Source organism: Triticum aestivum, chromosome 1D (genome assembly GCF_018294505.1).
Source record: "Triticum aestivum cultivar Chinese Spring chromosome 1D, IWGSC CS RefSeq v2.1, whole genome shotgun sequence".
Lineage (NCBI taxonomy): Eukaryota > Viridiplantae > Streptophyta > Magnoliopsida > Poales > Poaceae > Triticum > Triticum aestivum.
Window position 1 is genome coordinate 496,841,649 of NC_057796.1, and position 71,272 is coordinate 496,912,920.

Below are 71,272 nucleotides of genomic sequence, written 5' to 3' on the forward strand. Positions count from 1 at the left end.
CCAAATGGCATGCGAACATAGCTGTGGGGTGGACCCTCGCACCGCCCAACGCGCGAAGGCCAGAAGCATTCCTGAGATGCGGCCCTCTTGAGCTCTGGAATGTCGACGCGCAGCCCGCCGTCCTCTCTAGGATGGGGGGCTACGCCGGGTGGTGGGCGGCGGTCGCCGCGTATGGTCCTTGCCTCTTGAAGCTCCTGGGTCGCCTTGGTGATGAACTCCTGAGCACTAGGCGCTTCACGCGTTGTGCCCTCTTGAGGGAACCGTGCGGCGAAGTATGCCTCCACATGGTGCCCGAGGACCTCCCTCGTGATGTTGGCTAGGTCTGGGGCCCTCCAGAAGAGAGCCCCCGAGCCCAGCCCGAGGAGGGCGCCGGGCGCGCCTTCCTATGCGAGGGAGGGAGGCGCCCCATCTGCGGGCGCAGATCCTGAGGTGGTGCCGCTGGAAACACCGCTCTCGTGAGGCCCTGGGTGGAGTAGCTGCTTCTTCTTCTTGGGGATGGCCTCAGGAGGGTACATGGTGCCTTCGTTGTTGGGGTCTTTGACCGCTGCAGCTTGGTAAGCGCGCTCGAGGGTGCACACCGCATCTCTTTCTTCACAGGGGACCGTGATGATGCCGCCGCTCCCTGGCATCTTGAGGGCGTTGTAGCCGTGGCGGGTTACTGCCATAAACTTGGCCAAGGCGGGATACCCGAGGATGGTGTTGTACGGCAGACGGATGTGGGCGACGTGGAAGTCGATGAGCTCGGTGCAGTAGTTATTTTGCTGGCCAAAGGTGACAGGGAGGCGGACCTGCCCTATCGGGGTGGTGGAGCCGTCGGTCACTCCTGAGAAGGGCTTGGTAGGCTGTAGCTGATCATATGGCACTTGGAGGTTATCGAATGTCTCGACGGACAGGACATTGAGCCCTGTGCCACCGTCGATGAGGGTCATGGTGAGTTGAACATTGCTGATGACGGGTGAGCAGAGCATCGGGAGGGCGCTGGCAGGTTCTGCGCACTTGAGCTGGTCTGACGAGCTGAAGGTGATGGCACACTTGGACCACCAGAGCGGGCACGTGGCCTCGAGCCTAGGAAGGGCCGCGTTCACCTCACGAGCAAACTGCTTGAAGATACGCTGAGAGGCTACGGCTTGAGCGTCACCCAAGATGCAGGCGATGGCACGAGGCTCTTGGAAGCCCCTAGTCCCCTCGTCCTGATGATGGTCGTCGTACCTCCTCGGCGGCGGTGGCGCCGGAGGGAGGCCGGCGTTGCCCTGAGGACGGTCCTCACGAGGCTGGTCGCGCCACTCCTGGCGAGGGCCGCGGTCGTCCCAGCGTCCTCCACTACGTCCTCCTCCTCGGCTGTAGCCCCGGTCGTTGGGCTCAGGGCATCGATCGAAGCATCCATCACGAATGGCCCTGAGCTCTTGGCAGTCGTTGGTGTTGTGGCTGTGTACATTGTGGAAGGCGCAGAATGGCCGGCTGCTCTTGGATGACTCGGGGTGGTCCCCGTCGCGCTTCATATCCGGCTCAGCCGCGAGCATGACTACCCCCTTGCGCTTCACGTCCTTGGCCTTGGCTTTCTTCTCTTCTGGGTCGGCAGCAGGGAGCTCGAGGAGGGAGAGGCACCCCTCCTCAGCTCCTGCGCACTTGGTCGCCATGTTGAACATCTCCAGGGCCGTACATAGTTCCTCCTGGATGGCGAGCTCCTCCTTCATCTTGACGTCACGGACGCCATTAGAGAATGTTGAGATGATGGCCTCGTCTGTCACCTTAGGGATCTTGAGGCGAACGCTGTTGAAGCACTGGATGTACTTCTGCAGAGTTTCCCTTGGCTACTGCTTGATGCGCCGTAGGTCACCCGCGGCCGGCGGGCGGTCGTGAGTGCCCTGGAAGTTGGCGACAAAGCGCTCGCGCATCTCACCCCAGGAGGAGATTGATCCCGCTGGCAAGTTCAGGAGCCACGAGCGCGCACCATCTTTGAGGGCCATGGGAAACCAGTTCGCCATGACCTTCTAGTCGCCGCTGGCCGCCTCAATGCTCAGCTCGTAGAGCTGCAAGAACTCTGCAGGGTCGAGAGTGTCGTCGTAGCACGGAGGCAGGTCTGGCTTGAACTTGCCGGGCCAGACGACGCTACGCAGCTCAGGAGTGAAGGCACGACAGCCCGCCGTGGTCACCGAAGCCCGTCGAGGAGGCAGAGCCTGATCCTGGTATCCACGCGCCACTGCTGCGGGCGGCGCTCGGTCTTGGCGCTGCGATGCTGGGAGCGCAGGAGTGTTTTCTTGCGGTCGGGGGACTTGTTGGCAACTTCCTTCTTTGTGCGTGGGCGCACGGCGCGGCGGATCATGCCACGGGGCCGCGCGTCTTGGTGCTAGGGCGCCATCTTGATGCGGAGGTGGTGGAGGCGCTCCGTGAGCTACGTCGCCCGTGGCTGGAGGTGGGCGAGGAAGCAAGAGGGACGGTGGGGGGGAGCCCCCAGCAGTGCTGACAAGCTCGGCAATGCGGTCCAGCCAGTCCTCGTAGAGGTCGTCGACCGGGCAGTAACGTAGGAGCTCGCGTGCCATGAGCAGCGCGACCTGCGTATCCGTGGGCACGCGACGAGCGTGAGACAATGAGCCGGCCGGAGTCAGCGACGGGGTGGGGGTGCGGCCGTCCCGCCGCATAGAGGGGTGCAACGATGAAGCTTGCTGCTCGTTTGCCACCGGGCCGGTGGCAGCGTTGGCAGCGGCTGATGGAGAGCAACGGGGAGGCCCGCCGACAGGAGCCGTCTGAGCGACACGGGCGGCAAGGGCGGCCCTGCGCTCAGGGCGGGCTCGGCAAGCGTCAGCCATGGATGCGGTGAAGCAGTGGAACATGGATCGACGGAAGAAAGGCTTCAGCGCACCCCTACCTGGCGCGCCAAATGTCGGATTCTAGGTTCCGGCAAACTCTTGAGGTTTAAAACACTGGGGTGCGCAAGAAGATCTCTCTTCCTATCTCACTCTCGCAACGATCTCAAAGCTTAGCTCGCCGAACCCAAGGAACAAGAGACACGAGGGTTTATACTGGTTCGGGCCACCGTTGTGGTGTAATACCCTACTCCAGTGTGGTGTGGTGGATTGCTTTGCAGGCTGAGGATGAACAAGTACAAGGTATGAACAGACTCCTGAGGAGAGGTGTTCTTGAGCTCGGTGAGCTTGTGTGTGTGAGGGTGATCTGAATGATCCGTCCCCTTGCTAGGGTGGTGGCTAGTCCTATTTATAGAGGCCCTGGTCCTCTTTCCAAATTTAGGCGGGAAGGGATCTCAGAACGGCCAATTTTGAAGGGAGGCAACTAGTACAAGTTATCCTGACTAAAGGTGGTCTTCACTTGCCAAAGGTTCTGGTGGTGATGTAGCTGTGGGCTCCGCGGTGACCTCCGTCCTGCTGGTCTTGGTCTTGTTGCACCGATATGGAAACTTTTGCCTGATGCCTCGGGACTCCTCGCCTGCGCCTGCCTCTTTAGCACCAAAGAGGAAACTGGTACTCTGCGCCCGCTGGCGCCCGCCTGGCTTCGATCGTCATGGCTCATGTCATGCAAACCTCGCGAGGTGCCCCCGCCTTGATATCTCCGCTCCTCGCGAGCCAGCCTAGCGAGGCTGCCCCTAAGGAGGTCTTGTGTCGTCCGCCTCGCGAGGCTTGGCCCCTCGCGAGGGTCTTGAGTGGTTGCTGATGAAGATGGGCCGTACCAGGCCGCTGGTGGAGCCACGCCCTGGGCCGCAGGCAGGCAAGTCTGGGTACCCCCGTTCCCAGGACGCCGACAGCCTCCATCGTGTATGATGTCAACCATCTCCCTGTCTGCGTCATACGCCGGCTCCCCCGCTCTGGGCACTGCAGCGAACAGTGTGTTGACATGCACCTGCTCCCCGCCCGTGCCCGGACGAGTGGCAGCAAAGAATACTCGGAGAAGAGTGGTGCCACATTAATGTCGACGATGTAAGGCACCGTACGTCAGGGGTTCCAAGCTACTTGGCGGTGTAGTAGTACGGAGGCTTGTAAGCTCCGACCACTGCGCTGTCTGTACTGTCGGTGCACCCATCTACCGGCGTCAGCCACGGCTGTGCCAACCGCTACGTCCGCCAAGACCTCCACACCCATCGCCACCACTAGGCCCACTGGTGGCCAACCGCTTCTTGAGTTTCTCCTTCACTTTGATGCGACGGTTTGGCTACGTGTCCGAGCTAATCTTCCGGGCGAGCGTGATGCTCGGATCCTCCGACACCTCCGCCAGCTCCATCTCCGACAGTTCCATGCGTCGCCGGCAGAAGAAAGGAGAGGGTGGGAGAAATGAGCGGGAATTAGGCGGAGAGCGGCGGGGAATGGAAGAAGAGAGTGGGCGATTTTGGCGCAGAAACAGTGCGGGATGCTACAAAATCGTGGGCTCCGCCTTCATTTTGGTTGGGCTAGGGGCGGAGAGCGATGTTTCGCATGTCCAGACTCACGCAAATCTCCCCTACGCTTGTCTCCGGTTTGCGGGAGAAAACGCACCGCGGGCCGATTGTAACACCCGCATGTAACTTTCCATATTTGTAACTCCAACTCTTGCCATTTCCGGCTATGTGCTATGATATTCCCTTCGTGGTCGGGTTTTGTCTTTCGTTTTGCATTTTGTTCTTGTCATGCATTTCATATCATGTCATCATGTGCATTGCATTTGCATACGTGTTCGTCTCATGCATCCGAACATTTTCCCCGTTGTCCGTTTTGCAATCCGGCACTCCCATCTCCTCCGGTGCACCCCTCTTTTTTTCTTTCGTGAGCGGTTGTCAAACGTTCTCGGAATGGACCGAGGCTTGTCAAGTGGCCTTGGTATACCACCGTTAGACCACCGGTCAAGTTTCGGTCCATTTGGAGGTCGTTTGGTACTCCAACGGTTAACCGGGTAACCGCAGATGCCTTCTGTGTGTTGCAGCAAAACCCCCTCTCTAAACAGCCCAAAACCCACCAAACTCTCTTCCATGCTGTAGGTCGTTCGATCACGATCGTGTGGGCGAAAACCGCACCTCATTTGGACTATCCTAGCTCCCTCTACCTATATATTTGCATCCCCTCCCGAAAACGTTCGCAGTCAAACCCTAACCCGCTCCCCTCGCGCCGCGCCGGACGTGTCTGTCCGCGCTGGATGCTTCGCGCCGCCGCCCCGGACCAGTGGCCGCCCGCCACATGGCGCTCCGCCGCCCGCCGCCGCCGCGGCCCGCGGAGCCCAGGGAGGGCCCGTGCGAGCCCGCGCCCCCGCCGCCGTTTGCCTCCAGCGCCGCCTCGCCGGCCGGCGACCTCGCCGCCGCCTCACCGCGGTGCCCCGCCGCCGCCGCCTCGCCGCCTCACGTCGCCGCCGCCGCCGCCGCCTCGCCGCCCCACGTCGCCGGTGCCACGCCGCCGCCGTCCACCGCCGGGCCCCGCTCCCTCCGGCGCCACGGCCTCCCTCTCCTCTTCCGTCGCCGGCGAGCTCGTCCCCGAGCCTGAGCGTCGCCAGATCTCGATCCGGTTTGACCGTGCGTTGACTTTCCCGAGACCCCGAAATTTTGCCAAGTACTGTGATTTTTACAATAAGTGCACCTGTTCATATCATCATAACTCTCTGCATATAGCTCCGTTTCGCGCGTGTAATATATCAATTTGTTCGTCTCGTGATGCTCTACATTTTGTTCAATTGCACCATGTTCATTAGAGTCCATCTTGATGCCCAAATCTCTGGCGCAAGAGTGCTAGTTACTGTTATCTGCTGGTTCTTAGCAGAACTTGGAGATTTGTTATTTTTGTATCATTTAATCTGTGCATCTTATGGGCATGAGCTCTACATGTGTTTTGTTGTATGACATGCCATCTTTCCAGTGGTGTATGCCATGTATTTTTGTGATCTCTGTGGTGACTAGCACAAGCATGCAAACTAGGCCCCGTAATGTTTCTGATTTCAGGGACTTGGTGTTTTCTCCAAGTCTGTCTGCTGTTATTTTGTTGCCATGTAAACTTGATGCTACAGAGAGATCCGTGCATATTTTGGAGATGTTCATTAAGAATGTTTTGTAAATATTGTTGTAATTGATCCATTCCTGCCCTTGCCTGCAATTATGGAGTGCCATAGCATGACTCAATCTTGCTCTACTTTTGCTATAAAATATATTTCTGGCAGATTCTTAACATGATATTCAATTTTGCCAAGCTTGTTGTAGTTGATCCATACATGCTATTCTTTTGTTCTTGCCATGGATAGCTTCATAAACATGCCATCTTGCTGTAGGTATGATTGTTTTGTCATGTATTGCTTTGTGGTGAGCGCATCAAGCTCACCAAGATGCCTTCATATTATTGTTTCTGCCATGCTATGTTTTTCTGCTAAGTCTGAAACCTGTTAACGAAACTTGCTACGTTTACTTGGTTGCCATCATATCTTCTGGTCCTTTTTGGCTTATGGTCAGTAAGGGACTTTTGTCATATGCATTTAGTAGAACACTGCCATGCCTTGTTTTCGTGCTCTGAACATTGCTACCTGATGCTGTTTCAGGCATGTCCAGTAATTTCACCAAGTCTGTGATCCTGTTATCTTTTGCACTTTTGCCATGCTTGTTTGAGCTTGTTATGTTGTGATCTAGCCGTACCTCAGTGTTCATCTTTTGTCAAGCATCTCCTGTAGATTACTGTCATATGCTTTGTTGCTATGTTGGAGTGCTGTAGCATTGTTACTTGTTGCATTCTAAGTGCTATCATGCTGTTAATCGCAGATTCGTGTCATTCTTGTTTTGATTGCCATTTGCAAACCGCGCATCCGTTTCCGGTGATCTTTATATCGATTTCGATCGAAATCATCTCATCTTTTCAGTGGCATGCTTGGTTTGCCAAGTTACTGCCTTGTTCATCATTTTCCTCCCGGAGCACGCATACGCATCGCATATCATATCTTGCATATCATTCATGTTTTGCATCATGTTGCTTGTGCATTTCTCGTGATTGATTGTGGTTCCGTTGCTTGTGTTCTTGTCTTGGGTAGAGCCGGGAGACGATTTCGTGAACGAGGAACCTGTTGAGTACGCTTACGAGGATCAAGCTTTCGACAACTCTGAGAACCTTGCAGGCAAGATGACCACCCCTCGAAATCACTTCTATCTTTGCTTTGCTAGTTGTTCGCTCTATTGGCATGCTGTGCTACCTACCACTTGCTATATCATGTCTCCCATATTGTCATGTCAGCCTCTAACCATCCTTTCCTAGCAAACCGTTGTTTGGCTAAGTTACCGCTTTTGCTCAGCCCTTCTTATAGCGTTGCTAGTTGCAGGTGAAGTTGAAGTTGGTTCCATGTTGGAACATGGATATTTTGGGATATCACAATATCTCTTATTTAATTAATGCATCTATATATTTGGTAAAGGGTGGAAGGCTCGGCCTTATGCCTGGTGTTTTGTTCCACTCTTGCCGCCCTAGTTTCTGTCATACCGGTATTATGTTCCTTGAGTTTGCGTTCCTTACGCGGTTGGGTGATTTATGGGACCCCCTTGACAGTTCGCCTTGAATAGAACTCCTCCAGCAAGGCCCAATCTTGGTTTTACCATTTGCCACCTAAGCCTTTCCCCCGGGGTTTTCGCGAGCCCGAGGGTCATCTTATTTTAACCCCCCCGGGCCAGTGCTCCTTCGAGTGTTGGTCCGAACTGAGTAGACTGCGGGGCCCCCTCTTGGAAACTCGAGGTCTGGTTTTACTCGTAGGATGTCTCATCCGGTGTTGCCCTGAGAACGAGATATGTGCAGCTCCTATCGGGATTTGTCGGCACATCGGGCGGCTTTGCTGGTCTTGTTTTACCATTGTCGAAATGTCTTGTAAACCGGGATTCCGAGACTGATCGGGTTTTTCCGGGAGAAGGTTTATCCTTCGTTGACCGTGAGAGCTTATGATGGGCTAAGTTGGGACACCCCTGCAGGGTATTATCTTTCGAAAGCCGTGCCCGCGGTTATGAGGCAGATGGGAATTTGTTAATGTCCGGTTGTAGAGAACTTGTCACTTGACCCAAATTAAAATACATCAACCGTGTGTGTAGCCGTGATGGTCTCTTCTCGACGGAGTCCGGGAAGCGAACACGGCTTGAGTTATGAATGACGTAAGTAGGAGTTCAGGATCACCTCTTGATCATTTCTAGATGACGACCGTTCCGTTGCTTCTCTTCTCGCTCTCTTTTGCGTATGTTAGCCACCATATATGCTTATTGCTTGCTGCAGCTCCACCTCTTTACACCATCCCTTCCTATAAGCTTAAATAGTCTTGATCTCGCGGGTGTGAGATTGCTGAGTCCCCGTGACTCACAGATTCTACCAAAACAGTTGCAGGTGCCGACGATGCCAGTGCAGATGATGGGATCGATCTCAAGTGGGAGTTCGACGAGGAACGTGGTCGTTACTATGTGTCTTTTCCTGATGATCAGTAGTGGAGCCCAGTTGGGACGATCGGGGATCTAGCATTTGGGGTTATCTTATTTTCATCTGGATTTTGACCGTAGTCGGTCTATATGTGTGTATTTTGGATGATGTATGAATTATATTTATGTATTGTGTGAAGTGGCGATTGTAAGCCAACTCTTTATCCCATTCTTGTTCATTACATGGGATTGTGTGAAGATGATCCTTCTTGCGACAAAACCACAATGCGGTTATGCCTCTAAGTCGTGCCTCGACACGTGGGAGATATAGACGCATCGTGGGCGTGACACCGATAGAGGCCTGTGTTGGATGGCTTCCGCGGTCCGGACAGCGGGTCTGGATGGTTGCGGGGGGTTTGAGGGTCGGCATTGGAGATACCCTAAGGCTGCGACATGCAAGCTTCTTCAAATTCCCCTTGAGTACAACATGCTCCTTTGCAGAGAGAGCGGAGATTTAGGTGACTCTACATGGTACAAGATCAACCTGATCGGCGGATAAACCCTCGCTACGGGTTGCAGCCCTCGGCGAAGATCATGTAGATTTACCCCCTAGGGTGGGGCCACGCGAAAGTTGTGGTGGAGCTAGGTCTAGAAAATTGCGGTTGATACTGTGTAAGAGGATTAGAGAGGGGAGAACTGTTGTAATTCCGTGTGTTCTACTGAGCCTCCCAGGCGTATTATATAGAGTGCAAAGCTTGGAGGGAAAGGAGCCGTGTCCTTGGGATGAGGTAGGAATCGTATCGAAGAGATTACTACCAAATCCTAACCTATCATTACCAATACTCTAACATGTTTGCCCCTAGTTTGATTTGGTTCAACGTTTATATAGTATACCCTAAAAGATTGTTATTGATATTACATACAGGATGTGTCTAGGGCACATCTAGATGTGCTCTAGTTATTGCACATCTAAGTGAGTGAATCAAGCATAAAGAGGAAAAGAAAAAAGAAAAAGAAGATACCCACACGAATCTCAATGTAAGATCAATGACATAGGACTTAGATGTGCAATACTTATGGCACATCTAGATGTGCTTTAGCAAAACTGTTACATAAATAATGACCCGATTAATTAGAATGGTGGAGCGAGTAAGAAGGTTCTTGTTACGTTCTAAAATTAAGTTTTCCAGTATGTATGTACTAATAACAAAGCAAGCATGAACCGTGGTTCTCTCAAAACAGGCACTATGCCCTGCATCATACTCCCTCCGTTTTTAAATATAGGGTGTATAGTTTTTGGCACGGAAATTAAAGAACGTACGTGGAGGAAAAATTTCAGAAGTATTGAGCGAAATTACAGCTGACTAATTGATATGAGAAAATAGATGAGCATCCATGATATAAGGAAATGTAAGCAAATCCCTAAAAAAATTATCCAAACGAATGATGCAACGCAATAAACCTCATATTTTGGATTTTTTTCTCAAAAATCTATACACCTTATATCAAGGAACAGAGGGAGTATTAATAAAGCTACACGGCTACACCATACAAGGTGTTGAGGAGAACATCAAAAGCTGATCAAAATAAGAAAACATGCTGAGAGTGCTAAACACACACACACACACACACAAGGGAGCATTACTGAAAGTCTTCAGCTAACGCTCGAAGAAGCACATGAGGCATGCCATCGCAACAGAGATACACCCAGACTCATTAAAGACATACCAAGAGGGTCACGATGCAAATCCCCCGCCGCCATCGTGTGCCCAACCGGACAGAGATTTTTTGTCTTGAATGCCCGAGGGTAGGAAGAGGCCACAGGCCCACAGCGGCGCCACAAGAGAAAAGCGACGCCCGCAGCCGCAGGCATCATCACTTCGGGGAGGAGGGGCCGAGGGGGAAACAGGAGGCGGGGAAGAGACACGACTGGAGGCACGAGGGTTTTGACCCGTACGTCTCCACTCCTGGATGCTCCTTAATTGTCCCATGGCCGACTAAAAAGAAGTGGGCTGAAAAGGTTTGTTCAGAATTAATTAATTAATGTACCCATTCCATTTGCTCGGCTATGACTCCATAACTTCTTATGTGCTACCTTCATCCTGATTTACTGGCGCCCTTTGTATTTTGTGCTAAATTTTAGCCTTAGATTTAACTAACAAAATGCTAATGCATGTAATAAAAAGTAATATTATTAAAAACTATGTTCAAATACGAATCCAATCATACAGTTTTTGGTGACATGCATTTTTATTTTTTTAGTTAAATCTATGGTCAAAGTTTGGTATAAAATACTAAGGGGACTAATAAACCAGGACAGAGGTAGTAGTACGTACCGTAGGTAGGTTCATACGTACATCCATAATAAATAATCCATTCTACTCCTACTACCACTAGCTAGTGGATATATTTACTGACACCTCATAATTTATAAATCTATGATGCATGCACTCTAGAAATCAATGGACTGCGCGCATTGCATTTTTTTTTGAAGGTCACCGGGGGAGGGGCAAAGCCCTCCGCCTGAATCTTTTTCTAGAGGGGCAAAGCACTCTAGAAATCAATGGACTGCATCGCATTGCATTTTTAGAGCTCTGTGCGGGTAGCATGCCATGATACTTAAAGAAGATTCTAGCTACCATTGTGTGTGTGTGTGTGTGTGAGAGAGAGAGAGAGAGAGAGAGGTGTGTTGGTCTTGGTGGATCAGTAGCTCGCTCGTGAGTCGTGACAGACAAAACAAAAAAGAAATTGATAGAGATCCACGATAGCACTGCGCATGCATGCATGCATGATAGCATCCATCCATCTTTACTTTCTTACTTAGAGCATGGTTAGGGCATCTTCAACAGTTTGTATGTCAGTTTGTTGGTAAAATATGCCATGTCATCAACCAACACCTTAACATACAACAACTCTAATAGGTTGTATCTAGTTTGCTCAATAGGATGTGAGATAATAAATAAGGTGCTCTCTCATTCTACATTGGAGCTTGTGCAAGGGGTGTTGGTTCATGTACATACTACCTTCCTCTCTTTTCTCATTTATTGTAAGACACATCATCAAAAATCCTATGTGACAAAGTCTACCAACAACTATCTTACAACCATTGGAGATGCCCTTAATAAGAGAGCCCGCTGCTGGCTATATAGCAAGGCCATGTCACATATAGCCTTCATTAAAGCCCACTAATACAATAGCTTGGCTGTAGACTAGCTATTGGAATAACTATAGCATTTATTACTAATGCAAAGGGAGGCAAGGAAGGCCACGTGATTGGGGGAGAGGATGAAAAGTCTGCGCTTTAGCTTTCACATGGCTGCATGGGAGCTACTTTTTCTTGTTTCTAGCGCTTCAGCCGGCTGCAAGTGAAGCGCCCGCCTCCTTCTCTTTCCTCCTTTCTCTTTCTTTCAAATAGGATTTTGATGACATGGAATGGGTTATAGCCTGCTGACTAGGACTTATTGTACTTGCTCTTATTACTACTCCCTGTGTACGAGTACAAGCAAGCAAGCAAGGATGAATGAGGTACGTAGTACGAACTACAAGCAAGCAAGCAGCAAGCTAGTTAGCTACTCCGATCCTAGCTAACCTAAGTAGGCCATAGACAAACCACCAAGGCAAAGACTCACTGGTTGGACCAGCATGACTGACTGACTGACTGACTGACGATCCATCGACCAGCAATTAATACAATTTGCTGGCTACAGATTTGGCCTACACCTGACTTGGTCACAAGAACCAGATTCATCTTGCCTTTCATAAAGTGAAACGGTGAGTTTTTCCCTAACTTCTCTAACAGATGAGTTAAAATTCAGATGTTAGCCACACCATACAAACCTTCACTAAACCTCAGAGAAATGTGAGAAAAACAGAACATACCCCAGAAGCAAAAGTAAGCAACATTGCGACTGAAACTTAGCAAAAGCAGTCACCAATGTGTGGCAACAAATCAAGGCTAATACAACTTTGGCTTTCATTTACCAATCTGTCTATATATACCTACATTAATTAGAGACTCCCTATAAATTCCCAAGTTAACCAGAAATTAGAAACCGGTAATCTGGTGGGGCCGAGTTATATATTACGGTGTAGATCAGTCCTAGAAATTACCATGTTAATGATAAACTAGGAGACACTAATCCAGCGAGACCGAATTATAACAGCTCAGATTAAAGACAAAGCCCATGTCACCTACGAGTCTTATAATAAAGAGCCATTGATCAGCAGGACCAGATTATAATTCTGATCTGAAAAAGTTCATGAAGTCAAACCCACGGGTTCGTCTAGGTCTTCCGCCGTTCCTCACGGCCGCCACAAAAGTTCTTCACCGGGAATTCCTCTGCTTGCAGGATGGTGTTGCCGCTGCTGCTTGCTGCTGCTGTATCAGCGTGGGTTGTGTCTGATCTTGCCACAAATAAGAAAAAGAGAGAAATCTAAAGTGGAGATAAGGATATGGCCCGGAGCAGCTCATGGGCAGCAGACAACACAAATTGCTTTGGGGGAATTTAATCGGAAGAGTGAAGGGAATACATCAATTGGAAGATGGCAAGCAACATCTAACCGGGATGGAAGGAGAATTCATGGGCTCTGTCCACATTTCGTGAGCTTGCCATGCAAGAGTGATTCCACGCTGCATTGGTAAACCCTAATTATTCATTAATTAGAAAGGAGATGGGTGGATTGGAGAGATTCATGATAAGCACTTTTCTGGAGATTTGGTTGTATGTGCATGTAAATGATTAAACAGTGCGTAATTTCAAAGTAAGCCGATGGTAAAAGTCGGGGCTTGTATACTAAGATTTCCAACAAAACCACTGTTGTTCACTTCCTATTTACGGTTTCCAGGCTACGACCAAATATCTGATTCTGGCGCTGCAGTTTTTTTTAGTAAGAAAACATTGCTGTTTAGAGTATTTTCCATCATTTTGGAGGTAGAATAACATTAGGATTAAATCATGAAAGTTGCTGATATATTTATCTAGATATCATGGGTATATCATTTTCTATGTTGGGATAAAAATATTAGAACATAAAAAATAAATAATTTGATACCGCTCTTAAGGCCGTATTGAAGCAAACAGCTTAGTGAAATAACATAATCTTAAAACTGTTTTGCATCACGATAATTTTTAAGACACGCACAAGATCTGAATACTTGATAGCATCTCAAATCACAACCAAAAAAACAACTAAAATCTGATATAATATCTAGATGAGAACTGAGAGAGATTAGTATATAGTGTGATGTGTTAACCTTGGCTCATTCGAGGCTGGAGCAGTGAAGTAGGCTGCATCGCCGACTGTGCGCATGAATCAGATGATGAGCAGCAGAGCAGGGAAAGTAGAGGCACATGGACGGCGACGGCGCCTAATCCCAGGTTTTTTTTAGGGATACCTAATCCCAGATACACGCTAATCACAGGAGACTAGAGCGGAAGGCTAACTAGCCAACGATCCGGACGGTAGTGGGCTTTTACATGGGCTTTATTTTTTCTTGGGGGGGGGGGGGGGCAAGTAGGTGTGCGCGTGCGATTATATCGCTAGTTACGTGTACCTGTTTCATGTTCGCTCGGCTTCGCCACTGTTGGTGTGTAAGCCAAATGAGTTTTAATTAAGGGGTTTGCCATGCCAAGGAACGAAGTATTAGGTTCTAGTATTCGTTTGTGTGACAATCTTTGAATATTCTCTTAAATGAGTTTGCCTCACAGGTCTGGGCCGTTGGGTTGTAAGGTTGTTCTTTCCGATGCTTAGACCTCACAAAAAAAATACCCCAATGTCATGGCCGTTGAGGCCAGCTGGTATACATCATTCATGTTCAAAGCCATGTTCAAGGTGATGCTGATGGGCGCACCGTTCCACAAGCCGTGTTGTGAGTCGTGAAGTTGGCGAGTGCACGTACTCGTTCAGTCTACTTCAAAAAGACAAATTAGGTTGCTCGATTATCCCAACACCCATGCTTTGGTATATAACCCCCTTAAACATATTGATAGCTGAGATTAAACCATACATCTTCATAACAAAGGGCATGATGGTCATATTTAAAAAACCTATTCGCCCACTCATCCGTGACGGTATGCGCCTGTCTACGTATAGTACTATAAAATAAAACTGAACCAGCAAACTATAAAATAAATACGCAGTGAGTCTACTTAGCGAACTAACCCATGCCCTCACTCAAGGGCTTGCAAGTCGTAACCACTACACCAGTCCAAGTTATGTGATACAATACCAAAAAAATTTCCTTTTGTAGTCGTATACACTGGTAGAAAACATGCCTTATTTGGCCCAAAGAATTAGTCCCGGTCGGGTTTAATGTGATCATTAGTCCCGGTTCAAGGGCTTGTAGCGGTCAGAGGCACGGACACCATTAGTCCCGGTTCAATAAGGACCTCTAGTCCCGATTGGTTATACCAACCGGGACTAAAGGGGTGGCGGCAGGCTGGCATCAGACTGGGCCCCTACGAGCCCCTTTAGTCCTGGTGGGTATCACCAACCGGGACTAGAGGTGGACCTTTAGTCCCGGTTTGTATCACCAACCGGGACTAGAGACATCCCTATATAAACCCCTGCTTCTTCTAGCCCGAGCCCGAGCAAGACTTACTCCTTTCTCCTCTTTATTTTCCTTCCCCTACCTCGAGCTCATCCTCCATTTTTGCCAAGATTTGAGACACTCCATCTATCCAAGGGTTCTAAAAGATTAGCAACTTCGTCTTTTCATCTCTCATTGCTAGTTTAGCTCGTTTCATACTCTATAAGTATAGTTATTTGATTTATATGGCTTTTGAGCTCAAAGTAACTTCTTAGTTTGCATATGTGTAGGTGAGGTTTACTTGGTGCCTTCCCGTCCCCGTCCTCACCGCCCACGCCGTCTCGTCGCCGTGACCACCTTGCTGAGGCTCTTGTTCTTATCATTTTTGTAAAAAAAAAATCTTGTTTGTATGATTTAGATAGTTGCTTGTATAATTTTCTTACTTGTATGATTGTTTATTATATATAGTGCCATGGTTTTGATATCCGTCCCCGTCGGCCCTCGCCCGGTTTATGATTCGGATGTGGTATATTATCTTTCATAACTATTTGTTTCATTTCGTGTTTATGATAATTATGCCCATCAAGTTAACATAGATATTTTTATCTAGGAGGTATGTGAACCGGAAATTGCGACTGGCCATCTTGTCGAGAAGTTAAATTTAGTTGAAAAAGAAAAGGATTATTTGAAAGAAAAATCGAAAATAATTAAAGAAGAGAAGATGAAATTGGAGTTGTTTGTTGCCGATGTCGCCGATGATCAAAAGATCAAGATGGATGCAATGCGCTTGAAGATTAGAAAAAATAGAAAATATGCCGTTAATAAAGAGGCTTGGTATCATTATGTTGTTAGATCAATTATTACCTTAGTTGGGATTTTGATCGCATTTGTTGTTGCATTTAAATGTTTTATCTAGATAGTTGTGTGTTATTTTATGAGAAGTATGTATGAACTTGCATTAATTTGGTCTTTTTGATGTTGTGGAATAAAGATGAGCCGGCAATGGATGTACGATGACCGATGATTTCCCTAGTTCATTAATGGTGTGCATAGTTTTCTGCGTGTGGCTGAGGCAAACAAACGCAATGGTTTATGTGTTGTCCATGTGGTGTCTGTAAGAATGATATGAATTACTCAGCCTCGAAAATCATTCACACCCACCTGCTTAAGTACGGTTTCATGTCCGGCTATAACTGTTGGACAAAGCACAGAGAACAAGGGGTTATGATGGAAGACAATGAAGAAGAAGAGGATGATGACAACTATCCTATGTTCCCTGAATACAGTGATACTGCAACGGGAGAAGCTAAAGATCAAGAGGCATCAAATGAGCATGATGATGATCTTCGTCGGGCCATTGCTGATGCAAAGAGAAACCGCGCTAGTGAAACTGAGAGGTTGAAGTTGCAGCACATGTTAGAGGATCACAAAAAAATTGTTGTACCCAAATTGAGAAGATGACAAGAAAAAGATGGGTGCCACACTGGAATTGCTGCAATGAAAGACAGAGAATGGTGTATCTGACAAGGGATTTGAAAAGTTGCTGAAAATGTTAAAGAAGAAGCTTCCAAAGCACAACGAATTGCCCGCTAGGATTAGAGGTGTAGAAGATACATGCATGCCCTAATGACTGCATCCTCTACCGCGGTAAGGAGTACGATAATTTGAATGCAAGCCGGGGATGCGGTGCATTGCGCTATAAGATCAGCCGCGATGACCCTGGTGATGTTGAGGGCGAGCACCCTAGGAAGAGGGTTCCTGCCAAGGTGATGTGGAATGCTCCTATAATACCATGGTTGAAACGTTTGTTCCAAAATAAAGAGCATGCCAAGTTGTTGAGATGGAACAAAGAAGTGGTAAGAAAGACCGGATGTTGAGAGTACCTGCTGATGGGTCGCAGTGGAGAAAAATCGTGAGAAAGTGCCGGAGTTTGCAGATGACGCAAGGAACTTATGATTTGGTATAAGTGCAGATGGCATTAATCCTTTTGGGGAGTAGAGCAGCAATCATAGCACCTGGCTTGTGACTCTATGTATCTATAATCTTCCTCCTTGGTTGTGCATGAAGCGGAAGTACATTATGATGCCAGTGCTCATCCAAGACCCTAAGCAACCCGACAATGACATTGATGTGTACCTAAGGCCATTAGTTGAAGAACTTTTACAATTGTGGGATATAAAAGGTGTATGTGTGTGGGATGAGCACAAACAACAGTAATTTGACCTACAAGCGTTGTTGTTTGTAACTATCAATGTTTGGCCTGCTCTTAGTAACCTTTTAGGACAGACAAACAAGGGATACAATGCATGCACGCACTGTTTAGATGAGACTGAAAGTATATATTTGGATAAATGTAAGAAGAATGTGTACCTGGAACATCGTTGATTTCTTCCGATCAGGCATACCGTAAGAAAGAAAGGAAAGCATTTCAAAGGTGAGGCAGATCACCGGAAGAAGCCTGACCACCGTACTAGTCATCATATACTTCATATGGTTAAGGATTTAAAAGTAATCTTTGGAAAGGGTTCTGACGGACAATCTGTTCTGAATGACGATGACGGACACGCATCCATGTGGAAGTAGAAATCTATATTTTGGGATCTACCCTGTCGGAAAGTCCTAGAGGTCCGCTCTCTAATCGACGTGATGCACATGACAAAGAATCTTTGTGTGAACCTGCTAGGCTTCTTGGGCGTGTATGGGAAGACAAAAGATACACCGGAGGCACGAGAGGACCAGTAACGTATGAACGAAAAAGACGGCATGCACCCAAAGCAGTATGAAGGTCCTGCCAGCTACGCTCTTACCAAAAAAGAGAAGAAAATCTTTTTTGAATGTCTGCTCAGTATGAAGGTCCCGTCTGATTTCTCGTCGAATATAAAGGGAATAATAAAGATGGCAGAGAACAAAATTCCAAAACCTAAAGTTACATGACTGCCACGTGATTATGGCGCAATTACTTCCGGTTGCATTGAGGGGGTTCTACAGGAAAATGTTTGATTAGCCATTGTGAAGCTATGTGCATTTCTCAATGCAATTTCTCATAAGGTAATCGATCTCAATCTCGATCTCAATCTCACTCATTTCTCAATGCAATTTCTCATAAGGTAATCGATCTCAATCTCGATCTCAATGCAATTTCTTAGAAGGTAATCGATCTCGATCTCAATCTCACTCAGCATGTTTTCTCTCCCCACAATCTTCCCAATCCCACCCAGCCAGGGCCGGCCGCCCACCCCAGCGACGAGCCCAGCCGACGACGACCTCCCTTCCCGCTCAGCCTCCCTACCTGCCCAGCCGGCGGGCGTCTTCCCACTCTGAGGGAGCGCTGTGCGGTAGTCTTTAACAACTCTGCTAGTCGGCGGCTCACATGAGCAGTACCATGTCATTAGCACATTGCCATGTTGAACTTGGTAACCAGCATATCATTGTCAAATTTCCAGTACATATATATATCATGTGCCATCGTCAGCTAGAGCCTGCTGTACGTACCACTACCACGCACACGCAGGCCAGCAGGTGCAGCGTGCCGGCCAGCGTACAGTACATACCGTCGCGCACGTGGTCGTCGTCGTTCTGCTGGCAATCGCTGTGTTGGAGTACGCGCATGGTTGTCGTTGTCCTGCTGGTTGCCGCTCGCACACCGCCTTCCGCAAGCACGTACGTCACTGGCCTTGAGCACGCCGCCGTACGTCCGTCCGCGAGTATCCTGTTGACATCGTCTGGGACGGGACTGGGAGTGCCTAGTGGCCGTTGTTGTTAGCCATGTTGTGGCCGCCGCAATCCGGGAGGACGCCACACTCCGCCAGCACGCCGTTGTCCGTATGGATGCTGGTCGTCGTCGCCCGCCACGTTGTCGCCACCGTCGTTTGGGTGGACGCCGCCCTCTGCGAGCTATCCGTCCTAGTGTGGACGCCGGCATCCGGGAGCTCGTCGTGGATCGATTGGAAGCCGTCCTCAATGAGCAAGCCCTCGATCGTTTGCGTGGCCGCTGCGTCCTACCTGGTGGTTGTCTCTGTGGTCGAGCGCATGGACCACGCTGTCCTGACTCCTGAGCAAGTTGTCGTCTCGGACCTGGCTGTCTTCTACTCCCTGTCTGTAGATGTTGGCCCACTAGCTACCCACCACTGACGGATGGATCTCGTCCATGGCGACGAGCAGGACGCAGAGTACAAGGGGGAGTGGGACATGGAGGAAAAGGGAAGGCGGAACGGAGACCAGCCGGAAGAGGATCGATGAGAAGCAGGGAGGGGAAGGAGCAGATTGGATCGATAGATATACGTGAGAGGAGACAAAGAGATATGATTTGTGCTCAGCTCCCTGCCCTTGCCCAGAATGTTCCACACCACCTTCTCCGTGCAGGGCGGCGTGGTGAGCGACCCCATGTACCGGAAGTAGCTCCCCGTCCGCTTCTGCAGTGACTTGAGCTCCACCACGCCGGCCGCCACGGTGGGCGTCGTCTTGAGCTCGCGCAGCTTCTCCGTCAGCTGGTCGTAGAAAGGGTCGGGGTTGCCGATCTCGTAGAGGATGCCGATGACGGCCTTGTGGTCTTGGTCGTCGACGTGGACCATGTGGAGCTCCTCCTCCTCGTCCCGGAGCGCCATGATGGCACAGGAGTACGCCGACCGGGAGCAGCGCCATCTCCGTGTCGACGTCGGAGATGACCAAGTGCCATCTCCGCCATCTCGACAGAGAGATGGCCAGGTACGGTGAGGAATGGTCCCTCGCTGAGATCGATGCTGCCAACGACACCTCCTCCAACGACCGCCGCCCTCTCCCCCATCCCACGTCCTCGGTGGCCGCGGCCGCACCGAGCACGATGCATGAAGTAACGGAGAGGATCGTCCGCGAGCGTCAAGCGGCTGCCGGGAATCCCTGCCGCGAAGCCGCCACCTTCTGCTGCCCGAAGCCCGACTCCGACGACGGATCGGGCCATGATGACGGAGGAGGAGCCGCCGGCCAGCCCGGCATGACCTATGAGGTCACCGTCAAGTATAGGATAGTTTAGGGTTTTATTTTTAGGTGTTTAGTTCACCTGACGAAATGTGGTCCGGTTTTATGTACAAATTATTCTAGTTTCAATGAAAACCGCCGTGTTTATATCAAAATTCACTCGGTTTGATCGAATTTTGTTCAGTTGGTTCGAGTTGTTGTAAAAATATATGGGGTTACGGTTGGATAGCTGCCTCCTGCATTCGTATTCGCGGACGGATGCGTGAGAAATTTTGCAGGTTGCCATCGGAGATATCGTTGTGCGGTGACAAGTAATCTCCTTGCGAGGTTATTTTTGGACCCCGATCGAGATTCCATCTATCCATCTCCATGCAGGTTCTATGAGTGGCAATCCAGATGTTGCTACGCTGAATCAACAGATAGATACATGCAGCTCAGGATGTTTTTTTAATACAGTACAGACATGGACGAAACTGAAACAAAAAATATGTATATATGTATGTCTTATTTTTGACAGCATGCATATATGTATATCAATTGTTGAGGATATAGACCTTAGAGTCACCCGCCAGAAGGGGCCGGGTTACTGTAATGGTCATCGCCAGAAGCCCAACGACAAGCTTGAAAACGGTGGGCCGAAGATGGGCTCAAGACCCGGACAGGGCTTAAGGCCCGTAGTTATAATCATTATTATGGTAGAAATTTGTGGTGTAAGGCAAGAATAGATGAGAGTCCGAGCCGGACACTCTTATGAGCCGGCCGGGACTCTGTGGGCTGCTGGGGGTCGGCCTCCCTATATAAGGGGACGACCCGGCAGCGGTTTAGGGACAAGAACAATCTCATCGAAAGCCAGGCATAGCAATTTAGCTCCCTGGTGGTCGTAACCCTAATCAATACCACCTCAAACTGGACGTAGGCTTTTACCTTCACCGTAAGGGGCCGAACCAGTATAAACCCTCGTGTTCCTTGTCCCACCTAACCCCTTCTAGCTTCGTAGTTGCGATGGCTCCACGATAAGTCCTAGCTCGAGGACATCTGCCGTGACAATTCCAAGACAGTTGGCGCCCACCGTGGGGCCAGCGCACGGTGGATGTGAGTTCTTGAAGGGCAGCTTCGAAGGGCTCAAGGGATATGCTGTGGGCCGGATGACCAAAAGTCGTCGCGGCAAGCTCTACATCGACGATGCAAACTGGGGCCCCGACGCCGGCTCAATTGAGTATGGGTACCGGGTCCCCTTCGGCGGAATTCATGTTTTCATTGGCAAGATTGGTGAGCCGGGCCCTGAGCCGGGTCTCTGCGCCGATCTCGTCGAGACGGCTCAGCGTGCACGACCCGCCCGGGCCCGGCCTGCCTTAAGGCATGCTTTTGTGGGGTGTATCCATGGAGGACTCTCTGATCGATCTGGATCTGGTGATGAGACGGCCGCCGGCTCTGACGGCGAGTCGGCCACCGATGAGTCAAACTCGTTGTATCAACTTCAAGATGGCAGGCTCATGGGTTATTCCGATGGTGACAGTATTCCGGACCCGTTTGAGCCGCCAAGTCAGGTTGGGGTCTTTATGGCCGGTGCACAGCCTGTTCAGAACCCTGCTGCTGGAGCGGGAAACCCGGTGCCCTCGCCGGCTCAGGTGCTAATGGATCTCACGGACAAGATGACGGCCCTGTTAACCGCCACGGTTGACCCGGCGGATCAAGCTCAGCATGATGCGGAGGTGGCACAGTTAAAATTGGATCTAGTGAAGGCTAAGGAGGATCTGGCAGCGGAAGGGATCAGGATGACTGCGGAGCGGGCGGCTCTCGATGCCCAAACCCAGTTGATTCAAGCGCAGTCCTTCCGGCTCACGATGGATCAAAACGCGGCCAATGAGGTCCTGAGAAGGAGGCATCAAAAGGCCCAATCTCGACTCCCTCCGGTTTACGATCCACGCAACCTCTTCAACACGCCAGGTGCAGGGTCTAGTAACCCGCCAGGGGTCATAGTGCCCGGGTCGGGGACCCCTATTCAGCCACAAGTAATGGGGCCTCCCCAGATGCCCCCTGCCCCGCCTCAGTACGTGCCAATACCACCGGGTCATTATAATAACCCGCTGGAGAACATGGTCGCTGCGGCAGCACGGCTGGCGGCTCTCCCAGTCGACGGCGACTCTCCGACGGCTATTGAAACCCGCCGGGTCAGGGAACTCCTTCAGACAGCACTGGCACAGCAAGAGGCGTACTCCTACAGCCGGGACAGGATCCACTCGACCCCTCGTCCAGGCCGGAGCCCGAGTTACAGCAGGCACATGGTCTCAGCGACCGGCTCAAGTAACGTCCGACGCCATGACCCGCCCCCTGGCCATGGCCCGGCTCATAATGGAGCCTTTCACGCAGCAGACCAAGACAGAGCGCGGCAAGAGGCGGAGCAGGTGCCTCAGTTGACGGCTTACCAGACTCCCTCGGCTTATCCGACGACGTCCGTCGATGTGGGTATCCCTACCAGGACTGGGGGTGTCCCTTGCTTGGTGCCAGCTATCCGCAATGAACGTCTACCCAAGGACTTCAAAGGCCCTAGGAAGGTGCCCAATTACACGGCTGACTTACAACCCGCAGCCTGGATCGAGAGTTACGAGATGGCCATGGAACTACTGGAGGTCAGTGAGGCGGCAATGGCCAAGTACTTCACCATGATGTTGGATGGGACTGCCCGCACTTGGTTGAAAGGGCTACCACCGAATTCCATCGGGTCTTGGGCTGAGCGGAAAGCCCGGTTCATCCAAAACTTCAAAGATACCTGTAGGCAGTCTATGTTAATTGTGGATTTGACTAACTGTAAGCAGCAGGAGGGTGAATCCACGACTCATTGGGTTCGCCGGGTCAAGGAGATCATACATTCATCAGATAAGATGGATGCCGGCTCTGCAGTCTTAATGTTGGAGCAGAATTGTCGTTTTGTGCCCCTGAAGATGAAACTCGGGCGGCTTAAGCGCGACTGCAGTGATATGGGTACACTAATGGCGGCTCTTGTCAAGTACGCCGATTCTGATGGTACCAAGGATCCCCCTTCAGATGATGAAAGGACAGGGAAGGGAAAGAAGAATGGCAATGGCAAGGGTCCTCAGCATAACCCGGGGAACCAAGGAGGAGGCAAGCGCAAGGCCGACGGCAGCCTAGAGTTTGTGGCCAACGCCAGCTCACAAGGGAATAACCAGCGACGTAAGGGGAGGCCCCCTCCCCGAGGCGGCGGGTCAGGTCCGACGCTGGAGCAACTGTTGAATGAGCCTTGTCCAAGGCATGGCTCTAGAGAGAAGCCAGCGACTCATCTATGGAAGGATTGTGCAATCATGAAGGCCTTTAAGAATTACAATGGCCCGGGCGGCGGCTCAGGCGCCGGCGGCTTTCATGGCCCGGGCGGCGGCTCAAATTCTAGTCCTCAGAACGGTCAAGGGGGCTTTAATCAACAGTCTGGCCAGGGTCATCAACAGCAGCAGGGGGGTTATCAGACCAATCCAAAGCAGCTTAGCGGTGGACAGTATCATGTGTTTACCACTAGTCTGTGCAAGCGAGATCAGAAGCTTCATAAGAGGGCTGTGAATGCTGTTGAGCCGGCGGTTCCACGCTACTTGCGGTGGTCTGAGCAGCCTATAGTGTGGAGTAGGGAGGATCACCCTCCCCGGGTGGATAACCCGGGCCACTTGGCCTTAGTGGTGGCTCCTCAAGTGGGAGGATATAAGTTCACAAAGGTGCTCATGGATGGAGGCAGCAGCATCAACATCCTCTATTATGAGACTTTCCGTCGTATGGGGTTGATTGATAAAAACCTCAGCCAGTCAACACTATTTTCCATGGTGTGGTACCTGGTAAGTCGGCTTATCCAGTCGGCAAGATCGAATTGGAAGTGGCCTTTGGAGATGAGAACAACTACAGGGTGGAGAAATTGACCTTTGAGGTGGTCAAGATAAGAAGTCCATACCATGCTATATTTGGACGGCCGGCTTACGCCAAGTTCATGGCACGGCCGTGTTATGTGTACTTACAGCTCAAGATGCCGGGTCACAATGGGACCATTACGGTTCACGGCAGCCGGAAAGTGGCTCTGGAGTGTGAGGAAGGCGATGCGGCTTATGCAGAATCTGTTTGTGCAACAGAGGAGTTGAAGTTTTACAAAGACAATGTTGACCCAACAGATATGACCTCTCTGAAAAAGCCAACTACGGAGCAATGAGCCGGCAATGAAATTTAAGTCGGCTGATGAGACTAAACTTGTTGATTTTGTTCCAGGAGATTCATCTCAGCAGTTTAGCATCAGTGCCAATCTGGATCCAAAATAGGAAAGCGCGCTCATCGAGTTCATCCGTGAGAATAGGGACATCTTCGCATGGAAACCTTCTGACATGCCAGGTGTACCTAGAGAACTCGCTGAGCACACTCTCAATGTTGATCCGAAATTTAAGCCGGTCAGGCAGTTCCTTCGGCGGTTTAATGAAGAGAGGCGGAAAGCTATTGGTGAAGAGGTGGCCCGGCTCTTGGCGGCCGGGTTTATTGTTGAAGTCTTTCACCCAGAGTGGTTAGCTAACCCGGTGCTCGTACTCAAGAAGAACGGCACTTGGCGGATGTGTGTGGACTACACGGACTTAAACAAGGCGTGTCCGGCTGATCCTTTTGCCCTTCCCCGTATTGATCAAATTATTGATGCTACGGCCGGTTGTGCGCGCTTAAGTTTCTTGGACGCTTATTCTGGATATCATCAGATTAAAATGGCAGTTAAGGACCAGGAGAAGACGGCGTTCATCACTCCCTTTGGAGCCTTCTGCTATGTGTCCATGCCTTTGGACTCAAGTGTGCACAGGCGACTTATCAGCGTTGTGTACAGAACTGTCTTCATAAACAGATTGGGCGTAATGTTCATGCTTATGTGGACGACATTGTGGTTAAGTCCATAAAGGAGGAAACCCTGATAGATGATTTAAGAGAAACCTTTGATAATCTCCGGGTCTACAAGATGATGCTTAACCCGGCCAAGTGTGTCTTTGGTGTTCCTGCAGGCAAGCTCTTGGGTTTTTGGTTTCTGACAGAGGCATTGAGGCTAACCCGGAGAAGATCAAGGCCATCACCTCCCTGGCTAAGCCGGCGTGTATAAATGACGTTCAGCGCTTGGCGGGTCGCATCGCTGCTTTAAGCCGGTTTATAAGCCGTTTGGGTGAGAAGGCCATGCCATTATATCAGTTGATGAAGAAAACTGATAACTTTGTCTGGAATGATGCAGCTAATACCGCCTTTGAGGAGTTGAAGAAGCAGCTGGCAGAGCCTCCAGTCCTTGCTGCTCCGGTTGATAAGGAGCCCTTATTATTATATGTGGCGGCAAACACACGAGCCGTCAGTGTGGCTATAGTGGTGGAGCGCAAGGAGGAGGGTAAGGAGCATCCGGTTCAGCGGCCGGTTTATTATGTCAGCGAAGTGCTCATTGAGTCCAAGCAGCGGTATCCGCATTGGCAGAAGCTTGTTTATGGTGTGTTCATGGCGAGCCGGAAACTTAAGCATTATTTCCAGGGTCATCCCATCACTGTGGTCAGTTCTGCCCCTCTTGGTGATATCATTCAAAACAGAGAGGCCACAGGGAGAATTGCTAAGTGGGCTATAGAACTGGGACCTCATGGTCTCAAATACGTGCCACGCACTGCTGTTAAATCTCAGGCCTTGGTGGATTTCATCAATGATTGGACAGAGTCACAGGTGCCCGAGCAGAAGCCGGATAACACATATTGGACTATTCACTTCGACGGGTCCAGGCAGTTGGAGGGCTCGGGGGCTGGAGTTGTATTGGCTTCCCCTAAAGGTGACAAGTTCCATTATGTGCTACAGTTGATGTTTCCTTGCACTAACAATGCGGCTGAGTACGAGGCCTTGCTCCACGGTCTTCGGATGGCTAAGGAGATGAGCTTGAGCCGGGTAAGGTGTTTCGGTGACTCAGACTTGGTGGCTCAACAAGTATCAGGCAAGTGGGACTCTAAGGACCCTCTCATGGCGGCTTATCGCCGCGAAGTTGATGCCATTGCTGGGCACTTTCAGGGCTACCAAGTAGAGCACATTGATCGCAGGAAGAACGAGGCGGCTGATGCTCTAAGCCGGCTAGGCTCTCAGCGAAAGCCGGTGCCGCCTAACACTTTCCTGGACGTCCTGTATAGCCCTTCTGTTAAGTTGCCTACAGAGGAAGATTTGGCTGTCCCTGACCCGGAGGCACGACTGGTGGCGGCTCTCCATATCATACCAGACTGGACAATGCCGTATCTGGCTTACATGACCCGGGGCGAGTTGCCTGAGGATGAAACTTTGGCCAGGCAAATAACCCGGCGGGCTAAGTCAATGATCGTTATCGATGGCGAGTTGCATCATCGCAGTGTCACAGGGGCGTTTCAGCGTTGTGTCTCCCCTGAGGAAGGTCAAGAAATCTTGCGTGAGATCCATGAAGGGGATTGTGGCCATCACGCCGGCTCAAAGTCTCTTGTGGCCAAGGCTTTTCGTCATGGTTTCTATTGGTTGACGGCTCATGCTGATGCAGAGGACTTAGTCAGTAAGTGTGATGGTTGCCAAAGGTTCTCGCGACGGGCTCACGTACCGGCTCAAGAGCTGAGGATGATCCCAATTACTTGGCCCTTTGCGGTCTGGGGGCTTGATATGGTTGGACCTTTCAAAAGGTCCAAGGATAAGAAGACCCACCTATTGGTGGCAGTTGACAAATTTACCAAAGTGGGTGGAAGCTGAGCCAGTTAGCAAGTGCGATGCAGCCACGGCGGTTCAATTTATGAAAAAGGTGATTTTCCGCTTTGGTTTTCCGCACAGCATTATAACTGACAATGGCACCAATCTCTCCAAAGGCGCCATGGAAGAGTTTTGTCAACGAGAGCATATCCGACTTGATGTTTCCTCAGTGGCTCATCCTCAATCCAATGGTCAAGCTGAGAGAGCTAATCAGGAGATTCTGAAGGGTATCAAGCCCCGGCTTTTGGTCCCTTTGCAACGGACGCCGGGTTGTTGGGTGGAGGAGTTGCCCTCCGTGTTATGGAGCATCAACACTACTCCTAACAGGTCTACAGGCTTCACGCCTTTCTTCATGGTTTATGGGGCAGAGGCGTCCTCCCCAGTGACATCCGTCATGACTCACCTCGAGTGGCGGCTTATGTTGAGGCAGACAATGAACAGGCGCGCCAAGATGCTCTTGACTTGTTGGACGAACAGCGTGATGTGGCCGCAGCTCGCTCCGCGATTTACCAACAAGACCTGCGCCGTTATCATAGTCGCCGGGTTAAACCCGGGTCTTCCAGGAAGGCGATCTCGTGCTCCGGCTCATCCAGGATCAAACAGATGCGCACAAGCTCTCCCCGCCTTGGGAAGGACCCTTTGTGGTCAGCAAGAACTTGCACAACGGGTCATATTACCTCATTGACATTCGGGAGCATAAAGATTCACGTAAGTCGGAGGAAGAGACCCGTCGGCCGTGGAACATAGCTCAGCTTCGGCCTTACTACACTTGAGTCACCAGCTCTCGTGATGTACATATTTCTCTCAGCCATGTATATATTATGATAAGCAATAAAGCAGGACCTCTGTCCTTTTTTCTCCTCCAAATATGCACGTGTTGTTTTCATTGCAAGATTACATGATGACTTGAAGGAGGATCCGGCTTATGATCGTATTCGAATCTAGCCATAAGCAACAAGGTCACTTGGGGGCTTCCTGTTCAAACATGGGTCGTATTCGAACCAAAGAGAACATAGCTGTCGATACCCATTTGATTGGCAAAGTGCCGAGCTCATTGGGGAGTTTTCCTTGATCATATTTGAATCATGGTTTCACCCCTTTGGGAACCGACGTGGATCGTATTCGAATCAGCGCCGTTAAACAATTCTTAAAATCACTTGGGGGCTTCCTGTTCAAACTTGGGTCGTATTCGAACCAAAGAGAACATAGCTGTCGATACCCTCTTGATTGGCATCGCCACACCTACTGGGGGCTATATGATCGTATGCGAATCTTAGCATAACCCCTTTGGGCCGGGTCTCTGGTCGTATTCGAACCGGAAGCCCCTACGTTCCTCTGTTTTATAGCAAGTTTTCTCTGATTATTTCAAAGTGTGTACGGCCGGGTCTCACGTTGCCGGCTTAACTTTGGTCTACGGTGTTAGTATAACACAATGAGTGTAAATCGGAATTAAGGTACCAACCTTATTACCCGGGTTATCTAAACCGGAAGTATGCTTGCAGGCCGCTAAGTGTGTTATTATGGCTGTGTTAAGGATATAATTGAGGACCAGTCTTTTTTGATCCATATTCCGGGTTATATATCTAAAACATATGATTCTCAGGGCGGTAAGCCGCCTGGAGACTTGTGATTCGTCTTTCTATGCAGGATAGTTAAAGACAATTACTTGAGACTAAGGAGTATGAATAAACCGAAGGAATATAAAGGAGATAACTTCGATAAAACTTCAAGCATTCAAGGCGTGCACGATGACACGGCAAAAATAATGTGTTGGTCCTACTCTATTACAAGACTTGTTGAGTCCAACAGGGTGAGGCATTGTTTGGTAAACCGCCAGCCGAGTTACGACGCTTGCTGAGTGGAAGTCTCCGGCTCGTTCCTATCTTCTCCTCCGGCTGATCCCAAGACCTGGAAAGTTGATGACTTCCAGTCGATGCCGCTGAGAGCTTTGAATTGGGCTTCCTCGTCAATTAACCCGGCCGGGTCAATCTCCGGGGCGAAGGTGTGTTGACGAGCCGGCGGGATCAGGTTGAGGGCTTCATAGTGAGGGGTTGGAATCCTCTGATTCTCCGCATTGTAACCTGGCTGGTACTTGGTCAGATCTGTGTCGTTCCCGATAAGGGTGGCCACCGGGCGTACAGCCTTCACGCAAGCTGCGAAGTCCTTCTGATCAAAAGCTGAGCCGTCTTCCTTCAGGCTTGGATAGCCAAGGGCGATGTCCGCCGGGTCTAACTCCGGCAGGAATGCCTTGGCCCGGCTCAGCGCGGCGATCGCTCCGGCTCTTGCAGAGGCCCGTCGCAGCTCTTGGATCCGTTGAGGCAGTACAGCGAGCCGGCGAAGGACTTCTGCCAGGTGAGTCGGCACCTCGTTGGATAGGGCCACCACAGCTAAGGCACGTTGTGACCCGGTGTAGAGCTGCTCCACCAGGGTATACACGGCCTTCAGCTTGGTGACCACGCTCTGGTTGAGGTTGGCACTTCTGGGACCTGTTTTACAAGAGTCAGATAAGCCGCCGACAAGGATGAAATTATGAGATATAAACATTCTACACTTGCTGAAAGCCGGTGAGACGACTTACCGAAGATTGCGGCCACCATCTGGGACACTTGGCGTTTTAGGCCGGAGAGCTCGGCGGTCTTCTCGGAGAGAGCCTTCTCCGCCTGTTCAGCCCGGGTCACCAATGCGGCCTTTTCTTCGGCCCATGCCTTCCGCTCAGCGTCGAACTCCGTCTTCAGCTTCTCTTGCGCGGCGATGCTGGACACGAACTTGGCGTTTGCCTTCCGGGTCTCCATCTCTTGCATCTTCAGCCGGCTCTGGAGATCAGCAAGGTCAGCCTCAAGCTTCTTGCCAGCAGCCTGTATAAATTTCCGGGTTATGGCATGAACAGTTACTATATAAGTCCCAAGCGTTTTCCAAGCAAAGACACTTGGCACTTGGGGGCTAATGCATATTGAACGTATCTATCTACAAACTGCCGGCTCAATTGAGTAAGCCGGAACCTAAGTCTACAACATATTCAATCATAAGTCGTCGACTTGGGGGCTAGCATGGTAAAGGTAACTATGCAGTAAGTAAGAGGACAGCAGAATGATACCTCAGATTTCTGCTGGATCTGGTTCACCATGGCAACCTCTGCGTCCCGGCTCTTGTGCACTTGGCTGATGTAGCCAGAGACGAGCTCTCCGATGCTCAGGTTGGCGTAGTCAGAGAGGTCCAGGTTCACCCGGTGGGGCTGCAGCAACTCCCCCTTAGCGGAGCACTTGGCCAGCACGGTAGGTCTCCCCGGCTCAACGAACTCCGTCCGGGTGATTACCACGTCCGGGTCGTCTGCTGGTGGAGCCGAGCTGGAGGCCTCCGGGTTAACAGAAGCTTCTGTAGTTGCCTTGGTAGTTGGGGCAGCGGCCTCAGGTGCCTTGTCGGTTGGAATGGTGGCTTCGGGGGCGGAGGCAGCTGGCGGTTCTTGAGCCGTCACCTCCGGTTCAGGTAAATCCGGCACTCCGGCTGACTTGGTTTTCTTCGCTCTCTTGGTGAGCTTTGCCTGGGCGCTGAAAGGACAGAAACGTTAAGTACAAAACGGGTAAGTACAGACAAGTATAATATGAGATGGTTGTCATTACCCGGGCGCGGTCTTGAAAGCCGGAAGACTCGACTGCATAGAGTCGCCCGAAGAGGGGGAGGTCTCCTGATAATTTGAGTCAGAGGAATTGAGTGGCTGACGGATAACACCCGCCAACGGATGAAAAGGATACAAGTGGGAAATAACCTCAGTTCGGCGCTTCCTTGATGCGTCAGGTAACCCGGAGGAGAGATCGGTGTCCTTGCTGGTCCGGGTGTGACGCCGGCTCTCATGAACCTGTCGCTTCAAAATAAATTGAGGATCTTGATGAGCTAAAGGATGGGAAAAGCTTACTTTCCGGGTTACCCTTCGGATTTTCAGCCTTGGCAAGGGCTCCGAGTCGGAGGAAAGCGACATTACCTCTTCAACCACCGGGTTACTGGCTCCGGTGTCCTCCTGTTGATAAACAGTATTGGTAAGGCGGACAGAAATAAACAATAAGTATAACAAGAGCTTACGGGTTTAGGAGTTACCTCAGACTCGGAGCTGTCACTTAGCTGCAACAGCTCCGAAGCAGTGGGCCTGCTTCCCTTCTTGCGGGGAGCGGCTTTCCGGGAGGCTTTCTTCGCCTTTCTGGCCTTCTTGGCCGCTTCATGGTCATACTTGACCCGCCAGAATTTGTCATCAGCCTGAAAAATACAATGATGATTTCTTAAAAGATTCAGATGGAGGTTATCTGTAGACAAAGATAAAATGTTTAAATCAGCGGCTTACTGCTGGGGCTGGATTGGTCTTGCAGAAGGGCGCTAACCCAGTCCTCCCGCAGTCTGCCAGGCTCTCGTTCAGAAGAGCCTTGGTCATATCTTCTGCAACGTCTTCTGGAAGATCATTGCGGCTGTGTCTCTGGGGGTCATCCTTTCGTCCTGTGTACTCGCACATTAAGTCGGGCGGCTCAATGGGATCACCCGCCACGATATCCAGACCCGAACCAGATCAATTCCATTTAGACCATTGCCCAGGAGAGCCTTGATCTTGTTGATGGTGGGGAGCAGAGGTTGGCGCTCCGCTTGAGTCAGCTTGTCTGACAGTGGGTGAGTCGGCTCCAGACGCGAGGGGCGAAAGCCGGGCAACGGACTCTCGTCAGCCGGCGACGTGTCTTGGCAGTAAAACCACGTCAGATTCCAGTCCTTGGGGTGGCTGGGCGGCTCTGCATAAGGGAAGAGGCAGTCCCTACGCCGCTGGATGGAGATGCCACCTAACTCCAGACTTGGCCCATTGGCGCACTCATTCTGACGGTTCAAGTAAAAAAGTTCTCTGAAGAGTAGCAGACTAGGTTCTTCTCCAAGGTAAACCTCGCAGAATACTTGGAAGTTGCAGATGTTGGACACTGAGTTGGGCCCTATGTCCTGAGGCCGCAAGTCGAAGAAGTTTAGAACATCTCTGAAAAACTTTGAGCTGGGCGGTGCGAAGCCCCGGCTCATGTGATCCGCGAAAATAACCACCTCCCCTTCCCTTGGCTGTGGTCTCTCTTCTGATGGGTCGGGGGCACGATAGGACATGACGTCCTTCTTGGGCAGGTGGCCTGACTTTACAAAATCTGCTAGGGTCTCGTCGGTGACATTGGACCTCATCCAGTTGCAGGTAATGGGAGCTTTAGGAGCTTTGGGAGGCATGGTGAAGGTCGGCAGCCTATGATAAAAGGAAAAACGTCCGGTTTAACTATAAGCCGGAGCAAATCTACAGTTCAATATTAAAGTGGCGGCTTATGAAGGGGACTAATGATATATACCTAAGTGCACCGGGTTATTTAAGCCGCTAAGGTATTGAGAGTAATTTGATTGTCTACGGCCTTATCACAGATGAGCCGGAAAATTCTATGGTGAGTGGTTTCCTTTAAGTCGGAAGTTTCTACAGCGTGTGGTTTCTTTAAACCGGAAATGTAAACCGCCATGGCTCCATGAGGGCAGTTTTTTACTAAGTGTGGTAAAACAGGTTTCACACATGGCGGTAACTATTTTGGATCAAAATGGTCGGGCAAAAGAAAGGTTTCTAGACCTAAAAACAGACGCGAGGGAAGTTCTGAGCTCGAATGAGGCTTTGATGCAGTAAAAAGAGGCCTACTTGCATTTGAAAGGAGTACTAAACAGTTGCCGCACTAGTTGTATACTGGGCTAAGATCAAAAGGAGGCAGTAAAAATCAAATCTACTGAGGTCCGCGAAGAACTATGAAGAACAGAGGGACAATGATGAAACCCTAGTGCGGATCTGCCCTACGGACTAATGAGGACTCACCGGTGCTGAAGAAGAAGCGGAGGTCGCCGCCGTTTGTCTGGTCCGAGTCAGGGTGATGCAGCGGCCAAGGTTGACGAGGACCGGAGGCGAGGCGACGGCGGCAGAGTTCGAGCTCGGGGAGAGTGGCAGTGGCGCGAGGACGAAGAAGGGTGGCAGAGAAGCCCGTCGAGCCGGCCTTTTTGTAAGGCGAGCTCATAAGTGGGCGCGAGAATCAAGGAGACCACGGCATGATTATCTCCCCACAAAACGCCTCGATTCTCGGGATGGCAGTAAAGATAAGATCCGTTGCGGATCTGGTGGAGTAAAAAACGGACTTAATGGAAGATGACGTCACGGCGGATTATCCGGAGTCCAGAGGGTGACATCACGCCGGGTTATGGCCTTCACATGATTGTAAGCCGGAGATTTTCTGTCGAAAGGTTGAAGATGGGAGATTGAAGATTGACATGAGCCGGCTCAAATCAATCTGGGGCCTAATGTTGAGGATATAGACCTTAGAGTCACCCGCCAGAATGGGCCGGGTTACTGTAATGGTCATCGCCAGAAGCCCAACGACAAGCTTGAAAACGGTGGGCCGAAGATGGGCTCAAGACCCGAACAGGGCTTAAGGCCCGTAGTTATAATCATTATTATGGTAGAAATTTGTGGTGTAAGGCAAGAATAGATGAGAGTCCGAGCCGGACACTCTTATGAGCCGGTCGGGACTCTGTGGGCTGCTGGGGGTCGGCCTCCCTATATAAGGGGACGACCCGGCAGCGGTTTAGGGACAAGAACAATCTCATCGAAAGCCAGGCATAGCAATTTAGCTCCCTGGTGGTCGTAACCCTAATCAATACCACCTCAAACTGGACGTAGGCTTTTACCTTCACCGTAAGGGGCCGAACTAGTATAAACCCTCGTGTTCCTTGTCCCACCTAACCCCTTCTAGCTTCCTAGTTGCGATGGCTCCACGACTAAGTCCTAGCTCGAGGACATCTGCCGTGACAATTCCACGACATCAATGGTTCTAATTCACTGAAAGATGTTACTCGCTACGTTGCTTCCCTAATACAGGATATCCAGACACATTATGGTATGTATGTTTACTTATCATGTTAGTAAGTATGTCTTAGAGCATCTCCAATAGACGGTCCAAATGTAAAAATACCTAACTTTTGGACCGTCTGAGGCAAAAAACGCTGTTCCAATAGACAGTTCATATGTAAAAAAAATTGGACAGCGGCCTCCTCATGATGTAAAATACAACACCTCGCGGTGCAAATTTACATCACGATGTGCATCTGGTCCAAAACCAACCACCGCCCGCGAACGCCCAACCGCCCGTTCCTTTCCTTTCCCGCCCGCCCGCGCCCGTCCGCCCGCCTGCGACCCGCCCAGCCGCCGCCCCCCCCCCCCCCCCGCCGTCCGGCGCCGCCATGGCCGAAGGCGACGACCCCGCCGCCTTCTCTACCGCCACCGCAGCCGGTGGGCTAACCCACGTGGCCGCCGCCGCTGCCATCTCGCCCGCAACCGATGCCATGCCGCCGCCCCCCACCCGCCGGCCCGGATTCGCGCCGCCCTGGCCGGTGGCCACCGCCCCGGCGGCGAAGCCGGCGAAGGGACGAGGCGGCGGAAAACGGCTGGCCAACCGCAGCCGCAACCCGACCGACAGTTCTACGCGGCCGGTGAAGGTCTCCAAGGTGGCCGCGACGGCTCGGGGCGACGACTCGCAGCCGGTGCGGCCGGCGGCCTCCTCCAACAGCCACACATCCATTCCTCAACCTCCCCCGCCGCCACCGCCGGCCGTGGAGGAAGATGTGGCCACGCCGACGGCCACCGCCTCCAACATGTTCGACGAAATGTCGCAAAGGTATAAATTTTCCGGTTGTGCTCTCGTTTGTTGTTTCAAATTGTATGTGTTCTTGATTGTTTGTGCGTCTAATTATAGTCTTGATGATGAAGCTTTCATGCACGCGACAAATGTGGCAAATGATGATTAAATGTATGCGTCACAAGAATATGAAACCCAATATGATGATGACAATCTTGATGTGGACGATGAGGGCTTTGTTGTCAAGGGAAGAAGTGGAAATTATACCACCGCGGAGGATGTGTTGATATGTACTGCTTGGAAGAAAATCTCTCAAGATGCAAGCATTGGAAGCGACCAAACGGTGAACACCTATTGGCAACACATCAAGGAGTACTTCGATGAGCGCAACACAAGTGGTCACTTCCGTTCGAGCGACTCTCTACGCCAATGTTGGTCCACCATCAACACCGAATGCCAAAAGTGGGCCGGTTGCTTGTCAAACGTTGCTCGCATGAACCCAAGTGGTTGCGGTGATAGTAACTTGGTAAATATTTCCTCTTCGTGCGTGCTTTGTCAAATATTTCCTCTTTGTTCCACATGTTGATGATGATGTGTTGCTTGTTTTATTGTAGAAAATGATTGCACAAGGATTGTTTCGAGAGAGGAACATGAAAGGCGAGAAGAAGAAAAGGAAAGGAAAAGCTTTCACTTTTCATCATTGCTACAAAGAGCTCAAGGATGAGGAGAAGTGGAAAACTAGAGAGACTTTTGAATCGTCGAAGAAGAAGAGTGCGGTGCTTGAGGATGAAGAAGATGTCACCATTGAGGAGACGAGCCCCACTCCTCACTCCGCGACAAAATCTTATAGGCCCGATGGAAACAAGAAAGCGAAGGGAACCAAGGCCGGAGACAATGATCTCAAGGAAGGATTTGATGCCATTGTCATGGTGAGGAAAGAGTATGCCGAAGAGAAAAGAATCTTGAAGCTCAAGGAAATAGAGGAGAGGAGTGAGGCCGAGCGGCGAAGGGCGGCGGCCGAGGAGAAGAGGGCGGCGGCCGAGGAGAGGTTGGCCGCGGCCGAGGAGAGGAAGGTGGACCTAGAGGATAAGAAGGCTGCAGCCGACGAGAGGAAGATGGTTGAGGAGAGGACACTCAAGTTTATGTTTATGGACACATCAACTCTTGATGCCAAGGCAAAGGCATATATTGAACTTTGTCGCGATGAAATGCTCATGAAGAAGAAAATGCTCATGAGGCAAATGATGATGGGAGGAGGCATGGGAGGTGCCATGGGAGAAGGCATGGGAGGAGGCATTGGAGGTGCCATGGGAGGAGGCATGGGAGGTGCCATGGGAGGAGGCATGGGAGGTGCCATGGGTGGTTACATGAACATGATTGGAGGTTCCATGAATGGTGCATTTGGCGGAAACATGGGAGGTGGCTTAGGTGGCAACATGGAAGGTGGCTTTGGCGGCATGGGAGGTGGCTTTGGCGGCAACATAATGGGTGGCTTGGGAGGTGGCTATGGCGGCAACATGAGTGGCGTTGGAGTTGGCTTCGTCGGCAACATGACCGGTATGGGACGCAATGAAGATGCTTCCGATGGTGCTCACGGCAACGAGAATTCACCGCTTGTTGAGAACGTCGACAAAGACGGTGGTGAAGATGATGATCGTACCACAGTTCACAACGCCGGTGGTGTTGATGACCCGCATGAGTAATATTCATGTGCATTTTAATTTCTAGGGCGCAAAACTTTGATTGTTGATAGGTATGTATGTTTACTCATCATGTTGGTAGGTATGTCTTATTATTGTACTAGGGATTGGATGGAGATGGTGTTTTTTGGCGGGTTGTAGAAGGCGACGGGGTGGCCATTGAGCGGATGCGGCGGCCTATTGTCCTGGTGAGGCAGCGGCGTGGTGCTGAGCTGCCGCTGCTCCTGGCTCAGCTCCCTGCCCTTGCCCAGGATGTTCCACACCACGTTCTCCGTGCACGGCGGCGTGGTGAGCGACCCCATGTACCGGAAGTAGCTCCCCGTCCGCTTCTGCGGCGACTTGAGCTCCACCATGCCGTCCGCCACGGTGGGCGTCGTCTTGAGCTCGCGTAGCTTCTCCGTCAGCTGGTCGTAGAAAGGGTCGCGGTTGCCGATCTCGTAGAGGATGCCGATGACAGCCTTGTGGTCTTAGTCGTCGACGTGGACCATGTGGAGCTCCTCCTCATCGTCTCGGAGCGCCATGATGGCACAGGCGTACGCCGACCGGGAGCAGCGCCTGCGGGACAGGCGCAACGCCATGTGTCGGTCCAAGTTCGCGGACTCGGATGTCCTGCCGCCACACATCATGGCGAATCCGGACCTGGCGTACGCCTGGACCCTGGATCGCTCCGTGACGACGTCGGAGACGACCAAGTGCCATCTCCGCCGCCTCGAGGGAGAGATGGCCAGGTACAGTGAGGAATGGTCCCTCGTCGAGATCGATGCCGCCAACGACACCTCCTCCAACGACCGCCGCCCTCTCCCCCATCCCACATCCTCGGAGGCCGTGGCCGCACCGAGCACGGTGCAGGAAGTAGCGGAGAGGATCGTCCGTGAGCATCAGACGGCTGCCGGGAATCGCTGCGGTGAAGCCGCCACCTTCTGCCGCCCGAAGCCTGACTCCGACGACGGATCGGGCCATGATGACGGAGGAGGAGCCGCCGGCCAGCCCGACATGACCTATGAGCTCACCATCAAGTATAGGATAGTTTCGGGTTCTATTTTTAGGTTTTTAGTTCACCTGATGAAATGTTGTCCGGTTTTATGTACAAATTATTCTAGTTTCAATGAAATCCGCCGTGTTTATATCAAAATTCACCTGGTTTGATCGAATTTCGTTCGGTTGGTTCGAGTTGTTGTGAAAATGTATAGGTCTACGGTTGGATGGCTGCCTCCCGCATCCATATCCGCGGATGAATGCGTGAGAAATTGCGGGTTGCCGTCGGAGATACTGTTGTGCGGTGACAAGTAATCTCCTTGCGAGGTTATTTTTGGACCCCGATCGAGATTCCATCTATCCATCTCCATGCAGGTTCTATGAGTGGCAATCCAGATGTTGCTGCGGTGAATCAACAGATAGATACATGCAGCTCAGGATGTTTTTTTAACACAATACAGACGCGGATGAAATTGAAACAAAAAAACATGTATATATGTATGTCTTATTTTTGACAGCATGCATATATGTATGTCAATGGTTCTAATTCACTGAAAAATGTTACTCGCTATGTTGCTTCCCTAATACAGGATATCCAGACACATTTTGGTATGTATGTTTACTCATCATATTGGTAGGTATGTCTTATTATTGTACTAGGGATTGGATGGAGATGGTGCTGTTTGGTGGGTTGTAGAAGGCGACGGAGCGGCCATTGAGCGGCTGCGGCGGCCTATTGTCCTGGTGAGGCAGCGGCGCAGTGATGAGCTGTAGCTGCTCCTGGCTCAGCTCCCTGCCCTTGCCCAGGATGTTCCACACCACGTTCTCCGTGCACGGCGGCGTGGTGAGCGACCCCATGTACCGGAAGTAGCTCCCCGTCCGCTTCTGCAGTGACTTGAGCTCCACCACGCCGGCCGCCACGGTGGGCGTCGTCTTGAGCTCGCGCAGCTTCTCCGTCAGCTGGTCGTAGAAAGGGTCGGGGTTGCCGATCTCGTAGAGGATGCCGATGACGGCCTTGTGGTCCTGGTCGTCGACATGGACCATGTGGAGCTCCAGCGGGAAGCGCTTGCCGTTAACGGTGTGCTCCCCCGGCGCGTGCCAGTGGATCATCTTGAACTTGAACTCCCTGACGGTGCCGTCGGCGGTGGTGACGTTGATGGAGCCCGGCATGACGGGCTCGCCGCCCTGCTCGAAGCTCATCACGATGTCCTTGCCCGTGTTGTGGAGGGTGGCGTTGGAGGGGGCGTAGACGCGGGTGAGGGTGTCGAGGTTGGGGTTGGGGACGGCGTTGGCGATGACGATGTCGATGGGGGACTGCGCCTTGCCGTCGCCGCACGCCTTGTACGTCGGGCTCAGCTTGCCCCAGTTCTCCGGCCCGTCAGGGGTCCCCGGCGTGTACCCGAAGCTCGGCCCACCACCTTCGTCTGCATTTTAATCCTTCTTTTCTTCATCATCGATCGCAATTCCACTCCACCAATTATCTCTTATTATTAAGAAAGAAAGAAAGGTCGGAAATGTTCACTTACGTGAGAGAGCGACGGTGAGGGACGAGACGATGACAACGACAGCGGCCCATGCCGACGACATTTGGGACGCCATTACGATGAATTGGATTGGTGTTTGTTGAGTGCAAGTGGCTTAAATAGGTAGTGAGGGAGGGAGGAAGGAAATAGAGAAGGAGCAATATATAGCGTGGCATGGCTAAATCATTTTGTGGCCACCCATTCATCCCCTCTTGCCTTGCTTGCTTCTTCTATATATGGATGTATGTATGGATGGACCAAAAATAGACGACAATCAAATTTGTCTATTTTCAAAATAATAATCACCAAACCAAAATACTACTACTAGTAGTAAATTAAATAAAATCAACCCAAATGATAAAGTGCCACACGTGTGGCACGAAATAACATGGTTCAAACGTCTTCAATACCATCCATTTTACCACATCAAACAGATGACATCAACGAAATCTTTTTGGTTTTTCGGACCTAAAAAATGTTTGATCTTTTAAATAAAAAATCCGATTTAAAATCTGTTCTCATCATTAAATCCGTCTTGACGAGATCTTCAAAACTAGATCCCATATTGATATGTTTCAATGACTTCTTTTTGTCAAAAGTTACCATGATGTTAGACTGAAGTTGCCAGAGTGTTTACACTAAAGTTGCCATGATATATTTTATCTATTTTTTCTTCTAAATTTAGAACTACCATTGTATTTCAACTACTTTTCACGGCAAATTTTATTAATTCACCATGGCAATTTTTAGTAATTAACCACGACAAAGTTAATTCATGGATCATGGCAATTTTTAGTAATTCATGATGGCAATTTTAGTTTATAGATCATGGAAATTACTTTTTTTTTTCAATGAACCATGGAAATTTTTTGTACATGTATCATGGCAAATTTAAGTAATTCATCATGGCAATTTTAGTTTCTGGTTCATGGCAAATTTGAGACATTGACCATGCATTTTTAAAGTGACTGATGATGGATTTCTTTTAAATTATGAATCATGTCAAAATTATTTCACGGATCATGACAAATTTAGTAATTCACCATGACAAGTTTAATTTCTTAATTTTTTATAACATGTTTAATTTTACTTTAAACATAGAAGAAAAAGTAGTTGAAACATATCATGTCAACTTCAGTATAAACATCATGAAAATTTGTGTGCAATAGACATGGCAACTTTTGACCGCCAGAAAATACCATCAAAACATATCGATACGGGATCGAGTTTTGAAGTTCTCGTCACGGCGGATTTAGTGATGAAAACGGATTTTCAATCGGATTTGTCACTTAAGAGATAAAACATTTTAAAGTTTGAAAACCCCAAAAAATTCCCGCTGACATCATCTATTTTTTTGCCTATTTGCATGCACGTGTGAAAAAAAATAAAAAGGCTAACGTGTCACAACTCACAATGGATGGCTAGAAGGGTGTGTGACCCGACCTCCTTTAGCCCACACGTCATACGTTTGGCACTTATCAAGGTCCAAAATCAAACGTTAACACGAGCATCTAGAGTAATTAACATTCATGATGATGTGCTTATCCTCCCCCATCTCATCCACATGCTCAATAAATTGATCATCACATTTGTCAACAAGCCTGTCTTACTTCATTGGACCAACACACCAAGTCTCTGCTCCCCAACAGACTACTAGCAGATACTACTACAAGCTTAATTCATCCACAACTTTAGGACCCTGTCTTTGCCACCAGAGACAACCTTCTCGCCGTCGGGGCTCCAGTCCACGGCGTACACCTCGTCCGCGTGCCCTGGCAGGTCCTGCTTCAGCTTGCGCGCACGGATATCCCACACCTGATTCATGTCATGTCATCAACCAATCGACAAGCACAAAATGCATCATCTTCATCTTCATCTTCTTCTCTACTCCAATGACACGATGAAATGCCAACAAAAACATAACATTACATACCTTTAGGGTCGAATCCTTGCTTCCACTCAGTAGGAGCCGACTGTCGGCGGACCAGCTATACAAAAGACAACCATCATGTTAGATTGTTATACGCATCAGATATCCATGTGAAACTAAACTGGCAATGTATATGTTTCTAGACTAGAGAAGAAAGGCTCCTGCTGCTGCTGCTGACCTGATCTGGTACACATCCGCGACATGCCCTCGGAAAGCTGCGACAAACTTGCCCGTGATGCCGTTCCACAGCTTGACTGATTTGTCAAAGGAGGCACTCGCCAGCCACTGCCCGTCAGGGGAGAAGTAGACATGGTTCACCACCTGCATGCACAAAGCAAAACAGACAGCGCAAACAGTTGTAAGCAGAGCTTCAGCCAAATGAGTTGCCTTGCCTTGCTCGAATGCAAAGCCATGGCTCATACAAAGTTCTAACAATTTCAACACTCCTCTGTTTTTCTTTCTGAATGGTTTTTTATGTGACGACTCGGTTGAGTTAACGTCAGAGATTCATTGTTATGTCCAAGTTACAGGGGGTGGGGGAGCGCAAAAGACTAATATCATAATATACCTTCTGATGACCAGTCATGCGAGCTTTCGGCTGTTTGCTAATCGTTGGTTCCCAAAGAAACATAGTAAAATCATCTGAACCAGAGACCAGCCTCTCAGGAGCATTACCCCTCATCTTCTCATATCTTGCAAGAGCTGCCTAAACATGCAAAGCTGTCAGTTGTACAGTCTCGCTTCCAAAGTTTTACCATAAGAATAATGTCAATCAATCAGCTTAAGTAAAATCTAATTCATCGTTCCGGCAAGCATAATAAATTTCTAAACAAATTGTGCCACACGTGAACTTACCTCTTTCATTTCCTCTGGACTTGAAAATGTCTTGCCGGTATGGTCATATGCCCCAGTGCGGAGAACATATTCTGTGCTCAAGGCAAGCGAATTTACCCAGTGCCCATGACCCTGAATACACAAAAATAAAATTATGTAAAAAATGAATAGCAAAAACTTAATATGGGATGGTTTCACCACAAAAAGAAAAAATGGGATCGCTGATTTGATAGTGTGCTAACAACTCATGGAACACGACGTCAAGTGCACGCTAAAATCACAATGAAAATCAGTTGAAAAGCATTCGACAAACTCAATTCACCCACGACAGAGTTCATAGCTCACAACTGAAGGATCTCTACTTGGTGCTGGTATACTGGTCACAACGTACATATTAAATATTAAAACACAAATGAAAAGCAGAGTTGAGAAACCAGAGCAAGATCTACTCATAGCATGCAGGTACAAAAGTTTTTAGGGTTAATTCGATATGTGCCATTGCCAACTTTGATTATTTGAAAAATAGCACTGCAAAAAGGCTTACGGAAATGCCACTGCCAACACTTGGATAGATCAATAAATGCCAATAAGGATGTCGCATATAATCGAATAAACCCTTTTTTAGAGTGGAATTTTTTCGTAGGTGGATTTGTTCGATTAAGCGAAGTTGATAGTGGCAAGTGAAATAACAAAATTTTACAAAGCTTTTATAGTCTACATGCATAGAAGAACAAGTGAAATAACCATGGTCGGTTGATATGCTGTTGGTATTAGCATACAGGCCATAAACATGAGCCTATTCTGATGATGACTAGCAGCCCAGCATGACACAAATCTGACAGTCTAGTGCGCTATGGTCAGCCTCCTCAAGTGTTCCACTCCGCCCATGAAACTAGGTGGATTGGCAGGATCAATCTAGTAGATACTTGAGTTCAAACCCTATACCTTGAGATGGAGGTCTATGGGAACCTAACGCCCAGTTATGTCCTAAACTTTTGCCGATATGACCCTCTTCCTAACAGGGCTGAACATGAACGTTATAAACTGACACCCTACTGAAGATGAAAGTTATATGCTCAACGGAACACATAATTTGCAAAGGACAAGACACTTCTACAAGCTGTTCACTTCAAGACTGTGACTTCATCATATCTCGTTGGTTGAAAAAAACAAAACTTGTTTAACAATTTTTACACTGTGACAACAAGTTGGGTGAGAGACTGGCTAAACACATTCCGCTACAAGAATTCTCATCTACGAAGAAATCTTCCAAGTAACTCCTTGGGTAATATCCTTGTGTCTTGTGAATGCAAAATTTGAATATCTAAGCAAACATGGCGACATCAATAACAATGATACCAAATTACAATATGAGTGATTAATAATTGAGATGACAAAGACGGCTACAAAGGGAATTTCTGACCAACCTCAATACCGTTATTCATTCCCATAGCCAATCAAAAAAAGAAGGTGGACTGGTGTTGACATTTAGTCAGAAAGTTGACCAGGCATGTTATTGGCCATTAATGTAGTTACACAAGTTGGACAGATCCTACTTTGATAATAACAACATGACATGACTTGAAAGGCATACATACAGTGGGTTGAAAAAAGAACATTGATTTCATTATTGTGCATAAGCATTTGCAGAAGAATATGCTTGGAATTGTTAACATTACCTGCAGTGTTTTGACCAACTTGCCCTGAGTAGTTTCCCATACTTTGATTAAACAATCTTCAGAACTGCAGTAGAAAGACATTATTTTCAGAATTGTATATGTAATATATTACCTGAAGTGGGGAAATTCATAAACGCTATTTGTGACAACACTAGACACTTATGGTCTAGGATGTACGTGATTCAGAATATGCTTTCAGTTAATGGCTTTAGCCATCTAGGGTGCCGGGAGTGTCAGTCAACCGCTTTGCCAACAACTGTGGCTATAAGGATTTAAGAACGAATAAAAGTAAAAATAACAAGGAGCTGATGAACCAGCGAAAGTAACCTACCCGCAACAACATATATGCTTACCGCTACAGGGTACATTTTGTTCTTGTTGACAACAATTATCCGAAGAGAAAATGCCAAGTATTATTATACAGTTATAAGCTTATACATCGTCTTCCACACATCACGTATCAGAAAGCCAAACAATAGTGTTTTACTACACAAATAGTACGCATACAGTTTCTTTTACCGGAAGAAGAAAAAGGCCTACCAAGTAATAATCTTACCCTGTATATATCAAATCGTCTCCACCCCACTTGACACAGGTCACAGCATTGGTGTGACCTGAAAGGGAAATAACACACTTCTTCGTGGTAATGTCCCAAATTCGTGCATCGCCATCTTTACTTGCACTTACAAAACGGCGGGAAGGAGATTGCAAATGAACTGGCTCCCAAGATACAGCAGTAATCCACTTTCTATGTCCCTGTTGTAAAAACACCAGAATGAATGACTAGATGCAGCAAGAGTAGAAAAGACATCTGCAAGATCTAAATTTGATATAGACATCCTCTTTCTAGCAATCTGCGTTAGGAAATTCAATCCTACACAAAACAAACAAACCTGTAGTTCCTGCCAACTAGGATCTATTTTGCTAAATGGTTCATAGCAAATTCTCACTTGACGATTAGGATATAATGGAGTGTGATATGCAAATGAAGAAATGAAATAAAATCTTAGATTCTAGATGTCAGCAGATAAAGAAATGTGCAATCTTACCGTAAGAGGAGCGCCCAATTGATTTCCTGTTTTGGGGTCCCATAATATAAGCTCTCCTGACTTGCTTCCACTAACAAGATGTTTCCCATCAGGTGACCATGCAATGCAGAGAACCCAATTTTTGTGGCCTACAAAATACAGGGTTATTTCATAACTTTCAATGTACCGATAATATCACCCCAAAAGGAGTAGAGATGTGTGAATGGAACAACCTGAAAGAGTGATAAGAGTCCCAGAAGAGATGACAAGGACAAGCAAACTTTAGCATATAATGTTACAACTTACAAGAGCTAGCAGAGGCAAAGAAAGATGAATTCCCATTACAGACAGAGACAGTATATCAGCAGCAGAATGTAACAAGCATAGTTATTAGCATAGAGAATGGGCAGAAAGAATTCAAGGTAAGAAACGGACTGACTGACCTTTGCATGTGTACAATGGGGTCTGTGTGCTGAGGTCCCAGAAGCGAACAGTGGTGTCGCCTGAACCACTAGCCAGACATCTCCCGTCGGGGCTGAAAGAAACGGCCAATACAGCCTCCGTGTGGCCTGCAGGCAGACGGTAAGATTGTCATCATTCCTTGCTACTCACAAGCAAGCAGAGCAGAGACAGACGGTAAGATTGTCATCATTCCTTGCTACTCACAAGCAAGCAGAGCAGAGACAGAAGCAGAAGCAGAAGCAGAAGCAGAAGCATGGATGGGACGGGATGGAAGTAGCGAGGTACCTGCGATTGTTGCTGAGCATCGGTTGACGGGCCTGATGCGGAAGACGGCCTGCGGCTGGTAGACGATGCGCAGGGTGACCTCCGCGGTGGCTTCAAATCAAATCAAATCAAAATCAAAATCAAATTGTTTATTTGAGAAGGAAGGAAGATTGATTGATTCGTTGTTGATTATATGCTACTATTCTACTGACTGACTGACTGACTGACTGACCGTTGTTGCGTTGCATGAAGGCGCCGAGCTGGAGGGAGAGCTCCTCATCGCCGACGTAGAAGGCGTAGGGAAGCTTGTCCTCCTTTTGCGTTGCATTGCATATTTGCATCAGGTGAGGTAGGAAAAAGAAGAGAGAGAGCAAGAAGAAGAAAAGAAGAAGAAGAAGCAAATACGTACGTTGTGTAGTAGTTGGTTGACGATGTCCTGGAGCTGCGGCGGTCCGACGTTGTGCGGCAGGTAGAGCGCCGCGCCCAGCTGCTCCCCCTCCGCGCTCACCAGCTGGCACATCACGCTTCCGCTGCTGCCGTTGCCGCCGGCGCCGTCCATCTCTCTTTCTTTTCTTTTCTTTTCTTTTTCTTGTCGCTCCTGGATGAGAGGGGAGGGGCGAAGCGGCGGCGGCGGAGGAGGAGGAGGAGGAAGAAGACGAGGGAGGTCTGCTCTGCTCTGTTTGGGTCGGGTCGGGTCGTCCGTCGCAGGTTGCTTGCTAATAATAACAGAAGAAGACGGCCCAGCCCATCACAGCCCACCAAGTCTCTTTCTTTCTTGTTGGTCTGATGAAGTGAACTGAGGGAACCCTAGCTCGCTCGCCTCCGGCCGCCCTCGATTCCTCTATTCGATTCGACCAGCGCCGCCGCCGAAGCCCGAGGAGGAGAGGAGGAAAGGGGGATGGCGTCCGTGGGGCCGACGCTCGAGTCCCTCGTCGACCGTGAGTCTCCCTGCCCTTCCTTCCTCCCTCCACCTAGCTTGTTTCAATTTCCTTGGATTTCCTCCACTCAACTCTTTTCTCCTTGTTCCAATCTTTTTCTTTTCTGTATGTATGTATGTATGTATGTAGAGGTGATCTCCGTCATCACCAACGACGGCCGCAACATCGTGGTAAGCTCCATCTACTTATCTCTTTTCTTTTCTTGGCCCCGCCCGCCATTGCTATTGCTGCCTCTGCTCTGCTCTGCTTCATAACAAAAAAATTTCTTCTTTCTTGTTGTCTCCAGGGGACTCTTCGGGGGTTCGACCAGGCCACCAACATCATCCTCGACGAGTCCCACGAGAGGGTCTACTCCACTAAGGTAATACACCTCACTACCTACCTTACCTTGCCTTGCCTTGCCTTGTACTCAATTACTAGCTATCCTTTTTATTACCCATATAACATACACTACATACCTAGACAGAGAGAAACAATTCTAGTCTAGGAGGTAGATATATAGAGGTGCTTCCAAATTCTGAGAGGGAGGGAGGGAGGGAGGGACGAATATAATTGATGCTTGCAAAATTACCAGGCCTTGTTTTGCCCTCGTAACTACACTATTATTCATTTCCTTTATTTATTTATTTATTGCCTTCAAGGACACAAGAATTGGTATATGTATGTATGTACATAATTGACCAACAACCTGCCTGCCTGCCTCTGCTTCACCCCTTAGCTCATATGCTTACAATGTACAAGTTCTAGGATACAAGAAACAGGCTTTTTGTGACCGACCGACCGACCGACGCAGCTTGCTTGCTTGATGAGAAATTCGGAAATCCGATAAAGCACTCTATTCTATCCACAAAGTTGTACAGGCGCAGACCTTCTTGTGATCCACTTGTTGACCTACGGCGCCACAGAATTAATTACTGAGGTGGCCTTTTTCTCATGTTATCCAAGGAGGAATGTTCAATCTAGCCATGTCACTTACGCTTTACCGTGCAGTTTTATGTATACATGAGGGAGGGTCTTCTCATGTACTAGGTCCAAGGATTACTCCGCTTTTCTCTTCTCTTGCATACCTCTACCTCTACTGCTTATTTCTTCACAAAAGGTGTCATGCTAGTTATTTAGTAAGCTTACTGTGTGTGCTCTGCTCTGCTGCCCCGGTTTTATGAAATCAACTTTTCAGCCCCATCCTTTTTTCCTCTGTTTGCCAATGTGGTGATCGGTTTCCCAGTTTCGGTGTTTCTGTTAGGCTCCTTTTTGTAACCACCAAGGTTTTGGCATATGGAAATCCTACAAGACTTGCTGTCTTTCTTGCATAAATAAATAAATTATACTAGCTAGTTCCTTGGGCACTGACTCTTCTTGTTGAGTTTTATTTATACCCTCCCTGTCAATCTCCCTGCTGACAGACACTGTGTTGTGTTGCAGGAGGGAGTACAGCAGCTTGTCCTCGGACTGTACATCATCAGGGGCGACAACATGTGCGTAGTGCCCCTTTCACTTGTGTGATATGTACTATGCATTAACTGCATTTTTTGTATGTATGTATGTATGTATGTAAAAATGAAGCTGTTTGTTGACGGCGTATGCAGAGGCGTGGTGGGTGAGGTGGACGAGGAGCTGGACGCGGCGCTGGACATGTCCAAGCTGAGAGCGCAGCCCCTCAAGCCGGTCATCCACTGAAGATGATGAAATGTTCTATCGATCTGATCCTGATCGCGCAAGCCGAAGCTGATGTTGTTCAGTCAATCTGTACCGTAGGTTAATCGATTGATCGCTCACTCATCTCATATCTCATATCATGGACCCTTGTATGATGAAAAAAACAGGGTTTGCTGCGTCGATGGACCGGTCATGTTCTTGTATGAGAGAGAGAGATACATGCATCTCTGTGCACGTAAGTAATGAATGAATGAATGAATGAATGAATGAAGTAGGCAATTGATGTTGGAAGCTACATTGATATTATGATGATCCATTTAGTTGACAGCAGAGAAGAGAAATCGTCGAAAGGAAATTGAAATCAATTTTTTACACAGGTACTCCGTAGTAAATATACACTATGTATGTGTGTAGATGATACACATTTGCTTGCATTGCATTGCATTGCATGTGAGCAGATATATCTAGTCGATAGATAGATAGGTAGGTATAGGTAAAAAAAGGTGGATGATGGTGCTCCGGCTCCGGCTCCGGTGGTGGTTCAGGAGGGGTTGGAGGCGCCAGCGGTGGTGGCGTTGGGCCTAACGGCGCTGTAGTTGCAGGAGATGAAGAACTGGCCCTGGCGGGGGCCGCTAAGGCAGGGGGCGCGGCCGCAGCCGACGAAGTGGTACGTCTTCTCGATCATGATGACAAAGTGGCCGCAGTCGCGGAAGTCGTGGCCGGAGGTGCAGTGCTTGGTGCCCTTCTCGTAGATGTACTCCTCCCTCTCCCAGCTGCACAGCGCGTCCTCCGCGGTGCCGTTGTTGCCCACGAAGAAGCACTCGCCGTAGCCCAGCGGATGGGCCTGCGGCGAGTGCCGGGCCTGGTCGCAGTCCTGCTGTATCTGCGCCGCCCACCGCCGCGCGTACAGGGCCAGCGTCTTGTCCCACGCCAGCGTCGGCGCGTCGTACTTGGCGCGCACCTTGTTGTGCTCGTTCACAAACTCGCGGGACATGCCCTTGTAGAACCCCGCCCCCGGCGGGGGTGGTGGTGCTCCTGCTCCTGCTGGAGACGATGTTGGTCCTGCTCCTGCTTCTGCTCCTGCTGGAGACGATGATGGTGTTGCTGCTGCTCCTGCTCCTGCTCCTGCTGGAGACGATGCTGGTGTTGCTGCTGCTCCTGCTCCTGCTAGATAGGACGATGATGACGATGATGGTGTTGCTGGAGACGATGATGATGGCGACGATGCCTGCTGCTGTTGTTGGTCGCTCGTCGGTTCGCTGCTGCTGGTGGTGGTGGAGGTGGTGTCGGCGGCCGTGCTGGTGGTGGTGGAGGTGGTGTCGGCGGCCGTGCTGCTGGTGGTGGAGGTGGTGTCGGCGGCGGCCGTGCCCAGGAGGAGGAGGAGGAGGAGGAGCAGTACGTGTGGTAGAGCAGGTGGTGGTGGTGCGGCGAGGAGGAGCGTCGTCCGCGCCATTGCCGCCGGCCTCTCTCTCAAATCCCAATGCCGACGTACGGATGTGGATGCAACTGTTTGATAGCTACTATATCACCACCAAAGGAGGAGTGGAGAGGAGAGGAAAGGAGGTTGGTTGGCCGGCCGGCGTCCATGCTATTGCTAGCTACCTCACCTTTTTTTGACGTGCATGCATGCATGACATACAAACCGGAACTTGCTTATTTTGGACACCATATCACCATCAACTAATAACCGGCTCCTGGTAAACATTTTCATCTTGAAACGAGAGGTTAAACGAAGATGACAATATCGATCTGTGTAGAGAGTTTAGTGAGACGCAAGCGAAGGAAGCTTTGTTTGCAATGGACTCTAATAGAGCCCCTGGACCAGCTAATATCCATGCTGGGTTTTATCAGGCATGCTCGGAGATTGTCAAGGACGATATTATGTCCTTGTTCAAGCACTTTCATAATGGGACACTGGATGTCCAGCGTCTCAACTATGGCGTTATCACCCTCGCCTTCCCAAGATATCCGGCCGGGGCTGATAGGATTCAGCAATTCCGTTGACAATCTAGCTAAGTATAAGCTGTTAACTAAGCTGTTAACTAAGGCGTTGCGTTGTCCATATAAGCTGTTAACTAAGGCGTTAGATCGACAGCTAGCTAAGTATGCCGACAAGTTAATTAGCCCTACCCAGAATGCCTTTGCTAAAGGAAGAAATATCATGGACGGTGTGCTATCTCTGTATGATTGGGATTTTCTCCTCGAATGTCGTAAACTCCGAGGATTTAGCTAGTGATACCTGGTGCGGATGGATCAAGCTGATTCTCCATAATTGCACGGTTAGCATCAAGCTTAACAATTGTGTGGGGCCATATTTTTAAAGTGCCAAAGGAGCGCGTCAGGGTGACCCCCATTCTCCTTTGCTCTTTAATCTAGCTGCTGATTGCCTCACTAAGATGATAAAGAATGCCCAAAAAATAACCTGGTGGTGGGCATGGCACCTGACCTCATCCCTAATGGTGTGGCCCTACTTCAATACGTGGATGATACTATCATCTGCCTAGATCATGATGTTGACAAGGCAGTTAATTTGAAGTTGCTGCTCTACATATTTGAAATGATGTCCGGGCTTAGGGTTAATTTTCAGAAAAGTGAGATCTTAACAGTGGGGGGAGATGATATTGTGGTGAAAGAATACGCAGTACTATTCAAGTGCGATATTGGTAGCTTCCCTCTTAAGTATCTTGGAATGCCTGTTAGTTTTACAACGCTTAAAAACTCAGATTGGAAGTTTATTATTGGCAAGTACCTGGAAAAGTTTGATGCCTGGGTAGGAAATGCCGCATCTGTGGGTTGGAGGCACACCCTTTTAGATTATGTCCTCACTCAAACCTCTCTTTATCATATGTCTATGTGGCTCATGAACAAAACGTTATTGAAAAAGTTGACAAGCACAGTAGAAAGGTTCTTCTGGCAAGGTTGTAATAAAAAAAGGAGATACTATCTTGTCAAATGGAGGAGAATTTGTAGATCTAAAGATAAAGGAGGGCTGGGGGTTAAGGACCTCAGAATACAAAACATCAACTTGATGGTCAAATGGTGGTGGAAGCTTGAGATTCAAAATGGGATTTGACAGGGCATCATCCGTGCTAGATATCTGAAAAAAAAACTATAGCTTCAGTTGATCCGAGGTGGTCGGATTCCCCCTGTTGGAAAGCTCTTCTGAAAATTAAAGATCTTTTCATGGTTGGTAGGAAAATTAGAATTGAATCTGGGAACATCGCTAGGGTCTAGAAAGACTATGTTAATGGGATGATCCCATTTCAGATTCGATGCCCTATGCTCTTTGACATTTGTAACTTTCAAGATTGTACTGTGAGTACGTTTGGGTCTGTAGATGTTGCTACCTTTTTTCGAAGGAGGCTCTTTTCTGATATGATTGGGCAATGGGATTCAATGTGCAAAATTATCTCTGATATCCACCTATCGGTTACGGTGATCGTGTTTACTAGAGGCTCAACAACAATGGTAAATATACGACAAAGTCTATGTACAAATGGCTTGAGAGACCCCTTAATGGGTATAACTTCAAATGGATTTGGAAAGCTAGGATGCCTCTCAAGATAAAAAAAAATATGTGGCAGTTGTCACAAGATGTTGTACTTACCAGGAAGGTGACGAAGAAGAAAAAGTGGCCCGGTATTCCGTGTTGCTCCTTTTGCAGTGAGTTAGAAACTTCCCAACATTTATTTTTTACCTGCCCTGTTGCTAGAAAAACTGTTTGGCGATAGGTTGTAGTTGTTCTGGGAACCGAGAGCTATCCTAATACTTATTGGCAATATTTTGCCTGGTGCCACATTTTCCTCCCTGATGAAGAGAAGTTTTATACGGTGGGACTTGCAGTCGTATCGGCTAGCCCATAACCGTGTTACGTTTGAGAAGAAGCAGATTAAATCCCCATTTGAGGTTGTTTTCTCCATGTGTTCTCCCTTGTTATATTGAGCAGGTCTACAGCAAGGCGAGGACACGAAGACTCTCCGCATAGGCGTTGAGATGGTGAGGGCAAGCACTATGCATCTTATGAAGCTATGCGATTCAGCCAGACGTCCGATTGAAGCAGAGTAGATGGCGGTCTCTGGGGTGTGCTTATTCTAGTTAGATTGTCTCTTTTGGCTCTTGCTATGAGTCGATTTCTCTGACTATGTGGACTGTTGCACTAGGTCTCCTGCTCTCCTTTTGGTGTTGGAGATGAATAGGACTAGTTCTGCTGGTTTGTGCTGTTCAGGTTTTCGCCCCATGGCATCCGTTTCGACGGCGGGCAGATGCAGTGAGTTTCCTGACAGTGCTCGAACTCGCTCTACCTCTTTCCCTCTCCTCAATGCTATTTCTGGAACTGTTGTATTTTCATTCATTTGCAATGGAAAAGGGGTTCGGCCCGGTTCAAAAAAAATCAACTAATGCCTATTATAATGCTTAAACAAACTCAATCACAGTTGGGCACAAAGAGGGTGTACAATAGTGCTAAATTAATCAGGTCACATAGGATAACTGATGAGGTCCCCGGGCAGCCACATACCTCAAATTCAACTCCCAAGTCCGTGCAATCCATGCACATGGATCATATAGCACGAATTCATCACAATTCAACAGTTCAAAAATGCAAGAAAGCAAAATAAATCATAGTTCAACAATTCAAATATGACAAAATGAAAATCAAGTCCGAGCGTGACGGATCACCGTTGTAGGCCATCCGTGTCGTCTGCTCTGTTACAGCCATCCCTTCCGTCTGCTCTGCCTCCATCCGTGTCGCCTGCTCCACTGGTGACATCGCCGCTCTCGCCGTCTTGTACTTCCTTCGTTCGTTGATCTCCTTCTTCTCCCTGACAAGACATATCTTTCTCATCCTAGAGGCTTGTGTCTGCCAACATTATCCTTGAATCCCTCGTGTCTCGAGCAAGTTGTAACATCTCCTTCTCAATCTCTATTGATCCGAAAGTCTGGGCCTTCTCGATCTCCCATGTAAGCGGGAGGAGGGCGGTGGGTTTGGTGGACTTGTTCATTTTGGTGCGATTTGCAGTCTGTCTGGCCAGTCCTGTCCGAGTGTCAGATGCACCCGGGCCTCCCGATTCCCGCCCAGATTTGGGCTAGATATGAAGGGGCGGATGGCCCAGTCACTGACCAATCAAGAAAAGAGGAGTAACATTTATTGCCTAGGGTAGGCCATGCTGAGAAAAGAGGAGTACATTGATTTTTTTTTGCGGGTGGATGAAAAATATGATTCCGTGGATTGGTAAAATCCCTTGAGGGGTTGGTAAAAATATTATTGCGGGTGTCTGGGAGTAATTTGTTTCAAGGGTTGGTAAAATCCCTTTGCATTCTTCGGAATGCTCGTGGATTCACTAATGCTGAGAAGCGGACCATTATTGCATATGATTCCGTAGGAGAGAGGATTAAGAAAAAGATGAAAGGATGAAAATGTCGAATTCTCTCTATTGGAGATATAGATATACTGATAAATGCCTCCTTGGGTAGTGTGTCATTCCGCCGCCTCGGGAGCATGCCAATCATGTAGATGCTCTAAAAGGTAAGTATCACTTGATGAACTAGCCTACACTTTCTTTATCAACGGATAGTGGCGGATCGATTTGAAATAATGAAAAATTGTATGTTGTGCAAGTGCTTCTGGAACATGGAAACGGTGAAGGTAATTGCCAGAGAGTACTTAGGCACTTATTTGCAGAACAAACTCTGACTCGATGGAACTGGAGCTAGGGTATCTCATCTCAGGCAGAGTTTAGTCAATGTAAATCACATTTCTCAAAGTTATTTGTGAGAAATGTAAAAAACTGGCGAAGAATGATAAACTGACTCATGATAATTTGATAACAGGGGATGGACTGGGAATGAACAATGCATTTTATTTTTGTTCTGAAAAAGAAATTGCAGATCACTTGTTATTTAGCTACTCCTTTGCTAAGTTTATTTGGCAAGTTATATGTGTGTTGCTGGATTTTTCGGAGGACCCTACTGGAACAAAGGATCTATTTGGAGGATGGATCTCTTTGTTCCTAGCAAGGCAGCATCGAATCGATTTAAAAAAAAGTTGATCGATTTTGAAAAAGGTTTACAAATTTGAGAAAAGTTCATCAATTTTGAAAAAAATTCAATGAATTTGTAAAATGTTCATTTTAAAAAAATCAAGAATTTGAGAAAACGTTAATGGATTTTAATAAAAATTTCATCGATTTTGAAGAAAAAGTGCATCAATTTTGAAAAACAATCACAAATTCCAAAAAGCCCGCTCATTTATAAAAATAATATATAAAAAATCAAACAAAACATTAAAAAAGATTAAAAAGTAAACAGAAAAAGAAAAAACAGAAGAAGAATGAAGAAAAGACAGAAAAAGAGGAAACAAATCAGATCAAGTGAGGTCGCCGGTTTGAATCACACAACGCTCGCTCGCCCAGAGCAGACAGAAGGAGGTGGCGCCTCGCGTTAATACTATTGGGCCGGCCAGTAGTAGCCTCAGGGTCGTTCGTTTTGTTTTTTTTTTTTGTGTTTTTTTACTTTTGTGTTGAAGATTTAACACTTAATATCAAGCCCCTCAGGGAGAAAATTGGTCATTATTTACGCCAAATTTATCTTATTCAGATTAACACTTAATATTCATCATTGTGTACGCCTAAATTAGGCCCCTCTCTCAAACACACATTTAGCCTCCTCTTAATTTGTGTTGAAGATTCGCCACTGGTAGGATGGATGCATGTGTGTAATGTATGGTTAGGCCTCCGGCCCCCATGATTATGTAACAGTTCGTTCATGTAATGAATAAATTCTCGCGATGTTGCCTTGGAGAGGTGTGCCGGTTCATGTGTACGTCTTTTTTGTATAGTGAAAGCTAAAACTAGCTACTAAATTGCATCATACAGCAAGCGTGCGTTGACATGTAAGTATATACTACCACATATGCCCGTGCGTTGCAACGGGAGAAAAAATAACATGCATTTAAAGTTAGTAAGAATTATATGTGCAAACAAAATCCCATGTGCACATGGAAAAGGAACATTTAGCTTCTCGGTTTCGCCGCGTGTGAAATAATCAATCTGCTATTCTTCCATTTATTGATGGAGGGCATTTAAGAGTTTTGTTACGTCATCGTACGCCGGAGAAGGCCCATGAATTATTCAATCTAGTTTTCCACTCAATCGAGGAGACTCTAAGATATGAATTTTCTGAATATAGGAAACATGAACCATTTTAAAAATCCTAAACAGGTTTTTGAAAATTATGTACACTTTTAGAAAAACGCGAACAAAATTTGAAAGAAGGACATCTTTTAAAACTCACGGACATTTTCTTAAAACACCTTTTTTTATAAAAACATGGACATTATTTATATTTTAGAACATTTTTTTCTAAATGGGGACATATGTTGAAAATTCATAACAATTTTTAAAAATGTTTATATTTTATACGCGAACATTATTTTGAATCGTGAAAATTTCACTAAACCAAGAATATTTTTTGAATTTGGATCATTTTTTGAAACGCAATTTATTTTTAAAAATCTCGAACAATTTTGAAAAACAATAATTTTTTTCAAAAATGGGAAACTTTTTTCAAGTCTGAATAATTTTCAAAATAGCAACAAAATTTTGGAATTCAGCAAAATTTCCAAAACTTTATTATTTTATTTCGAAATTCTAAAGTTTTTTGAGAATTTTGAATTTATGAAATAAATTCTGTAATAAAAATAAACTTGGAAGGAAAAAAAGGAGATAGGGAAAAGAGAATAAAACAAAAGTAAAATACAAAAACAGAGAAAAATGGGCAAATGCATTATTGGTTGTCCTGTGTGAAGCTCCGACTATTTGCCGCCCTGTGCGGAAAATAGAATTTTCCGAGCTGCGTAAGCAGAAAAATTAGTGGCCAAGCTTCACTGGGCCACAACAAGCGGCCCACGTACGAAATTCTGGAATAGTCGTTTTTTCTAGCACACGAATGCATAAGAATTTAATACCATCTCAGATAGAAAAAAATTCTTTTCGATGATGAACGGATGAAAAAGTTGGCGAAACACACCTTCCTTTATTAGTAAGTAGATCTAGGTATAGGTATAAGTATAGATATAGAGGTATAGACTCTTGCCGGCTTATTTTGTTCTCCGACATTTTACGCATGCAATCGTGCTCTAAAAGTGGAGCATACCATTTTTCGGAAAGAGAAAAAAATCTTTGACTTCTGTAGATACACACAACCATCTACAAAGCGGACACTCAAACCGTCTGCATACGTCCAGGTCGTGTTGTTCGAACAGCGGAAGCCATTGAAAGCGGGACTGTGTCGGTCCGTGGTGCGGTCTCGACGTACATTCTCCCCCAAACAAAATACAAATGCGGGGAGCTTTGTGTTGGGGAACGTAGCATGCAATTTCAAAAAATTTCTACGTCCACACAAGATCTATCTAGGAGATGCATAGCAACAAGAGGGAGAGAGTGTGTCCACGTACCCTCGTAGACCGAGAAAGCGGAAGCGTTTGACAACACGGTTGATGTAGTCGAACTTCTTCTCGTTCCGACCGATCAAGCACCGAACGTACGACACCTCCGAGTTCTGCACACGTTCAGCTCGATGACGTCCCTCGAACTCTTGATCCAGCAAAGTGTCGAGGGAGAGTTCCGTCAGCACGATGGCGTGATGACGATGATGGTGAAGTGATCCACGCAGGGCTTCGCCTAAGCACTACGAAGATATGACCGAAGGCATAAACTGTGGAGGGGGGCGCCGCACACGGCTAACAATTGTTGGTGTGTGTTCTAGGCGCCCCCTCCCCATGTGTATATAGGTGGGAGAGGGAGGAGAGCAGCCTTGGGGCACCCCAAGTAGGAGGAATCCTACTTGGGGGCCTCCTCCAATTCGGCCTCCCCCTTTCCTTATCTCCGGAGGTGGGAAGGAAAGAGGGGAGAGGGGAAAGGAAGGGGCAATCCTATTCCCTCTATTTCCTTTCCTCCTCCCCTTTTCCTTTCTCCACTTAGATCGGCCCATATGGGGGCGCACTAGCCCACAAGGGGGCTGGTCTGTCCCACCCTAGGCCCAATAAGGCCCATATCTTTGACGGGGGGTGCCCGGAACCCCTTCCGGTGACCCGATATGTACCCGGTACCCCCGGAACACTTCTGGTGTCCGAATACTATCGTCCTATATATGAATCTTTACCTCTCGACCATTTCGAGACTCCTCGTCATGTCGTTGATCTCATCCGGGACTCCGAACAACATTCGGTCACCAAATCACATAACTCATATAATACAAAATCATCATCGAACGTTAATCGTGCGGACCCTACGAGTTCGAGAACTATGTAGACATGACCGAGACACCTCTTCGGTCAATAACCAACAGCGAGACCTGGATGCTCATACTGGTTCCCACATATTCTATGAAGATCTTTATTGGTCGTACCGTAATGACAACATACGTTATTCCTTTTGTCATCGGTATGTTACTTGCCCGAGATTCGATCGTCAGTATCTTCATACCTAGTTCAATCTCGTTACCGGCAAGTCTCTTTACTCGTTCTGTAATGCATCATCCCGCAACTAACTCATTAGTCACATTGCTTGCAAGGCTTATTATGATGTGCATTACTGAGAGGGCCCAGAGATACCTCTCCGATACTCGGAGTGACAAATCATAATCCCGATCTATCCCAACCCAACAAATACCTTCGGAGATACCTGTAGAGCATTTTTATAATCACCCAGTTACGTTGTGACGTTTGATAGCACACAAGGCATTCCTCCGGTATTCGGGAGTTGCATAATCTCATAGTCAAAGGAATATGTATATGACATGAAGAAAGCTATAGCAATAAAACTGAATGATCATTATGCCAAGTTAACGGATGGGTCTTGTCCATCACATCATTCTCCTAATGATGTGACCCCGCTCATCAAATGACAACACATGTGTATGGTTGGGAAACTTAACCATCTTTGATTAACGAGCTAGTCTAGTAGAGGCTTACTAGGGACACAGTGTTTTGTCTATGTATCCACACATTTATCATGTTTCCGGTTAATACAATTCTAGCATGAATAATAAACATTTATCATGATATAAGGAAATATAAAATAACTACTTTATTATTGCTTTTAGGGCATATTTTCTTCAGTCTCCCCCTTGCACTAGAGTCAATAATCTAGATCACATCGCCATGTGATTTAACACCAATAGTTCACATCACCATGTGATTAAAACCCATATAGTTCACATCGCCATGTGACCAACACCCAAAGGGTTTACTAGAGCCAGTAATCTAGTTAACATCGCCATGTGATTAACACCCAAAGAGTATTAAGGTGTGATCATGTTTTGCTTGAGAGAGAGGTTTAGTTAACGGTCTACCACATTCAGATCCGTATATATTTTGCAAATTTCTTTGTCTACAATGATCTGCATGGAGCTACTCCAGCTAATTGCTCCCACTTTCAATATGTATCCAGATTGAGACTCAGAGTCATCCGGATCAGTGTCCAAGCTTGCATCGACGTAACCCTTTACGACGAACTATTTGTCACTTCCATAACCGAGAAACATTTCCTTAGTCCTCTTTAGGTACCTAAGTATAATTTTGACCGCTGTCTAGTGATCTACTCCTGGATCACTATTGTATCCCCTTGCCAAACTCATGGCAAGGTACACAATAGGTCTGGTATACAACACGGCATACTTTATAGAACCTATGGCTGAGGCATAGGGAATGACTTTCATTCTCTTTCTATCTTCTGTCGTGGTCGGGTTTGAGTCTTACTCAACTTTATACCTTGCAATACAGGCAAGAACTCCTTCTTTGACTGTTCCATTTTAAACTACTTCAAAATCTTGTCAAGGTATGTACTCATTGAAAAATCTTATTAAGCGCCTTGATCTATCTCTATAGATCTTAATGCCCAATATGTAAGCAGCTTCACCGAGGTCTTTCTTTGAAAAACTCATTTCAAACACTCCTTTATGCTTTTCAGAAAATTCTACATCATTTCCGATCAGCAATATGTCATTCACATATACTTATCAGAAAGGCTGTAGTGCTCACACTCACTTTCTTGTAAATACAGGCTTCACCGCAAGTCTGTATAAAACTATATACTTTGATCAACTCATCAAAGCGTATATTCCAACTCTAAGATGCTTGCACCAGTCCATAGATGGATCGCTGGAGCTTGCACACTTTGTTAGCACCTTGAGGATCGACAAAACCTTCTGGTTGCATCATATACAACTCTTCTTTAATAAATCCTTTAAGGAATGCAGTTTTGACATCCATTTGCCAGATTTCATAAAATGCAGCAATTGCTAACATGATTCGGACAGACTTAAACATCGATACGAGTGAGAAAATCTCATTGTAGTCAACACCTTGAACTTGTCGAAAAGCCTTTTTGCGACAATTCGAGCTTTGTAGATAGTAACACTACCATCAGCGTCCGTCTTCCTCTTGAAAATCCATTTATTCTCAATGGCTTGCCGATCATCGGGCAAGTCAACCAAAGTCCATACTTTGTTCTCATACATGGATCCTATCTCAGATTTCATGGCCTCAAGCCATTTTGCGGAATCTGGGCTCATCATCGCTTCCTCATTGTTCGTAGGTTCGTCATGGTCTAGTAACATGACTTCCAGAACTGGATTACCGTACCACTCTGGTGCGGAACTTTCTCTAGTTGACCTACGAGGTTTGGTAGTAACTTGATCTGAAGTTTCATGATCATTATCATTAGCTTCCTCTCTAGTTGGTGTAGGCATCACGAGACCGGATTTCTCTGATGAGCTACTTTCCAATTTGAGAGAAGGTACAATTACCTCATCAAGTTCTACTTTCCTCCCACTCACTTCTTTCGAGAGAAACTGATCCATTCTTAGAAACAAAGATCTTGCCTTCGGATCTGTGATAGAAGGTGTACCCAACAATTTTTTTGGGTACCTATGAAGACGCACTTCTCCGATTTTGGATTTGAGCTTATCAGGCTGAAGCTTTTTCACATAAGCATCACAACCCCAAACTTTAAGAAACGATAGCTTAGGTTTCTTGCCAAACCACAGTTCATACGGTGTCGTCTCAACGGATTTAGATGGTGCCCTATTTAATGTGAATGTAGTTGTCTCTAATGCATAACCCCAAAATGATAGCGGTAAATCGGTAAGAGACATCATAGATCGCACCATATCTAATAAAGTACGGTTATGACGTTCGGACACACCGTTACGTTGTGGTGTTCCAGGTGGCGTGAGTAGTGAAGCTATTCCACATTTTTTTAAATGAAGGCCAAACTCGTAACTCAAATATTCGCCTCCGCGATCAGATCGTAGAAACTTTATTTTCTTGTTACGATGATTCTCCACTTCACTCTGAAATTCTTTGAACTTTTCAAATGTTTCAGACTTGTGTTTCATCAAGTAGATATACCCATATCTGCTCAAATCATCTGTGAAGGTCAGAAAACAACGATACCCGCCGTGAGCCTCAACACTCATCGGACCGCATACATTGATATGTATTATTTCCAATAAGTCAGTGACCCGCTCCATTGTTCTGGAGAACGGAGTCTTAGTCATCTTGCCCATTAGGCATGGTTCACAAGCATCAAATGATTCATAATCAAGTGATTCCAAAAATCCATCCGCATGGAGTTTCTTTATGCGCTTTACACCAATATGACTTAAATGGCAGTGCCACAAATATGTTGCACTATCATTATCAACTTTGCATTTTTTGGCATCAATATTATGAATATGTGTATCACTACGATCGAGATTCAATAAACCATTCACATTGGGTGTATGACCATTGAAGGTTTTATTCATGTAAACAGAATAACAATTATTCTCTGACTTAAATGAATAATTGTATTGCAATAAACATGATCTAATCATATTCATGCTCAACGCAAACACCAAATAATATTTATTTAGGTTCAACACTAATCCCGAAAGTAGAGGGAGTGTGCGATGGTGATCGTATCAACCTTGGAATCAATTCCAACACACATCGTCACTTCGCCCATAACTAGTCTCTGTTCATTCTTCAACTCCTGTTTTGAGTTACTAATCTTAGCAACTGAACCGGTATCAAATACCCAAGGGTTACTATGAACACTAGTAAAGTACACATCAATAACATGTATATCACATATACCTTTGTTCACTTTGCTATCCTTCTTATCCGCCAAGTATTTGGGGTAGTTCCGCTTCCGGTGACCATTTCTTTTGCAGTAGAAGCACTCAGTTTCAGGCTTGGGTTCAGCTTTGGGCTTTTTCACGGGAGTGGCAACTTGCTTGCCATTCTTCTTGAAGTTCCCTTTCCCTTTGCCCTTTTCTTGATACTAGTGGTCTTGTTAACCATCAACACTTGATGCTCTTTCTTGATTTCTACCTTCGCCGATTTCAACATCGCGAAGAGCTCGGGAATCGTTTTCGTCATCCCTTGCATATTATAGTTCATCACGAAGTTCTAGTAACTTGGTGATAGTGACTAGAGAACTCTGTCAATCACTATCTTATTTGAAATATTAACTCCCACTTGATTCAAGCGATTGTAGTACTCAGACATTCTAAGCACATGCTCACTGGTTGAGCTATTCTTCTCCATCTTGTAGGCAAAGTACTTGTCAGAGGTATCATACCTCTCGACACGGGCATGAGACTGAAATACCAATTTCATCTCTTGGAACATCTTATATGCTCTGTGGTGTTTAAAACGTTTTTGAAGTCCTGATTCTGAGCCGTAAAACATGGTGCACTAAACTATCAAGTAGTCAACATACCGAGGTTTGTCAAATGTTCATAACATCTGCATCTGCTCCTGCAATAGGTCTATCACCTAGGGGTACATCAAGGACATAATTCTTCTATGCAGCAATGAGGATAATCCTCAGATCACGGACCAAGTCCGCATCATTGCTACTACCATCTTTCAACTTATTTTTTCTCTAGGAACATATCAAACAATAAATAGGGAGCTACATCGCGAGTTATTGATCTACGACATAATTTACAAATACTATCAAAACTAAGTTCATGATAAATTAAAGTTCAATTAATCAGATTACTTAAGAACTCCCACTTAGATAGACATCCCTCGAGTCATCTAAATGATCACGTGATCCAAATCAACTAAACCATGTCCGATCATCACGTGAGATGGAGTAGTCATCAATGGTGAACATCTCTATGTTGATCATATCTATTATATGATTCACGTTCGACCTTTCGGTCTCCAGTGTTCCGAGGCCATGTCTGTACATGCTAGGCTCATCAAGTTTAACCCGAGTATTCCGAATGTGCAAAACTGTCTTGCACCGTTGTATGTGAACGTAGAGCTTATCACACCCGATCATCACGTGGTGTCTCGGCACGATGAACTGTCACAATGGTGCATACTCAGGGAGAACACCTATACCTTGAAATTTTAGTGAGGGTTCATCTTATAATGCTACCGCCGTACTAAGCAAAATAAGATGCATAAAAGATAAACATCACATGCAATCAAAATATGTGACATGATATGACCATCATCATCTTGTGCCTTTGATCTCCATCTCCAAAGCACTATCATGATTTCATCATCACCGGCTTGACACCTTGATCTCCATCGTGGTGTCATTGTCGTCTCACCAACTATTGCTTCTACAACTATCGCTAACGCATAGTGATAAAGTAAAGCAATTACATGGTGTTTGCATTTCATACAATAAAGCGACAACCATAAGGCTCCTGCCAGTTGCCGATAACTTTTACAAAAACATGATCATCTCATACAATAACGTATATCACATCATGTCTTGGCCATATCACATGATAACATGCCCTGCAAAAACAAGTTAGACGTCCTCTACTTTGTTGTTGCAAGTTTTACGTGGCTGCTACGGGCTTCTAGTAAGAACCAATCTTACCTACGCATCAAAACCAAAATGGTGTTTCATCAAGTTTGCTGTTTTAACCTTCAACAAGGACCGGCCGTAGTCAAATTCGATTCAACTAAAGTTGGAGAAACAGACACCCGCCAACCACCTTTATGCAAAACAAGTTGCATGTCTGTCGGTGGAACCGGTCTCATGAACGTGGTTATGTAAGGTTGGTCCAGGCCGCTTCATCCAACAATACCGTCGAATCAAAATAAGACGTTGGTGGTAAGCAGTATGACTATCACCGCCCACAACTCTTTGTGCTCTACTCGTGCATATCATCTACGCATAGACCTAGCTCGGATGCCACTGTTGGGGAAAGTAGAATGCAATTTCAAAAATTTCCTACGTCCACACAAGATCTATCTAGGAGATGCATAACAACGAGAGGGGGAGAGTGTGTCCACGTACCCTCGTAGACCGAAAGCGGAAGCGTTTGACAACGCGGTTGATGTATACGGCACCTCCGAGTTCTGCACACGTTCAGCTCGATGATGTCCCTCGAACTCTTGATCCAGCAAAGTGTCGAGGGAGAGTTCCGTCAGCACGACGGCGTGGTGACGGTGATGGTGAAGTGATCCGGGTAGGGCTTCGCCTAAGCACTACAAAGATATGATCGGAGGCATAAACTGTGGAGGGGGGTGCCGCACACAGCTAACAATTGTTGGTGCGTGTTCTAGGCGCCCCCTCCCCATGTATATATAGGTGGGAGAGGGAGGAGAGCAGCCTTGGGGCGCCCCAAGTAGGAGGAATCCTACTTGGGGGCCTCCTCCAATTCGGCCTCCCCCTTTCCTTATCTTCGGAGGGGGGAAGGAAAGAGGGGAGAGGGGAAAGGAAGGGGGAATTCTATTCCCTCTATTTCCTTTCCTCCTCACTTTTTCCTTTCTCCACTTAGATCGGCCCATATGGGGGCGCACCAGCCCACGAGGGGCTGGTCTGTCCCGCCCTAGGCCCAATAAGGCCCATATCTTTGCCGGGGGGGGGGGGTGCCCGGAACCCCTTCCGGTGACCCAATACGTACCCGGTACCCCGGAACACTTCCGGTGTCCGAATACTATCGTCATATATATGAATCTTTACCTCTCGGCCATTTTGAGACACCTCGTCATGTCCGTGATCTCATCCGGGACTCCGAACAACATTCGGTCACCAAATCACATAACTCATATAATACAAAATCGTCATCGAACGTTAAGCGTGCGGACCCTACGGGTTCGAGAACTATGTAGCCATGACCGAGACACCTCTCCGGTCAATAACCAATTGCAAAACCTGGATGCTCATATTGGTTCCGACATATTCTACAAAGATCTTTATCGGTCGTACCATAATGACAACATACGTTATTCCCTTTGTCATCGGTATGTTACTTGCCCGAGATTCGATCGTGGTATCTTCATACCTAGTTCAATCTCGTTACCGGCAAGTCTCTTTACTCGTTCTGTAATGCATCATCCCGCAACTAACTCATTAGTCACATTGCTTGCAAGGCTTATTATGATGTGCATTACCGAGAGGGCCCAGAGATACCTCTCCGATACTCGGCGTGACAAATCCTAATCTCGATCTATGCCAACCCAACAAATACCTTCAGAGATACCTATGGAGCATCTTTATAATCACCTAGTTACGTTGTGACGTTTGATAGCACACAAGGCATTCCTCCGGTATCCGGGAGTTGCATAATCTCATAGTCAAAGGAATATGTATATGACATGAAGAAAGCTATAGCAATAAAACTGAACGATCATTATGTTAAGCTAACCGATGGGTCTTGTCCATGGTTAGGAAACTTAGCCATCTTTGATTAACAAGCTAGTCTAGTAGAGGCTTACTAGGGAAGCAGTACGGATGGGTCTTTATGACATGAAGAAAGCTATAGCAATAAAACTGAACGATCATTATGTTAAGCTAACGGATGGGTCTTGTGACGTTTGTCTATGTATCCACACATGCATCAAGTTTCCGGTTAGTACAATTCTAGCATGAATAATAAACATTTATCATGATATAAGGAAATATAAAATAACAACTTTATTATTGCCTCTAGGGCATATTTCCTTCACTTTGCGGGAGCCCGGACAACACACATGTAGGACTCCGACACCCCCGGCCCACCAAAAACCCTTCCCGGACCCCACGTCTTCATCCTCCCCATTTTCTCTCCTTTCTTCTTTCCCTCTTGCCTTCGTCGCCGCTCCACCATCCTGGCCATCACGCCACACCCTTGACTGAACTCTACGTCTTCGTCACCTCCAGCGTTCCAGCCGCGCTCCACCCCACTTCTCCTCCTTCGCCGTTCAACCCCTGTCCGCAGATCGCCCGGCCAGGTACCGCTACTACTATACTCACCATGCCCCGCAACCGTTCGATGAATTTAAGAACATGGGTGATCCTATTGAACTTCCAAATCAGAATCCAGCCACCTTTGAAGATTATTCAAATGCATCAACAAATTCGGCATCGACCAACTAACGAGCATCTGAAGGAAGATCTGATTGAGAATCAGTGGGCTGTTAAAGGGGACAACAATGTTGGAATGTAAAATTTTCACGTTTTAAAAATTAAACCAGTGCTGCATGCAATTATTTGAACGTCTGTACGCTATGTATGCGGCTATTTGAACGTCTGAACTCTACGTATGTGGCTTTTTTAACTTATGCAATATTAAAAAAAGACCGGATATATGCAGATAGCGTTGGATGACGGCCTCCCGTATCCGTGCCCGCGGACTGATCCCTCCTGTTCGCAGACGGATGTGAGAGGAAATTTATGGGTCTCCGTTGGGGACACCCTAAGCAGAGCATGTAATGTTGCCACACAAAGAAAAAAGTAGAGCATGTAATGTGCGTGCATCTCCTCCACAAAAGGAGAAAAGTTCAACGCGGTTTTGATCGGCTCTGCCGTCCCGTGAGTATGCAACAATGCATACAGAAAGATTTGATAAATAACCAGCCGCCACGAGAAAAGAGGAGATCCAAATTAATCAATTTTCAGTTGAACTGATCGTCACGAGAAAGGGAGCACGTACGCATATACCCAGCCCGTGGTGCAAATTAATTAAGCACGAGCAAAGCAACTCCGAGCTAGCACCCTATCGATGCAACAACCACGATGGCTGTTCCAACCACGCGGCTTTATTTTTCTCACATAAGTAGGCCTTTGGGAGCCGGCGGTCTTGTACCTTTGGAACCCCGAACGAGAAGCCGGTGCATCTGCAGCGAAGAATCTGTCCAAGGTCATCGCTTGAAACACTCATCAACAGCTTCGGAAGTGCTCCAACGAGAGAACAAAAACCCTATATGTTGCCGCTGCCGCATCGTCGGTAGCACCAATGCACACAAAAATCATTATGCCAAAGGAACAACACAAGACAACCCCACAAACCTCTCGACCTCACCATTCACCTGGTATTAGGGAGATTTTAGTTGAGCCATCGACGCCGTCAGAGGAGACATAAAGCTCCCTTCTCCCCCCTCGCCCCTCCTCTTGACGGCACCAGAGGTGAGGAAACCCCGGATTTAGAGTTGGTCATGTCGCGCGCGAGAGACAGTGTCGATGCCTTTAGGAAGGACATGACACCGGAGCGCCGCCACCGCCCGATCCAAGGATCAAGATTTTCACCAGAAGCACGGCGAAGGACAAGGAGCAATCACAACAGAGACTTCAAAAAGGTGACGACGTCCACGGGCACCGCCTCCGTCGGCCTGGTCAAAGCCAGACAGGGTTTTCATCTCGGCAAGTATACTCCACCTACGCCCAGGGAGCGCGAGTCACACACACGATAGTCGCACACCGTCGCATAACGTGAAAACGCCAACCACCACACCGCCCATGCAGCCATGCCGGCTAGCCGCATGCACCTGAGCCACGTGCTCAGCCCACGAGCACCACGACTCCCACCACACGAGCCGGCGAGCAGGAAACAAGACACCTAGAATCCATCCATCGCTGCGAGCGATGAACCGACCAACAAAGCCGCCAGTGACTAGTTCGACCACATCGATCAGGAATATATCCACTAGATCTAGGAAGAGGTGAAACTGCGGGAGTGGACCATGTCAATGACCGACACACGGGTGGCCTGACTGCATCGGCGCCACCCATCTCTCTCACCACCTCACCAACACCACCCTTGTGATGCCCAACCGGAGCTCCCTGGCTGGATCCGCATCTGGCAAACCCCGGCCACAGGCGCAACGCAACGAAGTGAGGTGCCGGGCCAGCCACCACCTGCAGCCGTGAAAGAACAACATGGACATCCGCACGAGCCGCTCGCTAACGGTCAGACACCATACACCAAAATTAACCAAAACTACTTTCATCGTCTTCCTTTTACAACTTCAATCATGCATGTACTCTCTCTCTCTCTCTCTCTCTCTCTCTCTCTCTACTACTACTAAGGGCATCTACAGCCGGGTAGTCCAAACCCGCCTCAAACGCCCAGGCGGGCGGCCCGGTCAGTGACTGATAAAAAAATACGACCCAGACGGGTGCCTCAAATGGCCGGGTTGACCGGCGCCCCTCATATCCAGCCCAAATATGGGGAGGATATGGGGAGGCCCGGGTGCACCCAGGCGCATCCGCCACGTCGGACCAGACATGCCTAACCCACCACACATTGCACAAAATCCACCAAACCCTTCCCCCTCCTGCCACCTTCCTCCAACCTTTTCCACGTCCGAGCCCTTGCCGTCCGCCACTCTTGCTCCCCATACTCGCCGTCGGTCTCGATCTGCCACCCTAGATGTCGTCCAACCCGTCTCCGGCCGTTGCGACAGAGGCTGTGTCCACCTCATCCATCAGTGTCCCTTCTTCGGCTTCGTCTTGCAAGTTGGAGAACATCGCCCGAAGGGACCGACGAGGGAGGCAGCGAGAGAGGGGAGCGTAGGCATCATAGGGATCAGATGCGGACATGGACGAGCAGCTGTCCACACCCCCCACCAAGCCCGGGACCCCGCACCCTATCCATCTAGCCACCGACAAGGATCGCGCCATCGGACCTGGTTGGCACATAGGAGGATCCGATGCCCGGTTGGACGTCTGTCACTCGCTCTAGCTTGTTCGGGTGCGGACAAGCACGTGCACCAGCGGCGCCCGGTCTGCGCATGACTTGTTCGACGAATGACACAACAATACTCGGTATGTTCTTGTTGCTCCTGTCCGATCAACTTTGCATATGCCATGTACAAGGTTTTGCATATACCGCTAGTTCATTTCGGACATGATGAATGCTTGGAAACCATGTTCACCTAGGAGTTGATCATGTCATCTCGGACATGATCAATGATAATCCAGGTCTGACCTAAAATGGACTACGAATTGGGGGATCCAACTGGCCGTTCATTTGGAGTTGGAACAACATCAAATCTCAATCCGAGCAAGAAGAAGAAGAAGGCAAAGACGGCAAAGGCAAGAGATCCAGATTCTTAACTTTTTAGGATATTTTATCGGTCAAATATTGGTTGGCCACAACAGTGGATCTAATATGCGACACAGAGCAAAAGGGGAACAAGTATTGGGAGAGGATTTGGAAGGAATATCATGAACAAAAGCAATATGTGGAGCCGCATCCAATCATGATCAACCATAATGTGGCATCTCTCTAACATCCGTGGGGATCATTCAAGGGGAAGTGAACAAGTATGTCGGCTACTACTCACAAGCGCCATCAAAGTGGGATGGGAGTGACAACTCACGTAAGCTAACTTCATCTTCTCATCATTTGCATATGCTTGTTTTTGGTGCATTCTCATGCACATACATATTTTGTTTGGTAGATGGTGGTGGCGGCCACTATGTATCACGAAACGGAGAAGAAGCCATTTGGTTTTAGCCGCTGTTGGGTGATATTGAATGACAAACTAAAGTGGACACAACTTGTGGCCGATCTGAAGGCCGGCAATAGGAGGAATGGTGGCTCAAGCTCCCACCAATCAATTGGGTTGGACTAAGAAGACGAAGATGTTGTAGTGGATAATGGAAGAGCCACCATGTGAAAGGATAACCGACAAGTAATGGAAAACAGGTGGGAGAAGGCAAGGGCCTCTCGTGACACTGCGGCTACAAAAATGTCCACCACATATACGGGCATTTTTTTGGTGAGGGAGAACAAGAAAGAGGAGAGGTACAAGCTCATGTTGGATGCGCAAAAGAAGAGGATAGATTGGGACCGAAAGAGGGCGGACAAGAAGGTGGAAATTGAGAGGGAGAAGATCGATTTGGAGAAGCAAGAGGGGGCTATCAAATGGGAGCTCGAGAAGGGCAAGACGTTTGGAGAGAATGAGCTTGAGAAGGAGAGGATGCAAATCGCACGGGGCGCGGAGGATATGAAGTTCATGTTGGCGAACGAAATCCTCTTGGATGAGCATGCAAAGAAGTGGCTTGCGGAGAAGAAGAATGAGATCAATGACCGCAGGGAATACGAGGCGGTGAGGGCGGCTACGATAGGAGTGGATCTTGCAGCAAGGATGCAGACAAAGCATGCGGCCCGGATGCAGCCAAAGCAGGACGCAAGGATGATCTCAGAGTAGGCGGCATGGATGGCATTCGATGAGTGATCCGGCCAGCCAGCGAGTGATCCACATGCTTGTACGTTGATTTCATTTTGGCATGTTCTGGTTGTTGAACTATAATTTGTTTTGTTTTGCCGTATATGTTTTGAACTATCGAATTGAGACGATTTGCATCGTATGATCGACGTGTATGGATTGCATGAATTTAAGATTCCGCATTTGACGTGCGTGGATGTGCGGTAGTCCCAACGAAGGGCCGCCTGGTCGTTCTCAACAAACTACGCCATGTTACCTACAAGCAATTGGCCGCTATACGTGGGCGTGGGTACTTCCATCGGTCTTTTTTACCTCGCGTATTAGATTTTTATCAAGTCAAAAAATTTAAAGTTCGACCAAATTTATATTAAAAAACATCGACATCTACAATATCAAATATATATACTGTGAAACTATATTTCATAATAAATCAAACAATATTGATTTGTCATTGTGAATGTTGATACTTTTTTTTATAAATTTGATCAAAGTAATGATACTTTGACTTTGAACAAAATTTATATACAGACTAAAAAGGACCGAAGGGAGACAAAACTTATATATAGACTAATAAGGACCGGAGGGAGTATATATGCCTCCTCGTTCGATTAACTTATTTCTTTTTCTACCCTGCATGTCGAAAATCTATACCTAATAATACAGGGTTATTGCTTCTTGCGGTACGTTACGGAAACTGTTCTCAAAGTTGCAAAATATTACTCACCAATGCCACCTATGAATGATAAAAAAAAGTTTCACACACAGGAATCCCCCACCTGGGCCGGCCTATGCAGTAGGGACCTCCTATACTGCGCTCTGCATGCTAGGAGAAGATGCAGCGCGCCCGTTTGGGCTGACCCCATGTCTGGTCAGCCTGTTTTTTAAATTCTGTTTTTTTTTTCGTTTTCATTTTTTCTACTTGAAATAATTCGGGACTTCAATAAAGATCCGAAATAGAAACAAAGGAGAATTTTGCAAAAAAGGTTTAAAAATAATAAAATGCTTGTGGATTCAAAACATGTTCGCGATCTTACAAAAAATGTTTGCTTATTCAAAAAAATTCAAATTTTGAAAACAAATGGTCGAGAAATTAAAAAATGTTGGTGATTTTTTTAGAAGTTTGTGTATTAAAAATATTAATGAAATTGAACAAAATTTGCCAATTCAAAAAATGTTCATGAATGAAGAAATATCCTAAATATTCAAAAACTGTCCGTGACTTACAAATTAGTTTATTCCTTCATAAAATGTTCGCTGACTCAAGAAATGATCATGCATTTCAAAAAATGTTCGTTAAATCAACAAAATGTTCATGAATTTGAAAAATTGTTCCACCAATTTTGCAGAATAATGTTCGTCCATTCTAGAAATGTTCGCTGATTCAAAAAATGGTTAGAAAAAATGTTTACAATTTTTTAAAAATATTTGCAGATAGTATAAAAGTTCATAAATTCAGAAAAACTTGATTTTAGAAAATGTTTATAAATTAATAAAAGTGTTCATGAATTTGGAAAGCCTTCACGATTTCAAATATGTTCATGAGTTTGAAAAAATGTTCATGATTTCATGAAATTGAGAGTGATAGTGTATCTCGGTGATGCAGCAAAATGTGATCATGGCCATTGGAGATTATGATTTTTTTTCTCGTTGCAATGCACGGGCCCTTTTGCTAGTAAGAACAAAGCAAAGAAAAGAAGAAAGCGATGAAAAGAAGACATGTGCCTGCGTGCGCTGTCGTAGCCATTGGAGCCAGAGTCGCTGCGGTCATCTGCCATGGATCAGAAGCGAAGAGGAAAGGATGGATCGGGAAGAGGAGAGAACGGAGAGTGTGGAGTAGGTTGAGCGGACTGCGGTCTAGGGTTCATCGGAGAGGACACATGTGGGGTCGGAGTGAGCCAGGCTGACGAGACGGACACACTTGGGCGCGCCTAAACCACCCATATGAGGGGCACCAGACAGCCCAAACGTTCGAGAACGATTTGAGGCACCCAAATGGATCGTTTTTTTATGATCGATCAGCCCGCCCGGATGATTGACGCGGGTTTGAGGCCCCGGCTGTGCATGTTGTAACCTACTTTCACTTGGGTACGTATGCCGCTAGCTGGTTCGTTCGATCGTTTTCAACAAACTACCCCTTTTTTCTTAGTAATACGTGTCTCATTAATAAAATAAAGGTTCACTTACAAGCCACGTAAACATCGACATTACAAGACTGAAAAGATAGAATAATCCTATGCAAAAAACAGCGCTTGTCCCTCTTCACTCAGGAAGAGAAGACATATCACCTCTCCACCCGAGCTCGACGCGGCTCCATCGTTGATCAGCAGCTTTACTGACCTCCAAAATAGTTTACCTGAAGCAGAACCATTGCCGTTGAAAGAATCATACCGGAGCAACATGTCCCCGGACACGCCATCAAACTATAGAACTGACAACCCCGCACGACTACGACGTCGGAGGAGGAAACCAGAACTATCAGCCTCTAACCACAAACCCAGCACAAGATGCACCATCTTCCAGCTGTCAGTTGCGTCGACAACCGTCTGCGCGTACTCCTGAATGACAAAACCTCCCTGCTCCACCATGACGCCGGAGACAACGCCGCAACAACGGGGACAG

General features: G+C 47.7%; 4 protein-coding genes across 4 annotated transcripts; 1 reads left to right on the forward strand and 3 right to left on the reverse strand.

Moving 5' to 3' along the window:
• Positions 1–37,352: 37,352 nt before the first annotated feature.
• LOC123179730 (alpha carbonic anhydrase 7-like) lies at positions 37,353–38,563 on the reverse strand. Its single transcript, XM_044591602.1, has 2 exons — positions 38,409–38,563; positions 37,353–38,306 (listed from the first exon to the last, which is right to left on the reverse strand). The coding sequence occupies exons 1-2, from the start codon at positions 38,479–38,481 to the stop codon at positions 37,531–37,533; spliced, it is 849 nt and encodes a 282-aa protein (XP_044447537.1). The 5' UTR covers positions 38,482–38,563; the 3' UTR covers positions 37,353–37,530.
• A 1,333-nt stretch (positions 38,564–39,896) lies between these two features.
• LOC123183425 (notchless protein homolog) lies at positions 39,897–45,307 on the reverse strand. The gene is made up of 12 exons (XM_044596237.1): positions 45,012–45,307; positions 44,835–44,916; positions 44,624–44,713; positions 44,320–44,445; positions 43,898–44,025; positions 43,405–43,604; positions 42,849–42,912; positions 41,191–41,301; positions 40,904–41,041; positions 40,514–40,656; positions 40,339–40,393; positions 39,897–40,220 (listed from the first exon to the last, which is right to left on the reverse strand). The coding sequence occupies exons 1-12, from the start codon at positions 45,159–45,161 to the stop codon at positions 40,080–40,082; spliced, it is 1,428 nt and encodes a 475-aa protein (XP_044452172.1). The 5' UTR covers positions 45,162–45,307; the 3' UTR covers positions 39,897–40,079.
• Positions 45,308–45,342: 35 nt separating this feature from the next.
• Positions 45,343–47,491, forward strand: LOC123183428 (sm-like protein LSM8). The gene is made up of 5 exons (XM_044596239.1): positions 45,343–45,540; positions 45,670–45,710; positions 45,827–45,901; positions 46,963–47,015; positions 47,127–47,491. Exons 1-5 carry the CDS (start codon positions 45,501–45,503, stop codon positions 47,215–47,217), a joined length of 300 nt encoding a protein of 99 aa, XP_044452174.1. The 5' UTR covers positions 45,343–45,500; the 3' UTR covers positions 47,218–47,491.
• Positions 47,464–48,732, reverse strand: LOC123183426 (probable pathogenesis-related protein ARB_02861). Its single transcript, XM_044596238.1, has one exon. The coding sequence runs from the start codon at positions 48,647–48,649 to the stop codon at positions 47,738–47,740; it is 912 nt and encodes a 303-aa protein (XP_044452173.1). The 5' UTR covers positions 48,650–48,732; the 3' UTR covers positions 47,464–47,737.
• Between the last annotated feature and the right edge of the window lie 22,540 nt (positions 48,733–71,272).

Bases quoted from the DNA above. Each gene is read 5' to 3' on its own strand.
- LOC123179730 (XM_044591602.1), bottom strand. From the start codon at position 38,481: ATGGCGTCCCAAATGTCGTCGGCATGGGCCGCTGTCGTTGTCATCGTC. The intron at 38,307-38,408 runs GTAAGTGAACAT...ATTAAAATGCAG, and splicing joins CCTCACCGTCGCTCTCTCAC to ACGAAGGTGGTGGGCCGAGC.
- LOC123183425 (XM_044596237.1), bottom strand. From the start codon at position 45,161: ATGGACGGCGCCGGCGGCAACGGCAGCAGCGGAAGCGTGATGTGCCAG. The intron at 42,913-43,404 runs GTAAGATTATTA...TTTCTACTGCAG, and splicing joins GACGATTTGATATATACAGG to TTCTGAAGATTGTTTAATCA. The intron at 41,302-42,848 runs GTAATGTTAACA...TTGTGTATTCAG, and splicing joins AGTTGGTCAAAACACTGCAG to GGTCATGGGCACTGGGTAAA.
- LOC123183428 (XM_044596239.1), top strand. From the start codon at position 45,501: ATGGCGTCCGTGGGGCCGACGCTCGAGTCCCTCGTCGACC. The intron at 45,711-45,826 runs GTAAGCTCCATC...TGTTGTCTCCAG, and splicing joins ACGACGGCCGCAACATCGTG to GGGACTCTTCGGGGGTTCGA. The intron at 45,902-46,962 runs GTAATACACCTC...GTTGTGTTGCAG, and splicing joins AGAGGGTCTACTCCACTAAG to GAGGGAGTACAGCAGCTTGT.
- LOC123183426 (XM_044596238.1), bottom strand. From the start codon at position 48,649: ATGGCGCGGACGACGCTCCTCCTCGCCGCACCACCACCACCTGCTCTA.